At 43.2% G+C, this 55,266-nt stretch overlaps 2 protein-coding genes across 6 annotated transcripts; both read left to right on the top strand.

The window, feature by feature from the left end:
* The first annotated feature begins 18,352 nt into the window (after positions 1 to 18,352).
* On the top strand, positions 18,353 to 19,437 carry LOC111956449 (zona pellucida sperm-binding protein 3-like). The gene is made up of 6 exons (XM_070436674.1): positions 18,353 to 18,371; positions 18,453 to 18,556; positions 18,626 to 18,803; positions 18,888 to 19,091; positions 19,167 to 19,258; positions 19,336 to 19,437. The coding sequence occupies exons 2-6, from the start codon at positions 18,511 to 18,513 to the stop codon at positions 19,386 to 19,388; spliced, it is 573 nt and encodes a 190-aa protein (XP_070292775.1). The 5' UTR covers positions 18,353 to 18,371; positions 18,453 to 18,510; the 3' UTR covers positions 19,389 to 19,437.
* Positions 19,438 to 43,131: 23,694 nt separating this feature from the next.
* On the top strand, positions 43,132 to 48,374 carry LOC111956499 (cold-inducible RNA-binding protein B). 5 transcript variants are annotated; one of them, XR_011474606.1, is made up of 8 exons: positions 43,132 to 43,214; positions 44,007 to 44,116; positions 44,215 to 44,321; positions 44,538 to 44,700; positions 44,849 to 45,038; positions 45,161 to 45,222; positions 47,609 to 47,686; positions 47,801 to 48,374. XR_011474606.1 is itself a non-coding variant. In XM_023976948.2 (7 exons), exons 2-7 carry the CDS (start codon positions 44,017 to 44,019, stop codon positions 45,586 to 45,588), a joined length of 636 nt encoding a protein of 211 aa, XP_023832716.1. In that variant the 5' UTR covers positions 43,132 to 43,214; positions 44,007 to 44,016; the 3' UTR covers positions 45,589 to 46,235. The 5 variants fall into 5 exon arrangements, 3 of the variants coding, with proteins under 3 accessions (XP_023832716.1, XP_023832718.1, XP_023832719.1); XR_011474607.1 differs by lacking the exons at positions 47,609 to 47,686; positions 47,801 to 48,374 and adding an exon at positions 45,575 to 45,693 and having other exon boundaries at positions 44,849 to 45,037; positions 45,156 to 45,222; XM_023976948.2 differs by lacking the exons at positions 47,609 to 47,686; positions 47,801 to 48,374 and adding an exon at positions 45,575 to 46,235.
* The last annotated feature ends 6,892 nt before the right edge of the window (positions 48,375 to 55,266 follow it).

Here is a 55,266-nt window from a genome sequence, read left to right on the forward strand (position 1 = left end):
CCTCAGTGGCCACAGCTGCTGACTCCCCAGAGCCCAGAGCCCCAGGGGCCACAGCTGCTGACTCCCCAGAGACCAGAGCCCCAAGGGCCACAGCTGCTGACTCCCCAGAGACCAGAGCCCCAGGGGCCACAGCTGCTGACTCCCCAGAGACCAGACCCAGGGGCACAGCTGCAGACTCCCCAGAGACCAGAGCCCCAGGGCCACAGCTGCAGACTCCCAGAGACCAGAGCCCCAGGGGCCACAGCTGCAGACTCCCCAGAGACCAGAGCCCCAGGGCCACAGCTGCAGACTCCCAGGGACCAGAGCCCCAGGGGCCACAGCTGCAGACTCCCCAGAGACCAGCGCCCAGGGCCACAGCTGCAGACTCCCCAGAGACCAGCGCCCCAGGGGCCACAGCTACAGACTCCCCAGAGACCGGCGCCCCAGGGCCACAGCTGCAGACTCCCAGAGACCAGCGCCCCAGGGGCCACAGCTGCAGACTCCCCAGGTCCACAGCTGCTGACTCCCCAGAGACACAGAGCCCCAGGGGCCACAGCAGCAAACTACCCAGAGACCAGAGCCCCAGGGGCCACAGCAGCAAACTACCCAGAGACCAGAGCCCCAGGGCCACAGCTGCAGACTCCCCGAGACCAGAGCCCCAGGGGCCACAGCTGCAGGCTCCCCAGGGGCCACAGCTACAGACTCCCCAGAGACCGGCGCCCCAGGGCCACAGCTGCAGACTCCCCAGGGACCAGCGCCCCAGGGGCCACAGCTGCAGACTCCCCAGGGTCCACAGCTGCTGACTCCCCAGAGACCAGAGCCCCAGGGGCCACAGCAGCAAACTACCCAGAGACCAGAGCCCCAGGGCCACAGCAGCAAACTACCCAGAGACCAGAGCCCCAGGGCCACAGCTGCAGACTCCCCAGGACCAGAGCCCCAGGGGCCACAGCTGCAGGCTCCCCAGGGGCCACAGCTACAGACTCCCCAGAGACCGGCGCCCCAGGGGCCACAGCTGCAGACTCCCCAGAGACCAGCGCCCCAGGGCCACAGCTGCAGACTCCCCAGGGTCCACAGCTGCTGACTCCCCAGAGACCAGAGCCCCAGGGGCACATCAGCAAACTACCCAGAGGCCAGAGCCCCAGAGGCCACAACAGCAGACTCCTCAGAGACCAGAGTCCAAGGGCCACAGCAGCAAACTCCCCAGAGCCCCGAGCCCCAGTGGCCACAGCCCCATGGACCACAGCTACAGAATCCCCAGTGGCCACAGCTGCATACTCCTCAGTGGCCACAGCTGCAAACTCCCCAGTGGCCACAGCTGCAGACTCCCAGAGACCAGAGCCCCAGGGGCCACAGCCCCATGGACCACAGCTGCAAAATCCCCTGTGGCCACAGCTGCAGACTCCTCAGTGGCCACAGCTGCTGACTCCCCAGAGCCCAGAGCCCCAGGGCCACAGCTGCTGACTCCCCAGAGACCAGAGCCCCAAGGGCCACAGCTGCTGACTCCCCAGAGACCAGAGCCCCAGGGGCCACAGCTGCAGACTCCCCAGAGACCAGAGCCCCAGGCCACAGCTGCAGACTCCCAGAGACCAGAGCCCCAGGGGCCACAGCTGCAGACTCCCCAGAGACCAGAGCCCCAGGGCCACAGCTGCAGACTCCCCAGGGACCAGAGCCCCAGGGGCCACAGCTGCAGACTCCCCAGAGACCAGCGCCCCAGGGGCCAAGCTGCAGACTCCCCAGAGACCAGCGCCCCAGGGCCACAGCTACAGACTCCCCAGAGACCGGCGCCCCAGGGGCCACAGCTGCAGACTCCCAGGGTCCACAGCTGCTGACTCCCCAGAGACCAGAGCCCCAGGGGCCACAGCAGCAAACTACCCAGAGACCAGAGCCCCAGGGCCACAGCAGCAAACTACCCAGAGACCAGAGCCCCAGCTGCAGACTCCCCAGAGACCAGAGCCCCAGGGGCCACAGCTGCAGGCTCCCCAGGGGCCACAGCTACAGACTCCCCAGAGACCGGCGCCCCAGGGGCCACAGCTGCAGACTCCCCAGGGACCAGCGCCCCAGGGCCACAGCTGCAGACTCCCCAGGTCCACAGCGCTGACTCCCCAGAGACCAGAGCCCCAGGGGCCACAGCAGCAAACTACCCAGAGACCAGAGCCCCAGGGCCACAGCAGCAAACTACCCAGAGACCAGAGCCCCAGGGCCACAGCAGCAAACTACCCAGAGACCAGAGACCAGGCGCCACAGCTGCAGACCCCAGCACCACAGCTGCAGACTCCCCAGGCACCACAGCTGCAGACTCCCAGGCCCGGCGCCGCAGCTGCAGACTCCCCAGGGTCCACAGCTGCAGACTCCCCAGGGCCCGGCGCCACAGCTGCAGACTCCCCAGGGTCCACAGCTGCAGACTCCCCAGGGCCCGGCGCCACAGCTGCAGACTCCCCAGGGGCCACAGCTGCAGACTCCCCAGAGACCAGAGCCCAGCGGTCCACAGCTGCAGACTCCCCAGGGCCCGGCCCCGCAGCTGCAGACTCCCCAGAGACCAGAGCCCCAAGGTCCACAGCTGCAGACTCCCCAGAGACCAGAGCCCCAGGGGCCACAGCTGCAGACTCCCAGGGCCCGGCGCCGCAGCTGCAGACTCCCCAGGGGCCAGAGCCCCAAGGTCCACATAAGCAAACTCCCAGGTGGCCAGCAGTAACCCCAGGGCCCGGCGCCACAGCTGCAGACTCCCCAGGGGCCACAGCTGCAGACTCCCCAGAGACCAGAGCCCCAGGGTCCACAGCTGCAGACTCCCCAGGGCCCGGCCCCGCAGCTGCAGACTCCCCAGAGACCAGAGCCCCAAGGTCCACAGCTGCAGACTCCCCAGAGACCAGAGCCCCAGGGGCCACAGCTGCAGACTCCCCAGGGCCCGGCGCCGCAGCTGCAGACTCCCCAGGGGCCAGAGCCCCAAGGTCCACATAAGCAAACTCCCAGGTGGCCAGCAGTAACTAAAACTCAAAATCCGAGATGCCAAGTAGAGTCTAAGGATACAGTGCAATGTGGAACCCCTAAAATTACTCTGTCTCAATGTGAGGCTATTGACTGCTGCTTCAATGGACAGCAGTGCTACTATGGGAAGGCAGGTGAGCGCCTGATAGATCTTCTTCCTTGTAATGCTCTGTATTTGAACAAAACGTAAAAAATGTATCTTTCCCCAGTGACTGTGCAGTGTACCATGGATGCTCAGTTTGTGGTGGTGGTGGCCAGGAATGCCACTTGGCCCAACATAGACATTGATACCATCATTCTGCTGGGGGGAAACAACGGCCCCTGCAGTCCTGTTGGCATCACTTCAGCCTTTGCCATATACCAGTTCCCTGTCACAGCCTGTGGAACCACTCTGAAGGTGAGTAGAGAGACAGAATATTCATTGTGTACACTGGCTCAGTATTAAAGGCCCAGCGTAGTCAAAAACGGGATTCCTGTTATTTATATACATTTCCACACTATGACGTTGGAATAATATTGTGAAAATTATGATAATGCCCTTTTAGTGTAAGAGCTGTTTGAAAAGACTGCCTGAAATTGCAGTCTGTTTTGGTGGGATGGAGTTTTGGTAGTAAATTAGTTAACAGACCATTAGGAAAGAAAGTTCCAAACCTTTCTGCCAATCACAGCTCGTTTTCAGTTTCCCCCTCCCCACTCAGACCACTCCCAGACAGTCAGAGCAAAATTCTTGCTTGAGAAATTGCTCTTTGCTAAGAAGCTATTTTAGTTTCTTTTTGACCATTTTAATTTAAACCCATCATCATTGTTACCCAGAAATGATTTGTTAGAGATAAAAATGGCTGTATTGTTGGACGTTTAAAGGCCAATTCCGCCACTTTTCAACTTCATTTTCATAATCTCCAGCACCAAACCAGTGGTCTATATATGTGAAAACAGCGCGTTTCTATGATCTGTGGTTAAAAAGCGAAGAAGAGCGAGCCTTAAAAAAGTGCTTCTCTGTGACATCACAGGGTAGAATTAAAAGTAAAAACGGTGATATTCAAAACCTGCAACAAGTTTCTAGCCCAAGCAGGACTCTAATCTCCCAAATAATCATTGTTGTAATGATAAGGCTTCGCTGTACCTTTGTTTCCAAGTGCAGATTTGATAGAGTCATGGTTGCATCATTACTACAGCGAAAATGGCTTGCATCTAGCCCAACCAGGGCAAAAGATCTGACCCATATTACAGGAGCAACATTTTTATCTTCCTATAGCGGATCGCCGGGACTGCAATTTATATTCATAAACAATGTAATTTGGTATTTTAATTAGGATCCCCATCAGCTGTTGCAAAAGCAGAAGCTACTCTTCCTGTGGTCCACACAAAAGATGAAACATAATACATAATGYCATAATACAGAACATCACTAGAAAAGAACAGCTCAAGTACAGAACTACATACCTTTTTTTTTAAAGGCACACGTAGCCTACATATCAATGCATACACACAAACTATCTAGGTCAAATAGGGGGGAGGCGTTGTGCTGCGAGGTGTTGCTTTATCTGTTTTTTTAAAACTAGGTTTGATGTTTATTTGAGCAATATGAGATGGAAGTTCCATGCAATAAGAGATCTATATAATACTGTATATAAATGTGCCCTGGGCTGTTCTAAAACTACTTGCGCGTTGTTAAACATTTGTTTACACATTGTTCCATCATTGGCTGGCTAGCTAGCTAACAACCTAGTAACTTTACCAGTATATCCAAACATTTGGGGACACAGAAAGGAAAAGGGATAGCTTCTTCCGAAGATCAATCATACCATTGAATGAATGAAGGATGATTTATTTRAGCTTTTATTTCTTTCATCACATTCCCAGTGGGTCAGAAGTTTATATACTCAATTAGTATTTGGTAGCATTGCCTTTAAATTGTTTAACTTGGGTCAAACATTTTGGGTAGCCTTCCACAAGCTTCCCACAATAAGTTGGGTGAGTTTTGGCCTATTCCTCCTGACGGAGCTGGTGTAACTGAGTCAGGTTTGTAGGCCTTCTTGCTCGCACACGCTTTTTCAGCTCTGCCCACAAATTTTCTATAGGATTGAGGTCAGGGCTTTGTGATGGCCACTCCAATACCTTGACTTTGTTGTCCTTAAGCCATTTTGCCACACATTTGGAAGTATGCTTGAGGTCTTTGTCCATTTGGTAGAACCATTTGCCACCAAGCTTTAACTTCCTGACTGATGTCTTGAGATGTTACTTCAATATTCCTCCCTCATGATGCCATCTATTTTGTGAAGTGCACCAGATCCTCCTACAGCAAAGCACCCCCACAACATGATGCTGCCACCCCCGTGCTTCACTGTTGGGATGGTGTTCTTCAGCTTGCAAGCGTTCCCCTTTTCCCTCCAAACATAACAATGGTCATTATGGCCAAACAGTTCTATATTTGTTTCATCAGACCAGAGTATATTTCTCAAATGTACGATCTTTGTCCCCGTGTGCAGTTGCAAACCGTAGTCTGGATTTTTTGTGGTGGTTTTGGACCAGTGGCTTCTTCCTTGCTGAGCGGCCTTTCAGGTTATGTCGATATAGGACTCGTTTTACTGTGGATATAGATACCTTTGTACCCATTTCCTCCAGCATCTTCACAAGGTCCTTTGCTGTTGTTCTGGGATTGATTTGCACTTTTCGCACCAAAGTACGTTCATCTCTAGGAGACAGAATGGTCCTCCTGAGCGGTATGATGGCTGCGTGGTCCTATGGTGTTTATACTTGCGTACTATTGTTTGTACAGATGGAACATGGTACCTTCAGGGTGTTTGAAATTGCTCCCAAGGATGAACCAGACTTGTGGAGGTCTACCATTTTTTTTCTGAGGTCTGGCTGATTTCTTTTGATTTCCCATGATGTCAAGCAAAGAGGCACTGAGTTTGAAGGTCGGCCTTGAAATACATCACGGGGTACACCTCCAATTGACTCAAATGATGTCAATCAGCCTATCAGAAGCTTCTAAAGCCATGACATCATTTTCTGGAATTTTCCAAGCTGTTTAAAGGCACAGTCAACTTAGTGTATGTAAACTTCTGACCCACTGGAATTGTGATACAGCGAATTATAAGTGAAATAATCTGTCTGTAAATAATTGTTGGAAAAATTACTTGTGTCATGCACAAAGTAGATGTCCTCACCGACTTGCCAAAACGATAGTTTGTTATCAAGAAATTTGGGGAGTGGTTGAAAAAAGAGTTTTAATGACTCCAACATAAGTGTATGTAAACTTCCGACTTCAACTGTGTATATATATATATATATATATATATATATATATATATATATATATAGAATTGTTTATTATTATTATACAAAAACACTGTCATGGGAAGCACAAATAAAACGTCTCAAATCACCCAGAAAAACAGTTACATTCATTGACAAATAAGACCTCAATCAATACTTTAAATTGAACGGCACCAGCACAACAAGATTAAACAAATTTTGAATTTTGAGGATTAAATCTAAAAGCAGATTTACCTAAGATTTACCTTAGGAACCTCAAGAGTTAACCAATCCTGTGAACGGGTTAGGCAACTCAGGTGTCTATACTTCAACAGCAAAAAAAATATGGATAAGAGGTACATTTATGAAGTAGGGTCTTGTAAACAAAAAGTGACTAATGTAGAGATCTATGGGTCTTTAGCGAAGTCCAGCCAACCTTTTGAAATGAGATGCAGTGATGAGTATCAAAACTGTCACCTGTAACAAAACAAAGGGCACTGTGGTAGATGGCATCCAACGTGTTAATAGTAGTAGCAGCTGCACTTTGATAAATAATATCACCATTATCAAGAACAGATAAAAGGTTGACTGAATAATCTGCTTCCTACTGCTTAAAGAAAGGCACGATCTGTTTCTGTAGAAAAAATTACTTTAAATCTTAGCTTCTTAATAACAAACTCATCTATATGTTTTTTATATGTCAAATCCATATCAATCCAAATGCCTAAGTATTTATATGCGGGAAGGCATTCAATTGGAGAACCATCTAATGAGTGAACATGTAGTTCATCTGAAACATTCTTACAAGAGTTTGAAAATAACATGCATTTCATTTTGTCCGTATTAAGCTCAAGTTTAAATCAGCAAGGGATTCCTGCATAGCTATAAAATCTGTAGTTTTGACACAGCCAGATCAACAGTAGAGGCAGAAGCATACATAATAGTATAATCTGCATATAYATTAAGTTTACCATTAACAGATTGACCAATGGTGTTTATATAAAATTACTTTACGTAATTTAGAAATGTGCCATTTTCACAAATGTTGACACTGGTATTATGCTGGAGATCCTGAAAATGAGGTTTAAAAGTGGTGGAGTTGCCCTTTAACGGTGGACTCTCTCCTGCAGGAGGAAAATGGTTATATGGTTTATGAGAACAGGATGGCGTCTTCCTATGAAGTGGGGGTCGTACCCCAAGGTGCCATCACCAGAGACAGCCAATTTGAGTGAGTCTTCTCTCTCTAAGATTGAATTGACTTTATTGATTCCCAAGAGCTAGTTTCCTGCATCCAGATTTAGCCCATAAAGTGTTGATATGCTTCAAGGTCCTACTGTATCAGTCACTGCCATGGTCTCCTTCTCTAGGCTGCTGTTCCAGTGTAAGTACTCCGATACTGCGGTGAAGGCTCTGGTTATTGAGGTGAACACTGTTCCTGCACCCGCTCCGGTTGCTGTTATGGGACCGCTCAGAGTGGAACTCAGACTGGCCAAAGGAACTTGTGACACCAAGACATGTAAAGACGGTAAGGTTTATTTAATTTCAGACTTGTTCTGTGTCAATTTGTAGAACTTCAAACATATTGTTTTTTATAAATGACTTTTACATGTGTTTTTTTCTTCAATCCTGTCTGACTTTCAGAGTCCAGTGCCTTCACATCGTTTTACACTGAGGAAGACTACCCTCTCACTAAAGTCCTGAGGCAACCTGTATACGTTGAGGTGCGCATCCTGGGGAAGAAGGATCCCAACCTGGTCCTATTGCTGGAGAACTGCTGGACCACCTCTGACCCCAGCCCTGTCAGCATGTCCCAGTGGGACCTCCTCATTGAAAAGTGAGTAACTACAGTACTAATCCACCTGATTATGCATGTCTTGCTCTGTTTTTCAAATATGTATTTTGAACAATATGTTTGACATTTCTTCATTGTGACTTCAGATTGCATCATCTACCACTATGTAAACTAAACACAAATGTGAARGCAACATGTAAAAGWGTTGGTCCCATGTTTCATGAGCTGAAATATAAGATCCCAGAAATCTTCCATATGCACAATTTTTGTTTACATCCCTGTTAGTGAGCATTTCTCCTTTGCCAATATAGTCCATGCACCTGGCCGGTGTGGCATAACAAGAAGCTGATTAAAAACATGATCATTACACAGGTGCACCTTGTGCAGGGGACAATAAAATGTGCAGTTTTGTCACAAAACACAATGTCACAGATGTCTTCGGTTTTGAGGGAGCGTGCATGCTGACAGCAGGAATGTCCACCAGAGCTGTTACCAGAGAATTTAATGTTCATTTCTCTACCATAAGCCACCACCAATGTTGTTTTAGAGAATTTGTCAGTTCGTCCAACCGGCCTCACAATCGAAGACCATGTGTAACCATGCCAGCCCAGGAACTCCACATCCAGCTTCTTCACCTGCGGGATCGTCTGAGACCAGCCACCCGGAGAGCTCATTAAACTGTGGGTTTGCACAACCGAAGGATTTCTGCACAAACGGTCAAAAACCATCACAGGGAAGCTCATCTACATGCTCATCGTCCTCACCAGGGTCTTGACCTGCCTGCAGTTCAACGTTGTAACCCACTGCAGTGGGCAAGTACTCATCTTCGATGGCCACTGGCACGCTGGAGAACTGTACCGTGCAGATGGCATGGCGTCGAGTGGGCGAGCAGTTTGCTGAATTCAACGTTGTGAACTGAGTGCCCCATGGTGGCGGTGGGGTTATGGTATGGGCAGGCATAAGCTACGGACAACAAACACAATTGCATTTTATCGATGGCAATTTGAATGCAGACATACAGTACCGTGATGAGAATCTGAGTCCCATTGCTGCGCCATTCATCCATCGTCATCACTTCATGCTTCAGCATGATAATGCACAGCCCCAGATTGCAAGTATCTGTACACAATTCCTGGAAGCTGAAAATGTCCCAGTTCTTCCATGGCCTGCATACTCAGACATATCACCCATTGAGCATGTTTGGGATGCTCTGGATCGACGTGTATGACAGGGTGTTCCAGTTCCCGACAATATACTGTATATAGCAAGTTGGCCCAACCAGTGAAAAGTAGTGGGACAACATTCCACAATCAACAGCCTGATCAACTCTATGCGAAGGAGATGTGTTGCGCTGCATGAGGCAAATGGTGMTCACACCAGATACTGACTGGTTCTGATCCACACCCTACCTTTTTTAAGGTATCTGTGACAAACATGTGAAATCCAAAGATTAAGTCCAAATGAATTTATTTCAATTGACTGACTTCCTTTTATGAACTGTAACTCAGTTAAATCTTTGAAATTGTTGTATAATGCATTTCTATTTTCGTTTAATGTATTTGGAATTGAGGCTTGGCAACATGAAGTTTCTTTACTCCTCTCTTTCTCCAGATGTTCCTACCAGAATGATAAGTACAGGACCACCATGGTCCCTGTGGAACTCTCCTCTGGCCTTCTGTACCCCCGCCACTACAAACGCTTCATCCTCAATATGTTTACCTTTGTGGATCACACTCTGGCTCCCCACAAAGATACAGTAATTGGCTACCTTTATTCATACCTATTTGATATAATACACACAACTTGATGTGCTATTGGCTTTTCACTAACTTATTTTATGCTGTACTCTTGCCAGATTTTCATCCACTGTAGTGCATCTTTGTGCTACCCTACTCCATGGGACTCCTGTGAACAAAAATGCAACAAACAAAGTGGGTAGTATTCTCCCTTTACAAAGGCCTTGTTTGGACACTATAGCCCATATTTAAAGTGTCTCGGAGTACGAGTGCCTGTCTAGGATCAGATTCTTCCTGTCCATAACCTTAATCATTTTCATGATTTAAAAGACAGCTGATCCTAAATCAACAATCCTATGCACAGATGCTTTGTGGTGGTGAATATGACCCAGGTTCTGTTCTTAACCGTTTCCGTTGTGTTTTACAGGAAGAGATGTTGKTTGGAGGAAGACTAGGCAAACTGCTGTGGTCTCCAGTGGAGAAGTGGTCCTGGTTGACAAAAAGCCAGCCTAGCCTTCAAACTACTAATACTAGCTACAGTTTGTAGCAGGATATGAAARGATGTACTCCGTCCTTCCATACCCATTACAGTGTAGGTATTGAAAAGCACTGGCAGTACTTTTTCTACGAACCTTTTACCTGGCGATTGTTTCTAATTTCTTAATACGGAAGAKACGTGTCTCTTATAAACGTCCTTGTCCAGTTGCAGGTGGCACTCCAAAAAACAGAGAATATTCAGAAAGATATTAAATCCACTTTTTGCACCGAGTGAGGAGTTCCCTTGCCTTGCATTTCCCAACATATTTGCAGGGACTACTCTTTTCTATGCGACACGGTGCAGCAAAGCGTAGAAGTAGACAACAGCGCGTCACACAGTGCGACCAAAACAAAGTTCTACACACATGCAAGAGGCATTTCTCATTAGATACAAACAGTGGATTTAATATTTTTCTGAATATTCTCCGTTTTTTGGAGTTCCATCTGCAACTGGACAAATAAGTTTGTAAGACTCTGGAACCTTCTGAATCGAGAATGAAGAATGTACCGCAAAGTAAAGGTTAGTCTAAAATATCCTGATTACAGCTAAACAGCAGTTTAGGCATGACATCAGACACAAGCTGTAGCTCTGCCGCTAAATTCTAGTGTTTACTTGGCTATAATAAAACATGGGTTCCTGATTTCGCTACGTATTTGTGTCTAATAAACAGTTGTACCCCCCCCAAATTATATAGACTTATTTGTGCATATTAAAACCTACTCTTGCCACAGAAATGTGGATATAGGATCTGTAAATCTTGTCAGGTTTGTTATGTGAAGGCATTGTCTAATTCCTGGAATCCTTGAAAGCAGTGGTCAAGGTTGTGTAGAACTATCATTCTATTCTAGGCCACTCCAACCCTGTTCCTGGAGTGCTACCCTCCTGTAGGTTTTCGCTTCATCCTCAATCAACTGCACCTGAGTATAATAATTAGCTGCTTGATAAACTGAASCAGGTTAGTTAAAYCTGGGGTTGTAGTGAAAACCTACAGGGTAYCTCTCCAGGAGAGCCCTGTTCAAGGCCAAAACACAGAACAGTSAAAGTACTTTTTCTATACTGAACAAAAATATAAAACAACAATTTAAGATTTCACTAAGTTACAGTTCATATAAGGAAATCAGTCAATCGAATAAATTAGGCCCTAATCTATGCAATTCTCTGGTGGACATTCCTGCAGTCAGATACCAATTGTGCGCTCCCTCATCTGTGGCATTGTGTTGTGACAAAATTGCACATTTTAGAGTGGCCTTTTATTGACCCCCAGCACAAGGTGCACCTGTGTAATGGTCATGCTGTTTAATCAGCATCTTGATATGCCACACCTGTAAGGTGGATGGATTATTTTGGCAAAGGAGAAATGCTCACTAACAATGATGTAAACAAATGTGTGGGCCAAATTTTTGGGAAATGTTGCATTTTGTGCATATGGAACATTTCTGGCATCTTATTTCATCTCATGAAACCAACACTTRGCCTTTTATATTTTGGTTCAGTATATATGGGCATTTCCATGGTAAGAGATGAGACTTGTTTTTCACCTTAAAATGTAGGCTGTCAAATAAGCCAACGATTGCAAAGATAAACCATACAAATATCCACAAAAGTTTGGTAACAGTATGAACGTTTTTGCTGTTTGTGCCATCATTCTGTTAAACTTAGCATCGGTATGTTTGTCAAATTGAGTAGAAATTGTTAAGTAGTTATAAGGTTTGTTTAACTATGCAATCTTTTTTTTTTGTCTCAGTAGCTAGGTTTCCATCCAATTGGCGATAGATTTATYCGAATACTCTAGAATCCGCATAAATAAATCATGCGCATTTTCCCACCAGTGGCGTTACCACCAAATTGACTTTGTGGATAAAAATTAGTGCGTCAAAAAAAAAATTTGCGTACATTTTCATGTTCTGAATACAAATCTAAAGTTCAATATGTTTCCATCGCATTTTTAATTCTACTAGTGGTTTTGTCACAAACTCTTGCTTTAAATTGCACATACACCTACTCTGGTCTTGCCTGGCACCTMCACTCTAGCCAACAGCTCGCAGATTSAGTGTGTGAAGACTAGTCTACATGAGATTATTATGGATAAGAGCGTGAATGTTTATTTGTCAAACGGAAGCCAAGCATCGATCATCATGTCACCAGAATAATAGCCTCGATATTTATTTGAAATMAGCATCAACCTCATCACCTTGCACATTCACCACCCTGTGAAGTTCATCAATTATTTTATCTGTAGCCTAGTAAACTGCATGCTTTCCCGAGTCGTAATGGGAGGACCACATAACATAAAATTGTGTGACTCAAAGTTCACTTACACCGCTATTATTCGCATAATTCATTTTACAGACACACAAAAAGATCCCACCATGTCGAATGAACAAATTGTCTGTCGGCATTTATAAAATTGTACCGGCATTTCATGTTTCCATCAGCCTGGTCGTGACTTCTCATGCGCCATGTAATTCATCCGCATGAAATTGTTGGATGGAAACGTAGTTAGTGATCCATACTATTATCCAAGTGAGCATATTGCCGCAAAGAGAAATTGGGGAGTTGGAAGATATTCCAGTGTAACAGAAGGCTTCAGGTAGACATGTAATAATCCCTGAGTTTTAACTCTGGCCCTATTCATAATTGTATTATGCACCCCTTTCCCTCCTTGTAGGTAAGATCTAATGTTCTATGCTTACTATGCCTTCAATAATGTAAACTCAGCAAAAAAAGAAACATCCTCTCACTGTCAACTGCGTTTATTTTCAGCAAACTTAACATGTGTAAATATTTGTATGAACATAAGATTCAACAACTGAGACAAACTGAACAYGGGGTGTCAAAATCAAAAGTCAGTATATGGTGTGGCCACCAGCTGCATTAAGTACTGCAGTGCATCTCCTCCTCATGGACTGCACCAGATTTGCCAGTTCTTGCTGTGAGATGTTACCCCACTCTTCCACCAAGTTGTCCACCAAGCCATGGCAGAACACTGACATTCCTGTCTTGCAGGAAATCATGCACAGAACGAACAGTATGGCTGGTGACATTGTCATGCCAGGGTCATATCAGGATGAGCCTGTAGGAAGGGTACCACATGAGGGAGGAGGAGGTCTTCCCTGTAACGCACAGCGTTGAGATTGCCTGCAATGACAACAAGCTCAGTCCGATGATGCTGTGACACACCGCCTCAGACCATGATGGACCCTCCACTTCCAAATCGATCCCGCTCCAGAGTACAGGCCGCGGTGTAACGCTCATTCCTTCAACGATAAACGCAAATGATGGTGAGACAAAACCACGACTCGTCAGTGAAGAGCACTTTTGCCAGTCCTGTCCAGCGACGGAGGGTTTGTACCCATAGGCGACGTTGTTGCCGGTGATGTCTGGTGAGGACCTGCCTTACAACAGGCCTACAAGCCCTCAGTCCAGCCTCTCTTAGCCTATTGCGGACAGTCTGAGCACTGATGGAGGGATTGTGCGTTCCTGGTGTAACTCGGGCAGTTGTTGTTGCCATCCTGTACCTGTCCCGCAGGTGTGACGTTCGGATGTACCGATCCTGTGCAGGTGTTGTTATACATGGTCTGCCACTGCAAGGACGATCAGCTGTCTGTCCTGTCTCCCTGTAGGGCTGTTTTAGGCGTCTCACAGTACGGACATTGCAATTTATTGCCCTGGCCACATCTGCAGTCCTCATGCCTCCTTGCAGCATGCCTAAGGCACATTCACGCAGATGAGCAGGAACACTGGGCATTTTTCTTTTGGTGTTTTTCAGAGTCAGTAGAAAGGCCTCTTTTTAGTGTCCTAAGTTTTCATAACTGACCTTAATTGCCTACCGTCTGTAATAGAGGTCGACCAATTAGGATTTTTCAACGCTGATACCGATTTATTGGAGGACCAAAAAAAAGCCGATACCCATTAATCGGCCGATTTTTATTTGTAATAATGACAATTACAGCAATACTGAATTAACACTTATTTTTAACTTAATATAATACATAAATAAAAATCAATTTAGTCTCAATTGGTTAAAATAATGTAAAAACAGTGTTGGAGAAGAAAGTAAGAGTGCAATATGTGCCATGTAAAAAGGCTGACGTTTAAGTTCCTTGCTCAGAACTTAACATATGAAAGRTGCTGGTTCCTTTTAACATGAGTCTTCAATATTCCCAGTTAAGAAGTTTTAAATTGTAGTTATTATAGGACTYTCTCTCTCTKTACCATTTGTATTTCATATACCTTTGACTATTGGATGTTCTTATAGGCACTATAGTATTGTCAGCCTAATCTCGGAGTTGATAGGCTTGAAGTCATAAACAGAGCTGTYCTTCAAGCATTGCGAAGAYCTGCTGGCAAACTCAGCAAAGTGCTGTTTGAATGAAWGCTTACGAGCCTGCTGCTGCCTACCACCGCTCAGTCAGACTGCTCTATCAAATCATAGACTTAATTATAATATAACACACAGAAATACGAGCCTTAGGTCATTAATATGGTAAAATCCAGAAACTATKATTTCGAAAACAAAACGTTTGTTTCAGTGAAATACGGAACCGTTKCGTATTTTATCGAACGGGTGGCATCCAAGTCTAAATATTGCTGTTACATTGCACWACCTTCAATGTTATGTCATAATTATGTAAAATTCTGGCAAGTTAATTATGGTCTTTGTTAGGAAGAAATGGTCTTCACACAGTTCGCAACGAGCCAGGCGGCCCAAACTGCTGCATATACCCTGACTCTGCTTGCAKGGAACGCAAGAAAAGTGATACAATTTCCCTAGTTAATATTGTCTGCTAACATGAATTTCTTTTAACTAAATATGCAGGTTTAAAAACATGTACTTGTGTATTGATTTTAAGAAAGGCATTGATGTTTATGGTTAGGTACAATGGTGCAACGACAGTGCTTATTTTCACGAATGCACTTGTTAAATCGTCACCCGTTTGGCGAAGTAGGCTGTGATTCGATGCTAATTTAACAGGCATCGCATTGATTATTTGCAACGCAGGACAAGCTAGTTAAACTAGTAATATCATCAACCATGTGTAGTTAACTAGTGATTTAAGATTGATTGTTTTTTATAAGATAAGTTTAATGCTAGCTAGCAACTTACCAGTCTCCTCGTGGAGTGCAATGTAATCGGCGTCCAAAAATGCAAATTACCGATTTTTGTTATTAAAACTTGAAATCGGCTGTAATTATGCCGATTTTAATCGGTCAACCTCTAGTCTGTAAGCTGTTAGTCTTAATGACCGTTCCACAGGTGCATGTTCATTAATTGTTTATGGTTCATTGAACAAGCATGGGAAACAGATCTGTGAAGTTATTTGYATTTGTACTAATTATTTTTGAAAGGGTCCTGAAGAAAGGACGTTTCTTTTTTTTCTGAGTTTATATATTACTGGGACTGATACATACAAGTATTTGAAGTGGAGCAGGGCTATAGATTGTTCTGCTCTGTACCCACTGAATAAGTTGAGGGTTCAGTAGGTTGCAATTGCAACCCATATGCAACTTAAAATGTTTCTGATAGAAATACAATATATGTAATTGACATTACATTTACATTTAAGTCATTTAGCWGACGCTCTTATCCAGAGCGACTTACAAATTGGAAAGTTCATACATATTCATCCTGGTCCCCCGGTGGGGAATGAACCCACAACCCTGGCGTTGCAAGCGCCATGCTCTACCAACTGAGCCACACGGGACCACGGGACATAATTCTTTATACTATATAGACATGTCTGTTCTACATAATACATTTCTATCAATACTKTAAAGTTGAGCCCTCCTCAATAAAGCCCCAGGTGTACTTGATTTTGTCTGCAGGAAGGTGGCCAATGGTAGCTAAATTACATTTAACCTCACATTCCTCAGCACCTGTTTGGTTAGTCAGGTTTGGGCCAGAATCAAGCTGATTACTGAAGGGGTTATAAAATGGTTTGACAAACTGCAGAAGAAAAARAAAGATGTATTCCCACTGATGGGTTTCAGGCACTCATTTGCAGGGCTTCTGTTGGTTGTGSCTTTTGGCTGTGTTGTTGGTGATGCTTGGGACTCCAGACGGTTTTATCCGAGATCAGGGTTTCTGCACGATGAAGTCGCAGCCAGGTTTCAAATAAAATAAAATTTATTTATAAGCCCTTCTTACATCAGCTGATATCTCAAAGTGCTGTACAGAAACCCAGCCTAAAACCCAAACAGCAAGCAATGCAGGTGTAGAAGCACGGTGGCTAGGAAAAACTCCCTAGAAAGGCCAAAACCTAGGAAGAAACCAGAGAGGAACCAGGCTATGAGGGGTGGCCAGTCCTCTTCTGGCTGTGCCGGGTGGGAGATTATACAGAACATGGCCAAGATGTTCAAATGTTCATAAATTACCAGCATGGTCAAATAATAATAATCACAGTAGTTGTCGAGGTGCAGCAAGTCAGCACCTCAGGAGTAAATGTCAGTTGGCTTTTCATAGCCGATCATTAAGAGTATCTCTACCGCTCGCTGCGGTCTCTAGAGAGTTGAAAACAGCAGGTCTGGGACAGGTAGCACGTCCGGTGAACAGGTCAGGGTTCCATAGCCGCAGGCAGAACAGTTGAAACTGGAGCAGCAGCACGGCCAGGTGGACTGGGGACAGCAAGCAGTCATCATGCCAGGTTTGACTCTCAGAAGCCAGTGCAAGAAGAGCCTGCAAGGCCGGACTCTAGCAAGGCTGTTGAAGAGCCTGAGGGTTCCCAATCCAAGCAGACCTTTGAGAAGCCTCTGACTTTGAACTATCATAAAGTTGAGAAGCCTGAGCGCAAGCCTACCGTGCTTGAGTGGCCGCCGCAGGTGGCGACCAACAGTGTGGTGACTTGGTGTGTGGTCCGTGTGAAGGTGAAGTAGGACCTGCTGGAGATTGGCCAGCTCATCCAGCCACAGCGTATCACTCTAGGAGGTTGTGCTGCCACTGAGGAGGATGCTGCTCATGTGCTCACCTTTGAATCAGAGCTGCATGGCTGTGGCAGTGAGCTGACGGTATYTCACATTTGTTGTTTAACTTCCTGAATAATGTGATTCATCATTCTTGTCTGATGCATGACTTATGATCCTGTTCCTGAGGATGACTGAGGATGTGCTGATTTACACCTTCACTCTTGTCTATGAGGCAAAACCTCTTGCTAACACTTCTATAGTGAAGACCAGTGCAGCTATGGTTGATATTTGTGGGCTATACTCGGCCTTGTCTCAGGATGGTAAGTTGGTGGTTGAAGATATTCCTCTAGTGGTGTGGGGTTATATCCTGCCTGTTTGGCCCTGTCTGGGGGTATCATCGGATGGGGCCACAGTGTCTCCTGACCCCTCCTGTCTCAGCCTCCAGTATTTATGCCGCAGTAGTTTATGTGTCGGGGGGCTAGGGTCAGTTTGTTATATCTGGAGTACTTCTCCTGTCTTATCCGGTGTCTTGTGTGAATTTAAGTATGCTCTCTCTAATTCTATCTTTCTTTCTTTCTCTCTCTCGGAGGACCTGAGCCCTAGGACCATGCCTCAGGACTACCTGGCATGCTGACTCGTTGCTGTCCCCAGTCCACCTGGCCGTGCTGCTGCTCCAGTTTCAACTGTTCTGCCTGCGGCTATTGAACCCTGACCTGTTCACCGGACGTGCTACCTGTCCCAGACCTGCTGTTTTCAACTCTCTAGAGACCGCAGGAGCGGTAGAGATACTCTTAATGATCGGCTATGAAAAGCCAACTGACATTTACTCCTGAGGTTCTGACTTGTTGCACCCTCGACAACTACTGTATTATTATTATTTGACCATGCTTGTATTTTATGAACATTTGAACATCTTGGCCATGTTCTGTTATAATCTCAACCCGGCACAGCCAGAAGAGGACTGGCCACCCTCATAGCCTGGTTCCTCTCTAGGTTTCTTCTAGGTTTTGGCCTTTCTAGGGAGTTTTTCCTAGCCACCGTGCTCTACACTGCATTGCTTGCTGTTTGGGGTTTTAGGCTGGGTTTCTGTACAGCACTTTGAGATATCAGCTGATGTAAGAAGCGCTATATAAATACATTTGATTTGGATTTGATTTGATATTGAGTGCCACTACTTGAGGTAACTATTGTTGCGTTCTTCCTTTGACAACCCATATCATTCTGAGGTTTGAGTAATGCCGTATTCCATGTTTGTTTCTAGGAATCACGATGTGAGCAGCAATGCCCTGAAGCCGACCTGGATCCCCTACACTTCCAACATGGTGGCAGAGGAACTCCTCTACTTCTCCCTGAGGTTAATGACTGGTAGGTAAACCTGACTGGAAGCCTCTTCCTTTGTGTAAACCCCCACTGACATGCCACTCGTCTTTCCAGCTGACTGGCAGTTTGAGAGGCCCTCCAWCCATTACCGTCTAGGTGACATCATCAACATGGAAGCCTCGGTCATGCCGTACCACCACGTTCCCCTCCGTGTCTTTGTYGACCGCTGTGTCGCCACCTTGGCGCCTGATGTTCARACTGTCCCTAGATATTCTTTCATTGAGGACCATGGGTGAGTTTAGTTGTCAGTTTGACTCCTCTTATATTACCWTAAATGTAACCCCTGAAGTCTAARGTTGACCCTTGGTCTCCTCAGGTGTCTGMTTGATGCCAAGTTGACCGGCTCCAGCTCCCAGTTCCTGTCCAGATCCCAGGATGACAAGATCCAGTTTCAGCTGGAGTCRTTCAGGTTRCAAACACAGAATGATTCCCAACAGCTCTACATAACATGTCATCTGAAAGCAACTGCAGCCTCGTCCCCCATTGATGCTGAGAACAAGGCCTGCTCTTTCACAGATGGGTATGTATAAACTGAATTGTGGGTATATTACCTTTATGACATGCTGCATAAACTAAATTCCATATTTATCTTTAGCTGGAAGGCTGCAGGTGAGGTTGACCAGATGTGTGGCTGCTGTGACTCCAGCTGTGCTGCGAGGAAGGCTGGAGATCTGGACAGTGATTCAGGTAGGTGTTAAAGCCAGAGCTTTATCATATTACACTGTTTTAGCTCATCACTGGTAATGTGTGTCTACTCTCCTCAGATTTGCGATGGGAAGGTGAAGCTACCCTGGGCCCCATAATTGTCCAAGCGTAATATTACTATTTTAACAACTGTTTTTGGGGAAATAAACTCATAAAATGCATTTTTCAGGCCTGACTGGATTTATTTCAAATTTAACTTTCAATGTCTGCTGGGCCTAATTCTGGAAGGCGTAGCATTATCACCCATTCAGATTTGAGAAATGTATATAGTGGATTACTCGTGTCTAAATGTAGCAACCCTACTGACTTAGCCCCAATTTTCTGTATTGACTAGATGCTCACATCTTTGGAACTTAACATTGGATGTGGAGAATTATTAGGCTGCCCATTGGRTTATCTTCCTGTGGCTCAATGCAGCAGCCTCATAAACCAGATGTGTCATAGTAAACATGATTCCATACACTCAGTGGTTGCATAAGAATGAAGGTTACTTGAGGCAAAAGGAGGGTGGATGGGTACGTGTAACTCAACTGTCTAGCAACCCAAATGTTTGGAAATTATCACGGCTACTTTGCAACTACTTAACATGTTAGCTAACCTTAACCCAACTGCTAAGCTAATGTTAGCTACCTTGTCAGCATTAGCCATGTAGCTAATGTTGGAATTCGTAATATCATGCATATTGCAAATTCTTACAGTTTTGTATGACGGGACTGGACATCCACAAACTAACACATATGTATCATACTAAATTAAGGGAGATTTACTGTTGTCTACCCCGGAGATCAGATCAAAATATCCGTCACTTGATGGCTACAGTAGGTGTGGCTTTTACTGTGAAGTGCTTGCTTACAAGCCCTTTTCCCAACAATGCGGAGTTGAAGGAAATGTTACCGCAATAAAATCACTATATACAGGTACAAGGTGTAGGGATAAAAGTTAGATATATCTTGATTTCCTACGCAGCATGTGTGAAGGAGTCCGTGTAAATAGTGTAGCCATTTCATGAACTGTTCAGCAGTCTTATGGCTTGGGGTAGAAGCTAGTTGCAGCCTGAACACAGAAGTAAAGATATTACATTAAGACAATGCAAACATTTAACAAGCAAAGTAGACATTTAATGCCTGACGGMTAAGGTTGAACATTTCAGTGGGATTAGTAGAGGTCTAGTCATGGTTGATTGCATTAGATCCATTAGTGATGGATTTACTTTTTTGCCTGACAAATGTGATTGGGTAAATAATTCCTCTGTGATGGCGCTGGTTATTGTAGATTAGTGTTTGGTCTGGGGGGTAGCCGATGACCTGAACTTGCCGTGTCTGGTTAACTTCTTTTGCTATTAAACTAYTTGGTCTGAAAAATACTGGTTTCTTAAATTATTACAGAAAACAAGACTGGATACTAATTTGCAGTGGTGTGAAATACTTTTAAAGTATTTAAGTAGTTTAACCTTCACTATTTATATTTTGGGAAACTCTTACTTCACTAGATTCCTAAAGAAAATAATGTTATTTTTACTCCCTACATTTTCCATGACATGCAGAAGTACTTGTTACATGAGTAATGCTTAACAGGACAGAAAAATGGTCCATTCACACACTAATCAAGAGAACATCCCTGGTCACCCTACTGCCTCTGGCCTGCCGGACTTACTAAACACATGCATTTTTGATAAACGGTGTCTGAGTTTTGGAGTGTGCCCCTGGCTATCCGTAAAACCAAGAAAATGGTGCAGTCTGCTTTGCTTAATATAAGGCATATGAAATTATTTATTATTTTTTGATACAAAAGTATATTTAGAACCAAATAGTTTGACTTTTACTGGGTGACTTTTACTTGTTACTTTCTATTAAGGTATCTATACTTTTACTCAAGTATGACAATTGGGTACTTTTTCCGCCACTGCTAATTTGCTTTAAACGCGAAGCCATGAGAGATGATGCATACGGTTGACATTCATATAGATAGAGCAATGAATAGCTAATCTGGCAGCCCTGTTTTGAGTGGGCTGGCCAGCTGTCGCTGAAGCTGTGCCCTCTTTGTAGCCTTCTCAGTCATGCTACACCCTTTGGAGGCTAAGGCAAAACACCAACGCAGACATGTTTATCAGCCTGCTATAGTGTGGGAGGCGGAGGGTATATGAAACCAGAGGGAGAGATGGGTAGGAAGTTCTGAAATACGTGAAGTGGATGGGGATGGGGCTAGGTAGGAGGGCACACTGTATGGGGGATAAAAAATAATAGATAAGGAGTGGTGAAGGGGTTGGAGGAGTGGGAGAAGGGGACCTATTGCTTGCTTCGTCCCATATCCTGCTAGTGTTTGTCAGCGCTGGGTCTGCGTAACGGACAAGACAGACTGTAGACCGACAGTATCACCTCTGATGGGGCATTAGGCCTCCCCCTCACACATGCTTCCATTCGAACACACTTCACCTCCTACAACACTATGAAAGACACACTTCACTTCCTACACTATGAAAGACACACTTCACCAATGTGCTATACTGACACACACAGGAACATATCTAGTGTACACTCGTAAACTTATACACACACTGCAAGCACGAACCCGAAAACTTGGCGTACAGTCACACATACATCCTTTGACACTGCTGACACAGAGTTCCAGGAACAGACAGTCATTCCATTCATCTTGATCATACAGTGCCTTCTCAATTGTCCTGAATAAAGTATGTGGTTATAAGCGCAACCATAGACTTAGATGACTCATCTTTGTATCTGTACCAGTATGGTGCCTGTGAGAGCACGGGCAGTGCCATTGAGGCTGCCTCCATTTTGAAGTAGTCAATGTTCTACTTCTATGAGTTGGTAAACAAACTGAAAGGGTGCATACTGCCACCTGGAATGTGTTGTTTGAACAGGTATAAAGCCAWGGTTGGTGTTTTACTGCCACCTGCAGTTATGGAATGTTTGCTCACAAGTATAATTGTTGACTACTTCAAAATAATGGTTTCCCGGGCAATGGCAATGTTCATGTAAAAACGGGTTATTTCTAAGTAGTGAACTCTATCCATCTCTATGGTTGCCCTCATTGAGATGGAAGGGCAATTTATACTTTGGGAGAATCTGAATTGCATTTCCTTGATTGCTCCTGRCCTCACCTCCTCCTAAAAACCCATTGTACGAGGTCAGATATTTAGGGACCTCTGACCTTCTCATCCAATGGGTTTTGAGAAGGAGGGAATTAGAGGATGCGATGAATCAAGGAAATGCAATTCAGATTCTGCCCTTGAGCTCAAGTTCATCCTGAGGAAGGGATGATGCAGACCATTAGTTTACAGTTGAGAGCCCTCTGCTGGTCTCACTGTGTCAATAACATAATATACTCAGTGCTCAATGACCACAGAACTGCAAGGAGAAATTCAGCCTCTGAACTGAAGAAAGAATCACAACGAATCACCATGTTCAAGTCACGATCGCCAACATGGGAGATGTAACTACATAGCAGATTGGTACACACATATCTTTGGCAAATTGATCACGCAATAACACATTTTCAACTGATACCTTTTAGGCACTAGATAACAATGGGAAGAACAGGTTTGGTGGAACAACAGTTCAGGGGCTGAGGGTTGAGGTGAGAAACATTGATTAAGCAAGTCCTCTCCCTCTAAAGTACAGAGGAGCTTGAGTCACGATGTGTCATTAATCACTATGAGTCATAGCAGCTAGTCACGCATAAAGCAGGGTGTTGAGATACTTTATCTACGCAACTATTTTAGGAACACTGCACGTGGTGCTAATATTAAGCAAGTTTGAATCACACTGTGTCCTAATGAGTACTGTTGACATGTCTATCTGTTTCTAAGGATTCCTGTGGCTGCTGCATTATCTTCACAACCAGATTTAACCTTATATTTAATCTGTTACACTCCTTGTAAATGTAGAATATAAAAGCACAGAAATGTCTGTATTGCAGACTATTGAATTAAATCTGATTTAATTTGAGGTACAAAAAACATCAAGGTGTGTAATTGATCACAAAGGAAAAACAAAATCATTCATCAAAATGCTTATTTCCAAAGTTGTCCTGAGTAAGCTGCTGAATAGTCTGTTAGAATGGATATGAAGGCAGGGCTCATTGCAGTCTGATGTACACTACCATTCAAAAGTTTGGGGTCACTTACAAATGTCCTTGTTTTTGTAAGAAAAGCAATTTTTTTGTCCATTAAAATAACATCAAATTGATCAGAAGTACAGTGTAGATATTAATGTTGTAAATTACTATTGTAGCTGGAAACGACAGATTTTTTATGGAATATCTACATAGGCGTACAGAGGCCCAATATCAGCAACCATCACTCCTGTGTTCCAATGGCACGTTGTGTGAGCTAATCCAAGTTTAGCATTTTAAAAGGCTAATTGATCATTAGAAAACCCTTTTGCAATTATMTTAGCACAGCTGAAAACTGTTCTGATTTAAAGAAGCAATAAAACTGGCCTTCTTTAGGCTAGTTGAGTACCTGGAGCATCAGCATTTGTGGGTTCGATTAGACTCAAAATGGCCAGAAACAAAACTTTCTGAAACTCGTCAGTCTATTCTTGCTGAGAAATGAAGGCCATTCCATGTGGGAAATTGCCAAGAAACTGAAGATCTAATACAACGCTGTGTACTACTCCCTTCACAGAACAGCGCAAACTGTCTAACTAGAATAGAAAGAGTGGGAAGCCCCGGTGCACAACTGAGCAAGAGGACAAGTACATTAGAGTGTCTAGTTTGAGAAACAAACACCTCACAAGTCCTCAACTGACAGCTTCATTAAATAGTATGCGCAAAACACCAGTCTCAACATCAACAGTGAAGAAAGAGGTGACTCCGGGATGCTGGCCTTCTAGGCAGAGTTCCTCTGTCCAGTGTCTGTTCTTTTGCCCGTCTTAATCTTTTATTTTTATTGMCCAGTCTGAGATATGGCTTTTTCTTTGCAACTTTGCCTAGAAGGCCAGCATCCCGGAGTCGCCTCTTCACTGTTGACGTTGAAATAGTACCCGTAAAACACCAGTCTCATGTAACTCTTTCCAGCTTTATGCAAGTCAACAATTTTTAGTCTTAGGTCTTCTGAGATCTCTTTTGTTTAAGGTATGGTTCACATCAGGCACTTCTTCTCAAATTTTGTGAGTTTTTTATAGGGCAGGGCAGCTTTAACCAACATCTCCAGTCTCATTGATTGGACTCCAGGTTAGCTGACTCCTGACTCCAATTAGCTTTTGGAGAAGTCATTAGCCTAGGGGTTCACATACGTTTTCCAACCTACACGTTATATGTTTAAATAATTTATTCAATATAGACACGAAAAATACAATAATTTGTGTGTTATTAGTTTAAGCACACTGTGTTTGTCTATTGTTGTGACTTAGATGAAGATCAGATCAAATTTTTTGACCAACTTATGCAGAAATCCAGGTCATTCCAAAGGGTTCACATACTTTTTCTTGCCACTGTATACACTACCATTCAAAAGTTTGGGGTTACTCAGAAATGTCCTTGTTTTTGAAAGAAAAGCTTCAAAAAGAAAAGCTCCAAATGGCACTGTTGCTACTCTCCCTAGGAGTGGCCATCCTGCAAAGATGACTGCAAGAGCACAGCGCAGAATGCTCAATGAGGTTAAGAAGAGTCCTAGAGTGTCAGCTAAAGACTTACAGAAATCTCTGGAACATGCTAACATCTCTGTTGACGAGTCTACGATACGRAAAACACTAAACAAGAATGGTGTTCATGGGAGGACAACGCAAACAAGCCACTGCTGTCCAAAAAAACATTGCTGCACATCTGAAGCTTGCAAAAGAGCATCTGGATGTTCCACAGTGCTACTGGCAAAAATTCTGTTGACAGATTAAACTAAAGTTTAGTTGTTTGGAAGGAACACACAACACTGTGTGGAGGAAAAAAAGGCACAGCACACCAACATCAAAATCTTATCCCAACTAAAGTATGGTGGAGGGAGCATCATGGTTTGGGGCTGCTTTCCTGCCTCAGGGCCTGGACAGCTTGCTATCATTGACGGAAAAATGAATTCCGAAGTTTATCAAGACATTTTGCAGGAAAATGTAAGGCTATCTGTCCACCAATTGAAGCTCAACAGAAGTTGGGTGATGCAACAGGACAACGACCCAAAACACCAAAGTAAATCAACAACAGCATGGCTTCAACAGAAGAAAATACACCTTCTGGAGTGGCCCAGTCAGAGTCCTGACCTCAACCCGATTGAGATGCTGTGGCATGACCTCAAGAGAGCGGTTCACACCAGACATCCCAAAAATATTGCTGAACTGAAACAGTTTTGTAAAGAGGAATGGTCCAAAATTCCTCCTTACCGTTGGTCTGATCCGCAACTACAGAAAACATTTGGTTGAGGTTATTGCTGCCAAAGGAGGGTCAACCAGTTATTAAATCCAAGAGTTCACATAATTTTCCCACCCTGCACTGTCAATGTTTACACGGTGTGTTCAATAAAGACATTTAAAATGTATAATTGTTTGTGTGTTATTAGTTTAAGCACACTGTGTTTGTCTATTGTTGTGACTAAGATGAAGATCAGATKAAATGTTATGACCAATTTATGCAGAAATCCAGTTAATTCCAAAGGGTTCACATACTTTCTCTTGCCACTGTATGTTGTAGCACTTAAACATGTTACAATAGGCCCTACATGGAAGCCTAAAACATCTATTCTAGTCTGCCTCAGAAAGCTACGGCTACATAAAGAAAGTTGCCGCGATTCGTTTTTCCATAGAGTAGGCCTACATTGATCTACTGTTCAGTTGCATAAACGTTGTAATCAGAACCTGCATGTCTGTCTAGAAGAACTCATGATCAATGAGATAAAGTATGCAAATAGGACAGGGCCATGATGTAAAGGACATAATGTATACCAGAGGAGGCTGGTGGAAGGAGCTAGTGGAGGACAGGCTCATTAAGCCCTCCTCTGATACACACCATGATGAAACTCCTGGTGCGAGGCCAAGACTTTTCCCACACATGAAACTTGCTGTCGCTATGGAGATAAACTCCTCAGAATGTACTCTTTGGCTCACCTGTGTATGGGATGTACTCTACCGTAGATGGGGGAGAAAGAGCAAGAGACAGAGAGCGAAGGGGGGAAGGGGTCATGGATGGAGAGTTGCCTTTCTCTGAAGCCCTTGGTAGTGAACGTTGATCTGTTTCACTCTGTGATTATTTWTTTTTTTAAGTATACAGCAAAATATAGGAAATGTCCTTTACCTGGAAAAAAAGAAACCTAAAGGAAAGATCAGATTCTCATATAGAGAAATGGGAATCAGAAAACAATACCACTGTGCTCTCTATTACCTCCCTTTCAAAATGGCCTCTAGCCTACTGTAAAATCATCTCTCTGCAGCATGCTCTCTCAAGTATCAAAGTATTTCCATGACAACGGCAGAAGCTATAGCCCCCTCAGCGTTGGTAGTGGAGTAGGCGAGAGGGCATGCCTGTCGATATCACTAGACTGTGAGACAGCCGGGATGGTGGGCAGAGATGGACAGACGGGGGCATCTGTGTGTGTGTGTGTGTGTGTGTGTGTGTGTGTGAGACAGACGGGGGTGGCATCGTGCAAGCAGGCTTTGTCTGGAACAAATCGTCCTCTCGCCTCACTCATACTCACACTCACACTGTCTTCTCAAGCACATACAAGCCTCCAGCAGACAGAGAAACACATACAGATGCACTGTTCATTTGACCCTGTTTCTGACAACAGGAAAATAATCCTCCAGCAACAGGAAATGGGAATTATTATGTGGATTATAATTAATTGACATTTTTGTAGGGGTTGATACTATGTTTGTTAGGGCAAATCAWGTCTCAAGTTTTAAAGTAGAAATTACAAACTTTAGAAGCCTTTTAAACCTTGAGTACACTATAATTAGCATTTCCCTGAAAATGTTCTCGACGACAGATTGATCAAATTAGGATAGCAGATCTGTAGGTACTGGCAGCATGAACAGAATTGTCTTCCAGTCTGGCCAAATTACTCTCCCTCCAGACCTCCTCCACTGTTGCTTTTTGGACACAACAAGAAAAAGGGAGTTGCAACAATACTGCCCTCCACTCAAAATAGTTTATATGTTTGTAAAGGCCTTTTGTGGGGAAAAACTTATTCTGATTGGCTGCCCAGTCATGTGAAATCGATAGATTAGGGCCTAATGAATTTATTTCAATTGACTGATTTCCTTCTATGAACCGTAACTCAGTAAAATCTTTGAAATTGTTGCATGTTGCATTTATATTTTTGTTCAGTATAGAATCAGTTTTGTATTTTAGGTCATAATGAATAAGATTATATGAACAGGGGGGACCTGATTCAAGATCAGCACTACTACTCTGAGACGCTTGATGAATACGGGCCCAGATTTACATCAATATTACTTACTTTATCATTACACCATTGAATCAAAATTAATGAGTTGATATTTCTTTGTCCCTCATCCCGAGCCATGGCCTGTTCATCCTGCAACCATCTATCAAACGGAGACAGTACACGTGTATCAAAACCAGGACCGAGAGACTGAAAAACAGCTATTTCCAGGCCATCAGGCAGTTGAACAGCCATCACTAGCCGGCTACTGCCCGGTACTCTGCCCTGCACCTTAGAGACTGCTGCCCCATGTATATAGAGACATTGAACATTGGTCACTTTAACAATGTTTACATATTATTTTACCCACTTTATATGTACAGTATATACTATATTCTAGTGACACTCCCTGATCCGTATCACCCATCTTTGTGCTTGTCTCCACCCCACTCCAGGTGTCGCCCATTATCACCATTATCCCCAGGGTATTTATACCTGTGTTCTCTGTATGTCGGTTGCCAGTTCATTTTGTTTTGTGAAACCTACTAGCTTTTTTCCCCCTTGCTCCTGTCTGTTCTAGTTCCTGTTTTCTAGTTTTTCCTGGTTTTGACCAATCTGCCTGCCCTGACCCTGAGCCTGCCTGTCATTCTCTACCTTGCCACACCACACTGGATTATTGACCCCTGCCWGCTCTAACCCTGAGACTGCCTGCTGTTCTTGACCTTTTGCACCCTATCTGGATTATTGACCTCTGCCTGCCCTTGACCTGTCTTCTTGCCTGCCCCTGTACTAGTAATAAAATGTAGTTATTTCGACACTGTCTGCATCTGGGTCTTACCTGAAACGTGATAGTACGAACTGGCCATGACTGACCCAGCAGACTCGGATCAGCTCCGCAACGCCATCTCCTCCCAAGGAGCCACCATTGGAAGGCACGAGGAGTTGCTTTGTGGTCTTATGGAAGGCTTGTCTGTTAGGCAGCCTTCCACGATGGTAACCTCCCAGCCTCTTAGTAACCCGACTGTTAGCAATGCCGCCTTCCCGGTCATCCCGGTTTCCRGGGAACCCAGCTRACCTCCCCCAGAACGCTTCGATGGAGAGTCGGGCACCTTTCMGACGTTTCTGACTCAGTGTTCCATGATAGAGCTGCAGCCCTCCTCATTCCCCTCTGACCATTCTAAGATAGCGTACCTCATCATGCTGATGTCCGGGAGGCCTCTCGCCTGGGCTACGGCAGTATAGGAACAACATTCGGCTGTATGCTTCAGTCTGGAGTAGTTCGGGTCAGAGGTTAAGAAAGTTTTCGATGCTCCACTGTCCGGGAGATTGGCTGCCAGGAAGTTACTCCAGCTTCGGCAAGACTCCCGCAGTGTGGCAGACTATGCGATGGATTTCCGCACGTTGGCAGCTGAGAGTGCCTGGAACTCAGAAGCACTGTTCAACATGTTCCTGCATGGAGTATCGGAGGAAGTAAAGGACCAGCTTGCAGCCCGGGATCTCAACTCGCTCATCGCCTTGGCCATTCGGATCGATGGGCGAGTACGGGAACGAAGGAAGGAGAGGAGATTTGATTTCACTCGCCCTTCCAAGGATTCCACCTCGCTTCCGAGGCATCCCAGAAGTCCTTGGCGGCTCCGTTGTCGAGAGAGTTCTGACCACTCATTGGGTCGTTGGCCAGCCTGTTTTCCGGGTTCCACCCCCAGTCCAATCGCCAGTCGGAGAGAGCCAACGAAGACCTGGAGATGACTCTGCGCTGCCTGGTCTCCGCCAACCCCACCACCTGGAGCCAGCAACTAGTGTGGGTGGAATACGCCTGCAACACTCTTCTTTGCTCTGCCACGGGTATATCTTCCTTTGAGTGTTCCCTGGGTTATCAGCCCCCGCTCTTCCCTGAGCAGGAGGAAGAGGTCYGCGTACCTTCGGCACAGATGTTTGACTGGACCAGGCATTGTGTGTAGGCCAGTGACACAAAATCTAAATMTAATCCAGTTTAAATTCAGGCTGTAACWCAACAAKATGTGGYAAAAYTCAAGGGGTGRGAATACTTTCTGAAAGCACTGCAACTACTGCTGTACACACCTTTTATATTCATAAACTGTCCATACTGTCTGTATTGTTACTGTCCATACTATTGTTTTATGGATAGTGTGTATTGTTATTATATTGCTAGATATTACTGRAATGTTGGAGCTAGAAACATAAGAATTTTGCTACACCTGCGATAACATCTGCAGATCTGTGTACATGACCACTAAATTTTGATTTGATAACCATAGAACATTAATTTTGTATCAATCAAATGTATTTATGAAGTCCTTTCTACATCGGCAGATGTCGCAAAATGCTATACAGAAATCCAGCCTAAAACCGCAAACAGCAAGCAATGCAGATGTAGAAGCACAGTGGTTAGGAAAAACTCCCTAGAAAGGCAGGAACCTAGGAAAGAAACCTAGAGAAGAATCAGGCTCTGAGGGGTGGCCAGTCCTCTTCTGGCTGTGRCGGGTGGAGATTATAACAGTATATGGCCATTAAGGCCAGATTGTTCTCAAAGATGTTCAAATGTTCATAGATGACCAGCAGGGTCAAATAATAATCACAGTGGTTGTAGAGTATCACGGCTCAGGAGAAGACCCAGATGCACAGAGTTCAAAGTAACAAAGGTTAATTACAAAAACAGGGGGCAGGTAGATTTCAGGAATCCAGAGCAGAGTCCGAAAGGTACAGAACGTCATGGAGGCTCAGGGCAGGCAGAGTTCAATAATCCAGGGTAGTGTCACAAGGTACAGAACGGCAGGCAGGCTCAGGGTCAAGGCAGGCAGAATGGTCAAAACCGTGAAACAGGGACTAGAGGAAAAAACAGGGACTAAAGGAAAGAACAGGAGTACGGAAATACCGCTGGTAGGCTTGACCAAATGAACTGGCAACAGACAAACAGAGAACACAGGTATAAATACACTGGGGAAGATGGGCGACACCTGGAGGGTGACAMTAGCGGGCGCAACAGGTCAGTAGATCAGGAGTAAATGTCACTTGGCTTTTCATAGCCGGGCAMTCAAAGGTCGAAACAGCTAGGTGTTTTATCTAATTACTCTTCTGGTCTCAGTAAATTGTTTCCCCATCAAGTAGCTCATTGGGCATAAGTGAGGATAACATGTGGCGGTACGTTTAAATACAAAGTTATTTCAACAGAAAATTAAAGAAAAAATAAACCTGTAGAACCCATAAAGGACCGGAGGAGGAAGAGGAAGAGGAGGAGGAAGAAGGGACCACTGACTTTGCCGATAAATACTTTGTTAAGGGAACTTGAGGGTACTTGATACGATTATGATGTGTTGTTGTCTCACCTAGCTATCTTAAGATGAATGCACTAATTGTAAGTCGCTTTGGATAAGAGCGTCTGCTAATTGACTGAAGTTTAAAATATAATGTCAACGTGAAAAAGAGTAGGAAAGGAAGAGAAAGTCTAAGGACACTGAAAAATCTACCTTTTCAAGCCAGCAGATAGCGGTGTTGCACACTTTGGYTTATGGAGAGGAACACTGATTATACTCTAACCTTTGTACTTTGTGGAAACAGCGTGAATGGAAAAATTCCACATTCCACATGTAAAGTGTTAGATAGAGAATTGAAAATTAATTACATACTTCAAAACTTCCGGGCCTGCATTGTAATTGATGATTTTGCCACCATTTAAAACACTATCCCTTATGCTGCATGTATAGCATGCCCTAGCACCCAACAACTTTGCATTTACTGTGTCTTCTGTGGGGGTTTTGCTGTTCATTTACATGGGGATATATCTTGGCCACATGGCCAGAATTCTCATTTCCATCCACACAATCAAGAGTTTACTGTGAATGGGACAGCCATCTGCCCCAGTGTGAACCACATTGCATTCCGTGAGGTGGGGGATGGTCACATCTTTGTTGTTCTAGATGGGGGGTAGATCTTTCACCAACTATCGACTATCACCCCTGTAAGGATCCAAAGTTCAATTCAAAGGGCTTTATTGCCATGGGAAACATATGTTTACATTGCCAAAGCAAGTGAAATAGAAAGTAAACAAAAGTGAAATAAACAATAAAAAATGTACAGCAAACATTACTCGCACAAAAGTTCCAAAGGAATAGAGACATTTCACATGTCATATTATGTCTACATACAGTGTTGTAACGATGTGCCAATAGTTAAAGTACAAAAAGGGAAAATAAATKATCATAAATATAGGTTGTATTTACAATGGTGTTTGTTCTTCACTGGTTGCCCTTTTCTTGTGGCTACAGGTCACAAATATTGCTGCTGTGATGGCACACTGTGGTATTTCATCCAATAGATATGGGAGTTTATCAAAATTGGATTTGTTTTCCAATTCTTTGTGGGTCTGTGTACAAAGTACAGTCATGAACCTGAAGGGACCAACCTTCCCGTTCACACTTCCTAACAAAGACACTCTTGTCTCTTCGACTTAATAAAGAAGGGGATAGAGGTCTCAGAGCAGGCAAGACACACACACACACACAAATGTCACAAATTTAACGGGAGTGTTCAGAATTCAAATAAATGTTGTGTCAAAGAGTTTAAAACAGCTCGCCTCTCTCCCTCTGCTCACTCCCAGTGCTTAATTTGAGACGGATCCTGCCAGAACAGGATCCGGCACCTCTCAATTTTAGACTGTTTTGTTCCAGAACCCATTTGCCAGGATCAGTACCTCTCTTGGCATGAAAAATAATTGTCACTGTTTGCAATGTAAAAATTATAATATAATCAATCAGAGTTAATTCAAGTTGACTTCTCTGTAATTCTCCTGCCCCTTAAAACACGTAATGTGAAAACGTGCCTGGCATTCTAAGAATTGATTTGTGTTGGGCCGGCCCGTGTTTATGGTTTACGCAACATTGTAGCTTGCATAGACCAACGTGTGGCCATTGCTGTGGTGAGAGAGAGAAGCACACCTGTATCACTCACAAAACTAGAATGAGATTAGCTTTTTGTGTTCTCTCTCCCTCTCTCTGCTCTGTTATCCTCACCTATGCCCAATTATCTTTTGTTACAGAAGCTTATACATCTAATAACCTGACGATGATTCACATCATATGGGTGGACAAATAATGTAAGTGTGTTATGCAGCAAAACACAACTATACTTTTTTAGGATGCAAACCAGTTATATGAATCACTGTTGATCCATTCTGTTCTGATCTAATGAGATGGATGGAGAATTTTCTACGTCCTAGAATCAAGGCCTTTCCCATTCATGAAGGACGAAGCTAGGCCCATCTTGGTTCTCATTGGTGAAGACTGAACTCAAGTTAGGGGTTATTTGTCTTTCTCCTATACCACTTTGCCCTACATGTTATACCCCAGAGGTTGTAAATAAACCCTTTTATAAGGTGATATAACTTATATCATTAATATAGGGCTGTGAAACCCATAGCCGAATGGCTTCATACTGAGCTTTTCTCAATGGAAATTGCTGCTGAGATTGGACATATCTTAGGGTTAGGGTATTTCATTCATTTCAGACTCTCCTATGCCACTATTCTCAACATCTTATACCCCATAGGTTGTAAATAAACCCTTTTTAATGCGATATAACTTGTATTGTTATTATTATAAGGCTGTGAAACCCATAGCCAAATGGCTTCAGACTGAGCATTTCTCACAATTTATTTATGGACAGCAGTTTCRGTTTTATAACAGCTAGTGTCCATTTATTCACAGTAGTGTGTTGATTAATTATTGCTTTCTTCGGTGAAAATACAGAACATGTATAAAAAGGCCAAATATACCAAAAACTAAATCAGGCAGTTGTTGTTTGCACGTTTACATGTTTTTATATGCAGTCGTGGCCAAAAGTTTTGAGAATGACACAAATATGAATTTTCACAAAGTCTGCTGCCTCAGTTTGTATGATGGCAATTTGCATATACTCCAGAATGTTATGAAGAGTGATCAGATGAATTGCAATTAATTGCAAAGTCCCTCTTTGCCATGCAAATGAACTGAATCCCCCAAAAAACATTTCCAATGCATTTCAGCCCTGCCACAAAAGGACCAGCTGACATGTCAGTGATTCTCTCGTTAACTTCTCTAGGATAGGGGGCAGCATTTTCACGTTAGGATGAAAAGCGTGCCCAGAGTAAACTGCCTCCTACTCATCCCCAGAAGATAATATATGCATATTATTAGTAGATTCGGATAGAAAACACTCTGAAGTTTCTAAAACTGTTTGAATCATGTCTGTGACTATAACAGAACTTATTTGCCAGGCAAAACCCCGAGGACAAACCATTCAGATTTTTATTTTTTTGAAGTCACTCTCTTTTCAATGGGTTTTCATTGGGAATCCAGATTTCTAAGGGACCTTCAGCAGTTCCTTTCGCTTCCACTGGATGTCAACAGTCTTTAGAAATTGGTTGAGGTTTTTCCTTTGAGAAATGAAGAAGTAGCCATGTTCAGAATGAGGCTCCAGTGAAGTGTACTGTTTGTTAGAGGCGCGTGACCAGAAAGCATGCTACACATTGTTTTCCTCCGGTATTGAACACAGATCATCCCGTCTTCAATTTMATCGATTATTTACGTCAAAAAATACCTAAAGTTGTATTACAAAAGTAGTTTGAAATGTTTGGACAAAGCTTACAGGTAACTTTTGAGTTATTTTGTAGTCACGTTGTGCAAGTTGGAACCGGTGTTTTTCTGGATCAAACGCTCCAAATAAATGGACATTTTGCATATATATCGACGGAATTAATCGAACAAAAGAACCATTTGTGATGTTTATGGGACATATTGGAGTGCCAAAAGAAGAAGCTCGTCAAAGGTAAGGCATGAATTATATCTTTATTTCTGCGTTTTGTGTCGCCCCGGGAGTGTTGAAATATGATGGTCTGTGATTGTTAGCTGGGGTGCTATCCTCAGATAATAGCATTGTTTGCTTTCGCCGTAAAGCATTTTTGAGATCTGACACGTTGGCTGGATTCGCAACAAGTGTAGCTTTAATTTGGTATATTGAATGTGTGATTTCATGAAAGTTACATTTTTATAGTAATTTATTTGAATTTGGCGCTTTGCATTTTCACTGGATGTTGGCCAGGTGGAACGCTACCGCCCCACATATCCCAGAGAGGTTAACACAGGTGTGAGTGTTGACGAGGACAAGGCTGGAGATCACTCTGTCATGCTGATTGAGTTCGAATAACAGACTGGAAGCTTGAAAAGGAAGGTGGTGCTTGGAATCACTGTTCTTCCTCTGTCAACCATGATTACCTGCAAGGAAACACATGCCGTCATCATTGCTTTGCACAAAAAGGGCTTCACAGGCAAGGATATTGCTGCCAGTAAGATTGCACCTGTTGCCGCTTGCTATAGACCACCCTCTGCCCCCAGCTGTGCCCTGGACACCATATGTGAATTGATTGCCCCCCATCTATCTTCAGAGCTCATGCTGCTAGGTGACCTAAACTGTGACATGCTTAACACCCCGGCCATCCTACAATCTAAGCTTGTTGCCCTCAATCTCACACAAATTATCAATGAACCCACCAGGTACAACCCCAAATCCGTAAACACGGGCACGCTCATAGATATCATCCTAACCAACTTGCCCTCCAAATACACCCCTGCTGTTTTCAACCAAGATCTCAGCGATCACTGCCTCATTGCCTGCATCCGTAATGGGTCTGCGGTCAAACGACCACCCCTCATCACTGTCAAACGCTCCCTAAAACACTTCAGCGAGCAGGCCTTTCTAATCGACCTGGCCCGGGTATCCTGGAAGGATATTGACCTCATCCCGTCAGTAGAGGATGCCTGGTTATTTTTTAAAGTGCCTTCCTCACCATCTTAAATAAGCATGCCCCATTCAAAAAAAATAGAACCAGGAACAGATATAGCCCTTTGTTCTCTCCAGACCTGACTGCCATTGACCAGCACAAAAACATCCTGTGGCGTTCTGCATTAGCATCGAACTGCCCCCGTGATATGCAACTTTTCAGGGAAGTTAGGAACAAATATACACAGGCAGTTAGGAAAGCTAAGGCTCAGCCATTGCTCAAGGTCCTAAACGGATATCATAACTGTCATCGATAAGAGACATTACTGTGCAGCCGTATTCATCGACCTGGCTAAGGCTTTCGACTCTGTCAATCACAAACATTCTTATTGCAGACTCAACAGCTTGGTTCTCAAATGATTGCCTCGCCTGGTCCACCCAACTACTTTCTCTGATAGAGTTTAGTATGTCAAATCGGAGGGCCTGTTGTCCGGACCTCTCGCAGTCTCTATGGGGGTGCCACAGGGGTTCAATTCTCGGGCCGACTCTCTTCCTTGTATACATCAATGATGTCGCTCTTGCTGGCTGGTGATTCTTTGATCCACCTCTACGCAGACGACACCATTCTGTATACCTCTGGCCCTTCGTTGGACACTGAGTTAACTAACCTCCAGATGAGCTTCAATGCCATACAACTCTCCTTCTGTGGCTCCAACTGCTCTTAAAATGCAAGTAAAACTAAATGCATTCTCTTCAACCGATCGCTGCCCGCACCTGCCCGCCCAGCATCACTACTCTGGACGGTTTCTGACTTAGAAATATGTGAACAACTACAAATACCTAGGTTTTGGTTAGACTGTAAACTCTCCTTCCAGACTCAAGTTAAACATCTCCATTCCAAAAATTAAATCTAGAATCGGCTTCCTATTTTGCAACCAAAGCATCCTTTCACTCATGCTGCCAAACATACCCTCGTAAAACTGACCATCCTACCGATCCCGACTTCGGCGATGTCATTTACAAATAGCCTCAAACTCTACTCAAACAAATTGGATGCAAGTCCTACCACAGTGCCATCCGTTTTGTCACAAAGCCCCATACACTACCCACCACTGCGACCTGGTATGCTCTCGTTGGCTGGCCCTCGCTTCATACACGTCGCCAAACCCACTGACTCCAGGTCATCTACAAGTCTCTGCTAGGTAAAGCCCGCCTTATCTCAGCTCACTGGTGTCACCATCAGCAGGACCCACCCGTAGTAGGGCGCCGCTCCAGCAGGTATATCTCACTGGTCACCCCCAAAGCCAGTCTTCCTCTCGGCCGCCGTCTCCTTCCAGTTCTCTGATGCCAATGACTGGAACAAACTGCAAAAATCACTAAAGCTGGAGACTCTTACCTCCCTCACTAGCTGTAAGCACCAGCTGTCAGAGCAGCTCAACAGATCACTGCAACCTGTATCATAGCTCATCTGTAAATAGTCCATCCATCTACCTCATCCCCATACTGTATTTATTTATTTATCTTGCTCCTTTGCACCCAGTATCTCTACTTGCACATTGATTTTCTGCACATCTGACCATTCCAGTGTATAATTGCTATATTGTAATTACTTCGCCACCATGACCTATTTATTGCCTTACCTCTCTAATCCTATCTCATTTGCACTTGCTGTATATAGATTTTTCTACTGTATTTATTGATTGTATGTTTGTTTATTCCATGTGTAACTCTGTGTTGTTGTATGTGTTGAACTGCTTTGCTTTATCTTGGCCAGGTCTCAGTTGTCAAAATGAGAACTGTTCTCAACTAGCCTACCTGGTTAAATAAAGGTGAAATAAAAAATTAAAACCTAAATCAACCATTTTATCGGATCATCAAGAACTTCAAGGAGAGCGGTTCAATTGTTGTGAAGAAAGGCATCAAATCAAATCAAATTAAATTCAAATGTATTTATATAGCCCTTCGTACATCAGCTGATATCTCAAAGTGCTGTAGAGAAACCCAGCCTAAAACCCCAAACAGCAAGCAATGCAGGTGTAGAAGCACGGTGGCTAGGGAAAAAACTCCCTAGAAAGGCCAAAACACTAGGAAGAAACCTAGAGGAGGAACCAGGCTATGAAGGGGTGGCCAGTCCTCTTCTGGCGTGTGCCGGGTGGAGATTTATTAAACAGAACATGGCCAAGATGTTTCAAATGTTCATAAATGACCAGCATGGTCAAATAATAATAATCACAGTAGTTGTCGAGGGTGCAGCAAGTCAGCACCTCAGGAGTTAAATGTCAGTTGGCTTTTCATAGCCGATCATTAAGAGTATCTCTACCGCTCCTGCGGTCTCTAGAGAGTTGAAAACAGCAGGTCTGGGACAGGTAGACGTCCGGTGAACATGTCAGGGTTCCATAGCAGCAGGCAGGAACAGTTGAAACTGGAGCAGCAGCACGGCTCAGGTGGGACTGGGACAGCTAGGAGTCAAGGCATGCAGGTAGTCCTGAGGCATGGTCCTAGGGCTCAGGTCCTCCGAAGAGAGAAAGAAAGAGAGAAAGAGAGAATTAGAGAGAGCATACTTAAATTCACCACAAGACACCGGATAAGACAGGAGAAGTACTCCAGATATAACAAACTGACCCTAGCCCCGACACATAAACTACTGCAGCATAATACTGGAGGCTGAGAACAAGAGGGGTCAGGAGACACTGTGCCCCATCGATGATATCCCAGGACAGGGCCAAACAGGAAGGATATAGGGCGCCAAGAAACTCCAGCAAGCGCCAGGACCGTCTCCTAAAGTTGTGTTTCAGCTGCGGGATTGGGGCACCACCCAGTACAGCGCTTGCTCAGGAATGGCAGCAGGCAGGTGTGAGTGCATCTGCACGCACAGTGAGCCGAAGACTTTTGGAGGATGGCTGTTGTCAAGAAGGGCAGCAAAGAAGCCACTTCTCTCCAGGAAAAACATCAGTACAGGGATTGGACTGCTGAGGACTGGGGTAAAGTCATTTTCTCTGATGAATCCCCTTTCCGATTGTTTGGGACATCCGGAAAAAAGCTTTCCGGGAGAAGACAAGGTGAGCGCTACCATCAGTCCTGTGTCATGCCAACAGTTAAGCATCCTGAGACCATTCATGTGTGGGGTTGCTTCTCAGCCAAGGGAGTGGGCTCACTCACAATTTTGCCTAAGAACACAGCCATGAATAAAGAATGGTACCAACACATCCTCCGAGAGCAACTTCTCCCAACCATCCAGGAACAGTTTGGTGATGAACAATGCCTTTTCCAGCATGATGGAGCACCTTGCCATAAGCCAAAAGTGATAACTAAGTGGCTCGGGGAACAAAACATAGATATTTTGGGTCCATGGCCAGGAAACTCCCCAGTACTTAATCCCATTGAGAACGTGTGGTCAATCTTCAAGAGGCGGGTGGACAAACAAAAACCCACAAATTCTGACAAACTCCAAAGCATTGATTATGCTGCCATCAGTCAGGATGTGGCCCAGAAGTTAATTGACAGCATGCCAGGGCGGATTGCAGAGGTCTTGAAAAAGAAGGGTCAACACTGCAAATACTGACTCTTTGCATCAACTTCATGTAATTGTCAATGAAAGCCTTTGACACTTATGAAATGCTTGTAATTATACTTCAGTGTTCCATAGTAACATCTAACAAAAATATCTAATGACACTGAAAGAGCAAACTTTGTGAAAATGTATATTTGTGTCATTCTCAAAACTTTTGGCCACAACTGTACAGTACCAGTCAAAAGTTCGGACACACCTACTCATTCCAGTGTTTTTCTTTATGTTTACTATTTTCTACATTGTAGAATAATAGTGGAGACATCAAACTATGAAATAACACATTCTGAATCACATAGTAACCAAAAAAGTGTTAATCAAATCTAAATAGATTTTAGATTTTAGATTCTTCAAAGTAGTCACCCTTTGCCTCGATGATAGCTTTGCACACTCTTGGCTTTCTCTCAACCAGCTTCATGAGGTAGTCACCTGGAATGCATTTCAAATGACAGGTGTGCCTTGTTAATAGTTTATTTGTTTTAATGCGCTTGAGCCAATCAGTTGTGTTGTGTCCAAACGTTTGATTGATACTGTAAATAAATATGGGACACAAAAAAAGACAGTGTAGAACATCCCTAATAACTCAATAGATTGGTCCAAAGTATTACCTGAATTTTTTTTTRRTTTCCTATTAATGAAGTCGCACAAAAACTTGTGCCTTTCTCTTTTCACACGAATTTAGCCACACAGAAAATAACGAAAAATGCTGAAATATTTTATAAATATTTGCACGAATTGAGTGTGGGATTATGTTTGCAACAGCATGCAGCCAAAACAGGCCTTTTGCAATATTTAAAATAGAAACATCGCGGGAAAACACAGGGTTGAAAGCAAATGGATTCTGTTGAAGAGAGAAGACTAATCTGTCTGTAGGCTACAAATATGTTTTCAACTTTCAAATAGGCCTGTTGAGCGAAAAACATTGTTTTAGAAAATATAACAAGAGAGATAGGCTTTTGGCACGAGCGCATCGTCCATCGCCGGTGATTGAGCTGCGCAATATTGGGTGAGTCAGTGAAACTGGAAAGCTTTTTTAGGACTATAATTTTCTCTTCATTTTGTACAATATGTGTGTCTCCACACACCTAGGCCTYGGCTATTAATAGATGAGAGACAAGGTATTTTTTATTGATCTCTTTTATTTTTAGGTATTAAAAAAGATTRTGCTAAAGTCTCTAGTCATCAAATAAATATTATGTAGAATTACATGAAATGCGTTTATAAAAGGCAACCTTTATCCCGAAACATAGGCTTTAAAAAGAATCACTATGTGTACATCTTCTGCAAGCGCATCTACTCTATTGAACTATGCCAGCCGCAAAAGCGATGTTCTGCATGCAATGCTTTATTATAAAGGTGATTACTTTCTCTCTCTCATACATTCAGTTACATCAGAGCCACCAGGGCTCGACTTGTTTTTTCCCGGCACCTCCCAATTTACAAATTAAGCACTGCCCACTAATAGCTCACCTCAAAATCAATAATCCTATACATCTTTCATGTTCATGTTCATGTAAAATATAAAAGCAACATGTAAACCGCTCCTGTGGGCGAGCGTTTGCTGATGTCAAATCAAATCACATTTTATTGGTCACATACACGTGTTTAGCAGATGTTATTGCGGGTGTAGCGAAAAGCTTGTGCTTCTAGCTCCTACCGTGCAGTAATGTCTAACAAGTAATATCTAACAGTTTCACAACATATACCCAATACACACAAATCTAACTAAGGAAAGGAATTAAGTATATATACATATGGATGAGCGATGTCAGAGCGGCATGGACTAAGATACCGTAGATATGTATAGAATACAGTATATACATGAGATGAGTAATGCAAGATGTGTAAACATTATTAAAGTGACTAAGATACCGTAGAATAGTATAGAATACAGTATATACATGAGATGAGTAATACAAGATGTGTAAACATTATTAAAGTGACTAAGATCCGTAGAATAGTATAGAATACAGTATATACATAGATGAGTAATGCAAGATGTGTAAACATTATTAAAGTGACTAAGATACCGTAGAATAGTATAGAATACAGTATATACATGAGATGAGTAATGCAAGATGTGTAAACATTATTAAAGTGACTAAGATACCGTAGAATAGTATAGAATACAGTATATACATGAGATGAGTAATACAAGATGTGTAAACATTATTAAAGTGACTAAGATACCGTAGAATAGTATAGAATACAGTATATACATATGAGATGAGAAATGCAAGTTATGTAAACATTATCAAAGTGACTAGTGTTCCATTACTTATAGTGACCAATTATTTCTCGTCTATGGGTATAGGCAGCAGCCTCTAATGTGCTAGTGGTGGCTGTTTAACAGTATGGTTGCCTTGTGACCAGAGTGTCCCATGGTGGTGGTGTGGTTATGGTATGGGCAGACATAAGGTACGGACAACGAACACAATTTTTTTGTGCATTTTATTGATGGCAATTGGAATGCACAGAGAACTGTGAGATACCCATTGTCCTGCCATTCATCTGCTGCCATCACCTCATGTTTCAGCATGATAGTGCACGGCGCAAGGATCTGTCGCAAGGATCTGTACACAATTCCTGGAAGCTGAAAATGTCCCAGTTCTTCCATGGCCTGCATACTCAGCAGACATGTCAAACATTGAGCAGGTTTGGAATGCTCTGGATCGATGTGTAGGACAGCGTTCCAGTTTCCACCAATATTCATTAACTTCGCACAGCCATTGAAGAGGTGTGGGACAACATTCCACAGGCCACAATCAACAGCCTGATCAACTCCATGCGAAGGAGATGTGTTTGTGCTGCATGAGGCAAATGGTGGTCACACCAGATACTGACTGGTTTTCTAATCCACTACTTATTTTTTAACGGTATCTGTGACCAACAGATGCATATCTGTGTTCCCAGTCATGTGAAATCTATAGATTAGGTCCTAATGAATATATTTTAATTGACTGATTTCCTTATATGACCACCATTTGCCTCAAAAGTTTCTACAGCTTTTTTTGGCTAACCGGGCTATCTGCATTGTGTCCCGCCACCCACCACCTGCCAACCCCTCTTTTACGCTACTGCTACTCTCTGTTTATCATATATGCATAGTCACTTTAACCATATCTACATGTACATACTACCTCAATCACCCCGACTAATCGGTGCCTGTATATAGCCTCGCTACTGTATATAGCCTCGCTACTGTATATAGCCTCACTACTGTTATTTCTGGTAGCAGGTAGACTAGTGGTTAGAATGTTGGACTAGTAACCGAAAGGTTGCAAGATCGAATCCCCGAGCTGACAAGGTAAAACATCTGTTGTTCTGCCCTGAACAAGGCAGTTAACCCACTGTTCCTAGGCCGTCATTGACAAATAGAATTTGTTCTTAACTGACTTGCCTAGTTAAATAAAGGTAAAATATAACGGTTATTTTTTACTGTTGTTTTTATTTATTTACCTATTATTCACCTAATACCTTTTTTGCACTGTTGGTTAGAGCCTGTAAATAAGCATTTCACTGTAAGGTCTACTGTTGTATTCGGCGCACGTGACAAATAAACTTTGATTTGATTATATGAACTGTAACTCAGTAAAATCTTTAAAACTGTTGCATGTTTCGTTTATATTTTTGTTCAGTTTAGATGCAGGCCAATGCCAAAGGTCAAACAATTCCATATACCGATTCATGCCAGCATCAAAATCTGGCAAGGTCTGGTTATTTTTTCTTTTCAATAATACTTTAGGAAGAAAAGCACAGTAGCTTGACTAAGGCCTACAGTTGCAGAGACTAGCAAACCAAGCCTATGCATTGGGTGACATACAGTACATGCAGAGAAAGTGGACTGTGAGATACATGGACACAATGGACCATTACCATGTTTATCTTTTCCACTTTTGGAGAAAAAAAATAAAAAATTWGCCTATATAAAACCAGTGGGCAAAGTAGCCTTAATAATTAATCAAATATAGCCCAATTTCGACTGACTTTAAAAGTGTCAAATACATTGGGCGTATAAGTTTACAAACTCAAATAGCAAACTCATATATTATTGAATAGCTGTTATAATTTAATCAATTCGTTTGAAATTGTCAATGAAAGGTTACCGCGAAAAAGATGTGCCCATATTCAAATAAGACAAGATCACGCCCCCCCCGCAAAGTCATTTAAATACTTCGCTAACAGTCGTCACAGACAGAGTGTGCGCTTCCATTTCTTTTGCGACGACGTGCCTCTCTAAACACCAGCTCTTCTCGTTCTGTCCGTAAAAGGTACGTTTTTATATATTTTGTGGCTGGTGTATTTAGCTGATTGCCTGATTTAGCGTTATTTTGGTCGTCTTTAGGTATTCTAAATAATTATAGTGTAATTTACAGAAATTTAGTTATTGTTGAATAAACGTGGTTCGAAAGCCGCTTTAGCTAGCGAAGGTACTCCCGAACGTTAATTTTCCACATGCATTTTGCCAGTTCACTTAAACTGATCTTAGTTTTTCTGCGAGAACTAGTTGGTTAACATACATTAAATACACGGATGTTTAACCCTCCTTTTTTAAATTTCATTTTTTTGCTAATTTCAGTCTTCGTTTCACCTAACGGTAACTATCAACTTCATTGTAAAGATGGCTGCGTCTTCGCCTTTAGCTTAGCACCAGGTGGCGAAGCAGGCCAACAACGTGGTGTAAAATGGCGCTCCCCTCTTGGCCTGTTTTTTTTCTTCTTCTCCGGTCTGTAAGACTCATTTAGCCAGACGGCTGATCACCGCGTACGGTTTACGCGTAATTTGTTTTCCATCATAGCAGGTTAAATAACGTTCGAAATTGTTGTATTTACCTGAATTCCGATAATTATTTACAGGTTGGCCTAGCGCTAGCTGGCTAACGTAGCTAATTATGTTGTGCGCAATGTGCGTCAGACAATTGTTAACTACCCTAGATGTGACCTAGCTAGATTTACAACTCATGTAGGTATCGGGAGTACGTTATGTAACTTTGATATTAATGGAAATGGCCAGGTAACGATACTTAATGGGATTTTATTTGACCCGGGCTTTTTCCCTTGCAGACAAAGAAACATGTCCGACGAAGGAAAACTTTTCGTCGGTGGCCTGAGCTTCGACACAACAGAAGAATCTCTGGCTGAAGCTTTCGCTAAGTATGGTAACATTGCAAAAGGTGCGTCCAAAGTAATTTTATTTGAGCGATGGTTAGCTACTAAATATATTATCAGAAATGTTGAACTTCCGGTTAATTAATGTTTTGGTCTCGCTCAGTTGATGTCATCAGGGACAAAGAAACAGGAAGGTCTCGTGGATTCGGCTTCGTAAAGTACGATAATGCCGAGGATGCGAAGGACGCTTTGGATGGCATGAACGGCAAGGTAGATATGTTGATCACAATTTACCGACGCATTTATTTACCTCGTTTTTGCATGTATAATTATTATAACACAAGTGTTTGAATATCTCCCCTACCACTATAAATGTCTTACAGCTACAAACAATATGATGGCCCACCAGACACATTTCAATGCATTAAACCCATACATAAAACAAATGTTTATGAACTGCGATGGCTAACCTCTTTTCTCTTGCAGTCCGTTGACGGCAGAACAATTCGTGTGGATGAGGCGGGCAAGGGTGGTGGTCGTTCAGGAGGCGGCGGTGGTGGATTCAGAGGGTCCAGAGGAGGTGGTGGATATGGCGGTGGAGGTGGATATGGAGGGGGGAGAGGAAGAGGTGGGCGAGTTTACTCGCGAGGTATGGGCAGGCAATCTGCAAGATGGTGTGCTCCCCATCATCCATTAGCGTTTTGTCTTGCCCTCCCTCTTAGCCGTAGTTACATTTCAGTGTGAGCTTTCTTTAGCCGTGAGTTTGTTTTTGAAGTCCTGTGGTGTTTTGTTCCCAGGTGGTGGAGGATATGGTGGTGGTGGTGGTGACAGGGGATATGGTGAGAGGAGCTATGGCGGCGGCGGAGGAGATCGGAGTTATGGTGGCGGCGGAGACCGGAGCTATGGAAGTGGCGGTGGATACAGGAGCGGTGGTGGTGGTGGCGGAGGAGGATACTCTTCTGGTGGCGGAGGATACAGGGACAATAGGTGAGGCGACATGTCCGACTGCCAATTAAGAGATACACAAATTGTTTGTAGAAATTCCTGTCTTGCATCCTTTACAGCGGACAGCGACCTTACCTATATATTTTTTTCTCCTCCAATGTTAGGGGCCAGGGAGGCTACGGGGATCGCTCTGGGGGATCCTACAGAGACAGCTACGACAGTTATGGTATGTATGAGTTGTGTGTACTAGCGTAATGATGTGCTTGCATCAATAGGCCTAGGACACTTCCTCAAGGTTCTGGAATCAAATCCATTCCCCTGACTAGTATAGAATGCCTTCAAGTTCAGTGCGCCGTTCCTTCCCTCCCTTAAGTGTACTCTGAACTCATTCAATTTGCTGGGATCATATTTGCTTCATCTTACTCCCAGCACTGTTTATTACAGAAAGACCTCCAACACTAGTTGGTTAAGCTATTTGCGACTGTTTAGTGGGTAACCATGTTGGATGTTGTCAAACTCAAATGTTCGTGAACTTGTTTCCTAAACTCAGTGTCTGTGTGCCCACTTCTTGTCCTCAGCTGCTCACGAGTAAAAATCTGCCCCCCGATTCAAGATCATCCCTTGGCTGGCTGTATTTAAAAAGATGCGCTCCTCTCAAGAAATTTGTCCACGTGTTGACCTGATGATTTTTTGTAGTCCTATTCTGTGTTTAAGTAGCTCGAGCGTCTTTAAATTTAGCCATGAGTTTCGGCCATTCATTTACAAACCATGTTTAATAGAAGTTGGAGGTGTTCTCTAAAGGATGCATCTCTATTTGCTCTTATGGCATTTCAATTGATAAAGCATAATGTCGTACTTGTTGGTGCTGCAAATTTAGTGAACTCAAATATTGCATCACATGGCTGTTTTTGAATAACAGCATCAGTTACTTTCTACGCCCTGTTCCTATCCAGCACTGTCTGACATCACCATTTGAATCCTATATATTAATATTGGGATATCAATGGGGCTTGTTAACTTCCTGTTTTTGTTTTAAACGACAATGTCCGACCTACCTCCTGCCAAGTTTTAAAACAGTAAAAAAAAATCCACTTAGGTGCTTTAGAAAACTGGCCGGGAAGTGCTTTTTGGATTTTATGAATGCATTCCTTGTGTTGCTAGGCAGCAATGCCTTCACCCATACCATTGAGGTTCTTGATATAGCCGACGGTCCTGTGTTAAGTTTCCAAAAATAGTGAATTCCTTTAAGGCTGGTGACACTGCACGCCTGAAGTGGCCGGCTGTTCATGAAGTTGCAAATTGCAGCGGGCTCCAATCTGCCCGCAGTGTTTTGCTCTGCTCAAAAGCCTGCATTTTAAATGTGCTTGTTATAATGGACTTAACTTAAAGAGAACAAAAAAAACATACCAATTCATACTGTTACTACTCTTCCCCAATATTCCACCTGGGAACGATTTTGTACTTTCTGTTCTTTGTATCATCAACATTGAAGATTATTTTTTGTCAATTTTGGCTTCATGGAGCCCATTAAAACGATTTGTTGAAAATACTTGTGCCTTGAACGTACTTATGGGGAGGTTAGCAGTTTGTCAGTATTTGCCAGTTGGTGTATCTTCATAGCATTTAAATGTTTCCCTTCTGGTGTTTAACAACTTCTCTGGTACTACAGAAACTTAACTTCCAACATATACATCCCGAAACTGGGAATAAATTTAATTCACAGGGAATAACTGCTATTCACAGGAAGTGCCATGGTTACAGTATTATAGAAGTAACTTCTGTTGGCATATTTTCCCTCTGAGGCTGAAGTGTGGGGTTTGCCTTTTAGTGGCTAATGGTTAGTGGGGTACTGGTAGTCAAAGCTTTGACTATGGTTGCCCTTAACAGTTTAGTTTGAGTACTTGATGCCACTGGGCACTTTAGTAGTGGTTTGGTAAATAAATGGGTAGTTAATTCGCCTAGAGGAATATTGTATGTTCTTGACATGACTAGTGTGGCCTACTCATGGGGGTGGGGGGGAGGGTCCTGTTAATGCTTCATTGCTCAGCTACAGAAAATGTCTACAAGTCCTTGGCGAATGACCTGTTGCTCCTACCAACCAGTGCTCGTCAGAAGTGAAAGCTGCTCTCTTGCCTAGTTCATTTGTGGACAATCAATAGGCCAGTTCACGTGAGGTAAACTCCTTTTGCTCACATCCTTCAGTTATTTTATTTCCAGCAATGTTTTAGCCGTTGTCCCCCTGCTGCAGAGACTGCCAGTCAAACGTCCCCTGGCCATTTTGCAACACACGATGCTTAAGTCCACAACTGCCCCCTCTTGAAATGTGCCTTAGCGAAATGACTTAACCTGGCCTCAGTACGATTACTCTTCCGTCATGTCTTCTATGTATTTCAGTCAAACTCAATTGTGATCACCTCAATTGCCCCTCTTGATGTACAACCCACTGATTTGTGTGTATTTTTTTTCTTGCTCTTATCTGTTTTGTTTTAATAGCGTGGTTCTAAGCATTGTGTATAAAGTCTGGGTAGTCGAACAAGTTATGCTGTTGCATGCCAAAGTCCTGTTGTCTTTGTGAGATTCTGTTCTAATGTCATGAATGTCTTCTCTTTTAGGGTGAGTTCAATTTTTGGAGACTGAACTCTCCAGTGGCAGATGGTGATAAACTGGAATCTCCTGCAGCAGTGTTCCAGGTTTGTCTATTTTCGTACAGTTTTTCGTATCTGTGAAGCTGCCACATCAAATGCTCTGAAAATGCATGATTTATGCAATATTAACTAATTAGTTCTTTCATTCCTTGGTCTCAGGTCCAGTGTCTGGAGGTGGTGTGAGTAGCAGTGGAGTCCACATCAACCCAGTACTCTGCATTGGCTGAGTTCTGTCTTCAATGCAGTCACTGGTTCCCAGGAGTTCTGGGGAAAAATATTTTCTCATCTTAAACATTTTGTATAGAGATCCTACAAGCTACATCTCTTTGGGGAAACAGCTTTAGGTGAAGTGATTTGTCTATGGGACACCATACTAACATGTTACAAAAAAAGCTACTTTCCTCGTGTTGGTGTTCATAGCTCTAGACGGATGTAGTCGATAGTTTCACCTGTTCCAGTAACTAGTTGTTTTAAAGTAACCTGTTTCTATGTACATTTAGCAGAAGTTCTTATCCAGAGCGACTTACAGGCGCAATTATGAAGTGCCTTACTCAAGGGCAATTTTTTTTACGTGTTTTGCTCAGGGATTTGAGGCAATGACCTTTTGGATACTGGCACTATGCTCTTAACTGTTACGCTAACAATATGATATATTGTGAACTAGTTTCTTCAATAAAATCAGACTAACCAACACCATGTTTTAAGGATATAAACTCAGCAAAAAAAGAAACGTGCTCTTGTCAACTGCGTTTATTTTAGGGGAACTTAACGTGTAAATATTTGTATGAACATAAGATTCAACAACTGAGACATAAACTGAACAAGTTCCACAGACATGTGACTAACAGAAATTGAATAATGTGTCCCTGAAGAAAGGGGGGCCAAATCTAAATTAAGTATCTGGTGTGGCCACCAGCTGCACTAATACTGTGGTGCATCTCCTTGTGGACCACTAGATTTGCCAGTTCWTGCTGTGACATGTTACCCAGTCAAAGCACCTGCAAGTTTCTCGGGGGAATGGCCCTCACACTCCGATCCAACAGGTCCCAGATGTGCTCAATGGGATTGAGATCAAGGTTCTTCCCTGGCCATGGCAGAACATTGACATTACTGTCTTGCAGYAAATCACTCACAGAATGAGCAGTATGGCTGTTGGCATTGTCATGCTGGAGGGTCATATCGGGATGAGCCTGCAGGAAGGGTACGACATGAGGGAGGAGGATGTCTTCACTAACGCTCAGCGTTGAGATTGCCTGCAATGACAAGCTCAGTCCGATGATGCTGTGAGACCACGACGGACCCTCCACCTCCAAATTGATCCCGCTCCAGAGTACAGGCCTCGGTGTAACGCTCATTCCTTCTACGATAAACGTGGATCTGACCATCACCCCTGGTGAGAGAAAATCACAACTTYGTGAAGAGCACTTTTTGCCAGTCCTGCCTGGTCCAGCAATGGTGGGTTTGTGCCCATAGGCGACTTTGTTGCCGGTGATGTCTGGTGAGGACCTGCCTTACAACASGCCTACAAGCCCTCAGTCCAGCCTCTCTCAGCCTATTGCGGAKAGTCTGAGCACTGATGGAGGGATTGTGCGTTCCTGGTGTAACTCGGGCAGTTGTTGCTATTCTGTACCTGTCCCGCATGTGTGATGTTTGGATGTACCAATCCTGTGGTGGTGTTAATACACTTGGTCTGCAACTGTGAGGACGATCAGCTGTCCGTCCTGTCTCCCTGTAGCTCACAGTACGGACATTGCAATTTATTGCCCTGGCCACATCTGCAGTCCTCATGCCTCCTTGCAGCATGCCTAACACGGAACCCAAACCAGCAGCGCGCGTMCGCCATCGTGCATAAATGTATTTTGTCCCCCTACACCAAACGCTATCACGACACGCAGGTTAAAATATCAAAACAAACTGAGCCAATTACATTTAATTTGGGAACAGGTCAAAAAGCATTAAACATTTATGGCAATTTACCTAGTTAGCTTGCAKTTTCTAGCTAATTTGTCCTATTTAGCTAGCTTGTTGTTGCTAGCTAATTTGTCATGGGATATAAACATTGAGTTGTTATTTTACCTGAAATGCACAAGGTCCTCTAATCTGCCAATTAATCCACACTTAAAACGGTCAACTGAATCGTTTCTAGTCATCTTTCCTCCTTCCAGGCTTTTTCATCTTTGAACTTATATGGTGATTGGTATCTAAACTTTCATAGTATTACTACYCCGACCGGCAACACAGTTCATCTTTCAATCACCCACGTGGGTATAACCAATGAGAAGATGGGAGGCAGGACTTGCAGCGTGATCTGCGTCAGAAATAGAAAGGACTTCTATATTAGCCCTTCGGCACGCAGATGTGCGCGAGCAGTGTGGGTGCAATAATTGAATAACATAGATTTCTAAATGTATTTTGCAATGCTCGCGCACGACACAAGCGGTTTGGTCAGCCTATAAAACAGAACCCAAATCGGCTGAGCGCGTGCGCCATTGTGCATACATTTATTTTTTACCCCCACACCAAACGCGATCGCGACACTCAGGTTAAAGTATCAAAACAAACTCTGAACCTATTATATTCATTTGGGGACAGGTCGAAAAGCATTAAACATTTATGGCTAGTTAGCTTGCACTTGCTAGCTAATTTGTCCTGGGATATAAACATTGAGTTGTTGTTTTACCTGAAATGCACAAGGTCCTCTACTCCGCCAATTAATCCACACATAAAACGGTCAACCGAATCGTTTCTAGTCATCTCTCTTTTTCCAGGCTTTTTCTTCTCTTGACTTTATATTGCGATTGGCAACTTTCATAAATTAGGTGCATTACCGTCACTGACCTCGTTTGTCTTTCAGTCACCCACGTGGGCATAACCAATGAGATGGGAGAGGCAGGACTTGCAGCGCGATCTGCGTCAGAAATAGAAAAAACTTKTATTTTTAGCCCTTGGCAACACAGACGCTCGTTGGCGCAATAACTGAATAACATAGATTTCTAAATGTATTTTGCAACACAGTGTGGTCAGCCTGTAAGGCATGTTCACGCAGATGAGCAATGACCCTAGGCATCTTTCTTTTGGTGTTTTTCAGAGTCAGTAGAAAGGCCTCTTTAGTGTCCAAAGCTTTCATAACTGATCTTCATTTCCTACATCTGTAAGCTGTTGGTGTCTTAACAACCGTTCCAAAGGTGCATGTTTATTAATTGTTTATGGTTCATTGAACAAGCATGGGAAACGGTGTTCAAACCCTTTACAATGAAGATCTGGGAAGTTATTTGGATTTTCACGAATTCTCTTATTTTTTTGCTGAGTTTAGATGGTGTCGGGCTCATACAGTCATGAAAATGCTGGGAAAGTCATGGAATTCTATCCAGGTGTTTTCCAGGCCTGGAAAGGTTTTGGAAAATGATACAAATCTGAAAAGTAATACCTGTGAATGTAATTGCTTAAATTATTTCAAAAATGCAACTATCAACCAATAAATCCACATATCAGCCTAGATCAATAGTGTGTAAGCACACGCATAGGGTTCGGCTAACCGAGGTTGGTTAAAGCGTCAGCCTTATTCTAAAATTGATTACATTTCCCCTCATCTACACATAATACCCCACAAAGCAAAAACAGGTTTTTAGAAATAAATTTACATAAGTATTCAGACCCTTTACCCAGTACTTTGTTGGAGCGCCTTTGACAGAGATTTTACACAGCCTCGAGTTTACTTGGGTATGATGCTACAAGCTTGGCACACCTGTTTTGGGGAGTTTCTCCCCTTCTCTGCAGATCCTCTCAAGCTCTGTCAGGTTGGATGGGAGGTGTTGCTGCACAGCTATTTTCAGGTCTCTCGAGAGATGTTTGATCGGGTACAAGTCCAGTTTTTACCCCCAAGCCATAAGACTCCTGAACTGGTAATCAAATGGCTACCCAGACTATTTGCATTGTGTGCCCCCCCCCCAACCCCTCTTTGACGCTGCTGCTGCTACTCTGTTTATCATATATGCATATGCATAGTCACTTTAACTATACATTCATGTACATACTACCACAATTTGCCCGACCAACCAGTGCTCCCGCACATTGGCTAACCGGGCTGTCTGCATTGTGTCCCGCCACTCCCTCTTTTAGACTACTGCTACTCTCTGTCCATCATATACAGTAGGGCAAAAAAGTATTTAGTCAGCCACCAATTGTGCAAGTTCTCCCACTTAAAAAGATGAGAGAGGCCTGTAATTTTCATCATAGGTACACTTCAACTATGACAGACAAAATGAGYAAAAAAAATCCAGAAAATCACATTGTAGGATTTTTAATGCATTTATTTGCAAATTATGGTGGAAAATAAGTATTTGGTCAATAACAAAAGTTTCTCAATACTTTGTTATATACCCTTTGTTGGCAATGACAGAGGTCAAACGTTTTCTGTAAGTCTTCACAAGGTTTTCACTCACTGTTGCTGGTATTTTGGCCCATTCCTCCATGCAGATCTCTAGAGCAGTGATGTTGGGGCTGGTTGGCCGGGGCAACACAGAACTTCAACTCCTCCAAGAATTTTCTATGAGGGTTTGAGATCTGGAGACTGGCTAGGCCACTCCAGGACCTTGAATGCTTCCTTACGAGCCAATCTTTCGTTGCCCGGGCGGTTGTTTGGATCATTGTCATGCTGAAAGAACCAGCTACGTTTCAATTTCAAGCCCTTGCTGATGGCAAGGAGGTTTTCATCTCAAAATCGCAGATACATGGCCCATTCATCTTTCCTTTACACGGATCAGTCGCCTGGCTCCCTTTGCAGAAAAACAGCCCCAAAAACATGTTCCACCCACATGCTTGAACAGTAGGCTTATGGTGTTTTTGATGCAACCTCAGCATCTTTGTCCTCCAACCGACGAGTTGAGTTCTTACCAAAAAAGTTATATTTGTTGGTTTCATTTGAACCATATGAACATTCTCAATCTTCTTCTGGATATCCAAAATGCTTCTAGCACTTCAACGGGCCCTGGACATGTACTGGCTTAAGCAGGGGACACGTCTGGCACTGCAGGATTTGAGTCCTGGCGGCGTAGTGTGTTACTGATGGTAGGCTTTGTTACTTTGGTCCGCAGCTCCTCTGGCAGGTCATTCACTAGGCGGCTCCCGCTGTGTGTCTGGGATTTTTTGCTCACCGTTCTTGTGATATCTTTGACCCCACGGGGTGAACTTGCGTGGAGCCCCAGATCAAGGGAGATTATCAGTGGTCTTAGTAATGTCTTCCCATTTCCTAAATTGCTCGCAACGCACAGTTGATTTCCTTCAAACCAAGCTGCCTTACCTATTGCAGATTCAGTCTCCCAGCCTGGTGCAGGTCTAACAATTTTGTTTCTGGTGTCTTATGATCATGCCTCTTTGGTTTTGGACCATAATGGATTTGGAGTGTGACTGTTTGAGGTTGTGGACAGGTGTCTTTTAATATGATAACAGTTCAAAGCAGGTGCCATTAATACAGGTAAACGAGTGGGGACAGAGGAAGCCTCTAAAGAAGAAGTACACGGTCTGGTGAGAGCAGAAATCTTGCTTGTTGTAGGTGACAAAATACTTATTTCCACCTAAATTTGCAAATAAATTACATTAAACAAATCCTACAATGTAGTTTTCTCTGGATGTTTCTTTTCTCATTTTTGTCTGTCATAGTTAAGTGTACCTATGATGGAAATAAAAGGCCCTTCATCTTTTTAAGTGGTAGACTTGCAACAATTGGGGCTGACTAAATACTTATTTTGCCTCACTGTATGGCATAGTCACTTTAACCATATCTAGCATGTACATACCTACCTCATCAGCCTTACTAACCGGTGTCTTGTATGTAAGCCTCACTACTGTTTTTTTTTTTTTTTTTTTTTTTTTTTTTTTTTTTTTTTTTGTTTTTTTTTTTTTTTTTTTTTTTTTTTTTTTTTTTTTTTTTTTTTTTTTTTTTTTTTTTTTTTTTTTTTTTTTTTTTTTTTTTTTTTTTTTTTTTTTTTTTTTTTTTTTTTTTTTTTTTTTTTTTTTTTTTTTTTTTTTTTTTTTTTTTTTTTTTTTTTTTTTTTTTTTTTTTTTTTTCCTTTGCATTATTTTTTTTTTTTTTTTTTTTTTTCTGCTCTATTACTATTTTAGACTTCTATTTTACGGTTGTCTGAGTTTTTTTTCCTTCCTTTTTTTTTTATTCTACTACTTGTCACCTAATACTTCTTTCGAACTATTGGTTTAGAGCTGTAAGTAAGCATTTACTGTTGTATTTCGGCGCACGTGACAATAAACTTTTGATTTGAAACACAGATAATTTATTATCTTTTATTACTGTGGCGCTGACACACTAGGTGCGGCTCTTCCAATGCACTCTCCAAACTCCTTCCAGTGGAGGGTGCGTTTTTTCTCTTGTTGAAATGTTGGCTGTTGCTTTCACACACGTTTAAATGGCATAGGCCCTATGTGGTAAATCTAGATTCCATCTAATACTACAATAATTGCTAGCATTTCATCATTCCATCCCCGTACCGTTTATTGCAAAACGTAGGCATTTCTGTTCCATGTTTGATAGGCCTACAGATAATTTCCATTTAGCCAACATTTGTTACCCTGCTCTGAGTGGGTGTGATGTTTATAGTGCACATGAAAGTCGTTCAAGACTCATTAGGTATGTTGGGTTCTGAAATATACTTATTCAAGTCAGTGAGGGAGAGAGGGTAATGTATAAACGTTTACATTATGTCAGGATATGTTATTGTTAGCCATCAGGGATCCTATGGGAGGGATCTCTGGGAGGAGAAGAGACACATGTTCTGGTACCAGTCACCATGACCAGCTGTGAGTTGGGGAGGAGTGAGCACTTTGGGGCAAGAGGTCAGGTCAGATGAAGTGAGGATGAAAGATATCACCAAGGTTCTGTCTAGCAACAGAGATGCATTTTGGCTGTTCAGATGTGGTAGGGAGGAGACTGCATAGGAGAAAGGGTTAAATATCAAGTGCTTGTGTGAAAATGTTTTTGTCTATTCACCTGTTCAACCTTTTCGAAGAATAACTTGGTTTACGCTTTCATAGTGTCGCGTTCTTACTCTGATAATTAGAACCAAACAGGTATAGATTTTCTATTTATTTAATTCAATGTATGGTTTCTTGTTCATTTTACGGGTTTATGTCAGAGTTCTGTGTGTTGTGTCCCCTGTCATTTTAGTTGGGTGTGATTAGGAGCGCATAGAAATAGGCTATGTGGCCTGCACTCCACATAACCTTCCATGTATGCATGGTTGTTGATGGTGTTGAAATTAGAGGTCGACGACGATTATCGGATATGGCCGATTAATTAGGGCCAATTTTCAGTTTTCATAACAATCGGAAATCGGTAAAGAAAAGATTGTACACCTTAATTTCCACCAAATTATTTATATAGCCTTCTTACATCAGCTGATATCTCAAAGTCTCAAATTTAACTAGGCAAGTCAGTTAAGACACATTCTTATTTTCAATAACTGCCTAGGAACGGTGGGTTAACTGGCGTTGTTCAGGGGCAGAAGCACAGATTTTTACCTTGTCACTCAGGGATTCAATCTTGCAACCTTACGGTTAACTAGTCAACGCTCTCTACCACTGCCTCACGAGGAAGCCCGCCTGTTACGCGAAAT

Source organism: Salvelinus sp. IW2-2015, linkage group LG32 (genome assembly GCF_002910315.2).
Source record: "Salvelinus sp. IW2-2015 linkage group LG32, ASM291031v2, whole genome shotgun sequence".
Taxonomy (NCBI): domain Eukaryota; kingdom Metazoa; phylum Chordata; class Actinopteri; order Salmoniformes; family Salmonidae; genus Salvelinus; species Salvelinus sp. IW2-2015.

Excerpts from the sequence above, each read along its gene's own strand:
- LOC111956499 (XM_023976948.2), top strand. The coding sequence starts at position 44,017 with ATGTCCGACGAAGGAAAACTTTTCGTCGGTGGCCTGAGCTTCGACACA. Across the intron at positions 44,322-44,537 it reads TGGATGGCATGAACGGCAAG|TCCGTTGACGGCAGAACAAT; the intron begins GTAGATATGTTG and ends TTTCTCTTGCAG. Across the intron at positions 44,701-44,848 it reads TGGGCGAGTTTACTCGCGAG|GTGGTGGAGGATATGGTGGT; the intron begins GTATGGGCAGGC and ends TTTTGTTCCCAG.